Genomic DNA, 65,668 nt, shown 5'->3' on the forward strand with positions numbered 1-65,668 from the left:
CATGCACTGCATGCAAAGAGCAGCGAGGACAGAAGAGGGTCGAGTGAATAAAAGGATGGGTAGACCCATGCTGGCATTGATCCAAGAACTGTGGAAAGAACCCCTGCCCACAGCCAGCCTGATGTTAGAGGGGATTCTCATCCCCTAAAACTCCCATCGATGTATGGCATTTTTTACCCCGTAACCATTTTACAAGACTACAGAAACCCAGAAATCCCAATACACTCAGTGCTCTACACTGGAGCTCCGGTGTCCCCATACCGTGCTGAAGAGGCTGCTACTGGTCTCAGGCTTCAGGGCACAGTGCGACATAGGATGCTGGTCATGGCGCCCAGCTCTGTGGGTAGTTGTTGAGAAGTGACTGATGGAGGTACACAGGATACAAGCAATGCTGACATGGTACTAGAGTTGTTTGCTTTTTGTGCTGGTGGAGTGGATGCCAGTTCAGAATAGGCATTCATTTATTATTAATTCTGTGGTGCTTGACAAGTCCATCAAGTTCCACTATTGCAGTAGAAAACTGAATGTGCAAGTTCTGGCATGTGAGATAGAAATCTTGTCAAATCAGCTGCTTGCCTCAGTCAGGGTTTTGTGACTGATGGAGTCAGAAAAAGTCAACCAGATTTCAGGAAGTTTTGCTGTGCAGTGTGCAGCTATGGTGAGAAGTAGGGAAGAGTCGGCTGTGCCTCAGTCCATGGAGCCTTTGCCAGAATGCAGACACTGAATATCTCAGAAGAGGCAGCCTTAGCCTTCTGCCCAAGCCAGAGCAGTCTTTTTATTGAGGGGAAGTACCTTACCCATGTAGAGACTAAAAAGTAAAACACTGCAGTTGGGGCAGGAGCGAAGAGGCTGACGACACTATTATTTTTTTTGAAATGGGAGTTTAAGAGGCCAGAGCCCTGTGATGCACTGTTGCAATAGGCTCTGTTTCTGCCTGGAATGTGCAGTGTCAGTCATGCTCTCGGTGCGTGTCGGAGCCTGTGCTTCACTCAGACACAGGCACAACCCCGCAAGTGTGCAGGTGAGCTGCTCTCCAGGCTCCGGGACTGCGCCTCTGCAGCCTGTCCGGGCTGGCTCTATCACGCAATCCCTGTGGAATGGGGAGAGGCTGGTGGAGAGTGTGAGCACTGGGACATGGCGAGGCGTTAGCAGGACCCAGCTGTTTGGCGCCATCAAGCAGAGAATGACATGATGCCCATTTTGCAGATGGAGAGCTGATGGGATTTGGTGGTGACCCTTATGTCATGCATAAGGAGGAAGGGTTATTTGTACGGTACGCTTTCACATCTGGCTTAGATGTGGTCTGCAGCACCTGAAGTTAGCAGCTGGTGTTCATCTGCAGACACTGGGAAGAATTAGGTGTGTCCAGAAGGTAACTTACTTGGCTTAAATGATAGGAGTAAACCCTCTTTCTCACCAGAGAAGACAGTCAGCAAAAAGGGGGCTGGGAAGTAGGATGCAACCCTCACACCAGCACTGCCAGCAGGATTTGAGGATTTTGTCCCCATGCTTTAGCTGTGACTATGCACCTTCCTTCACGTCTTGTCACCCAGGCCAGTGGCAAGCAGAACTGTTTACCTCATGGAGATTCCTTGGTGGAGATGTAAGGAGTTTGTGGGTTTCAGTCCAGTTTACTGATGGCCAGTAGCTGCCATCACAACTGTTCGTCCCTTTCTAGCACAGTGGGGATTCTTAGCTGGTATTTAAGCATTGCAGTAGTAAATGTGATTAACACTAATTAGCACTAGTTGGCAGCCTCCATGGAGGAGCTTGGAGAGAGCCCATGGGGACAAAAGCTGTCTTCCAACCCACATGCTCAGAGGCCACTGCGGGTTGTAGGGAGAGAAGGGGCTACACGCTCCCTGCCTTGCCAGCCAGCAGCAAATCTTGCAGGAGTGGCAGCAGGCTTTGCTCTGAGGTTGCTGCCCCTCTTCCAAAACAACCTGCAGTTTTTCTCCCCAGAGTCATGGAGAGGGGGAGAGCAGGGAGCATGGCAGGAGCAGGTAGTCCCACCGCCATGCAGTGAAAGGACATGGCCATCCAGGGTGGTGGCCAGGCCACCGTGGTCCCTGATTGCAAGTGGTTTGCCCCATCACTTATGTCACATGGCGTGCACTGCTGCTGTGAGGAGGGCTCGTCTCTGGGTCCGGCACAGCTCCCGGAGAGCAAGAGGGAACCTGGCTTCACCACGGCCGGGAAGCTGACTCCCCCCAACAGTCGACCTCGTTTCTGTCAACAGGATCTTTTTAGGAAGCTGTGCCTGAGTTTGCGGTGAAGTTTGCCCTGAGTTTCTGGCCTTTGTGTGCATCCTGGCTGTGTCCTGCCTTGCCAGCAGGAGGAAATCAGTTGCGTGGGATTTCCCGTGCATCAGGCCAGCAGGAGGGAGCTGCTCCAGTAGCTCTCTGCCTGGGGACAGCTGGGGAGATGATGGGCCATGCTGCAGAAGAGACCTTCCCTGGGGCAAGATGTGGCCAGGCTGGGGACCCTGGGCCCCCAAGCGCAGCGTGCACGGCAAGGAGGGTCTGCCCACAAATACCGACTCCATCTTCAGGACTGTGAATTGTGGGGCTGAGGCTTGTTTTGCAGGTCAGCGGAGGGAATGAAGAATGGCTGGCTTTTTTTCTGAGAGAAATGTATTGTATGAAAATTATAATGTGACTTGTTTTGTCATTGTCTTTAATGTTTGCCCGGTGTGAACATCTCACCTCTTCTCACTGCCTACAAATGTCTGAAGTTGATTGTTTTTTAGATACCTATGCCTTGTGTTAAAAATCCAAATTGTACCTTTGAATTATCTGCCTTAAAGTGGCTCTGTGCCTTCAAGATGACTCCTGGGCCACCTGTCTGTTAGAGCTGGGGGATATTCTGATTCTCCCTCATGTTTTATAAATGCATTGTCTTCCTACAAAAGCTCTGTCCGTGTGTTACTCACATCCACATAGCCATGCAGCAGGGATTAGAAACCAGATGTTGCTCCTCTGGCTTCATATAACCAAAGGCATAGGCAATACCAGAGAGACAAGTCACTCTTTGCCCAAGCCAGCGAGAGCTCTGCAGCAAGAGGTGGGTGAGAGATGCAGTTTCATCTGTTTCAGTTCCCTCTAGGGCTGTAGAAAGTGGGATGGCAACAAAACGATTTTCCTCCTGTCTTCCTGGGTTTATCACGTGAAACAAGGTAGAAACATTGGACAAATACAGGTCCCAGCAAAGCACAAGTGCAATGTGATCGTAGAGAGAGAATGTGGAGAACAAAGTGGTCCTTCTTGCAAGCAGGGACAATTCCTGGAGAAGGCCACAGGTAAGAGCCTAGACCTGAGCTTGGTACTTGGCACAGCCTACACAACTGGGAAGTCAGCTCTTGCACAGCAACTGCGTATTTAGATTCAAATTTGGCCCCTTTTTGCTTCAACTATGCTTCCTCTGAGTATAAAAAGCTTGGCAGGAATTGGAGTCAGACACGGAGAGGGAAAAAGGCGGCCAAGGTTGCTAATGAGTCTGATTCCATTATAATGAGAAACAATTATTAAAGGTGATGGGGTAAAAGCATTCCAGTGTTCTGCTGGTCTTCTGCTCGCCTGGGCTGGGTGACGGGAAGCCCTCTCTGCTCAGGCAGGCCTCGTGCACCATTGTACCTGACCTGGCAGCTCTCTGAGATGATGATGTTGGAGTTGAGATCTGGTAATGAAATTCCCCTCTCTGCTTCTTTCCCAGCTGAACATTTTCTTCTTTTTTTTCTCTCATTCAGTCATTGATGCTAATTGCTTTGCCTCCTGCTCTGTGAGGCAATAAGTCACAGGATTTGGGATCTGCACATGGGATGCATAACTTTTTACTTTTTCATGAACCTAGCCAGCCAGTAGTGGCTGAAAGCCCTTAGCTGGTGGTTTTGCATTGGTTAAAACGAGTTTTGCTGCCTCTACAGTGAAGCCTTTTTCTAGAGGAGAGCAGGATAACAGAGGCTTCCCAGAAATATTTAGCCCTGTTTCCTGTCAGTCTGAGCAGAGACCGAAGACCAAGATAAGCAGCAAACTCAGTGTTGCTCCAGACCTGCCATCCCCCAGACAAAGTGGAGAATGAGTCTTTGCCTGCCTCACCAAACAGATCCCAGACTGTGCTCGGCTTTGCTAATTTAAATTCTGGTAAGTACATAACTGGCATTTTCCACCCTACTCTTTCTATGTAACTTCCCTTCAGCTGCAAAAAAGCCACAGTCATTTGCAGGTACTAGCTGATGCTGGCCCGTAGCCTTACTCACCAGCCTTTGTGGGCAAGATCATTCACACGCTCTCCAGAAAAAACACCACCTGTGACTTAAACTGAAATTTAGTTCTGTAAAATCAAATATAGACTACAAATGAAATTGACCCATATCTGTTTTTTTAAAGTGTCGGACACTCCCAGTAGCTCCTGGAGACCAGTATGTGGACATTTTTGTGACATTTCTTTCTCAGTGGTGGCAAGAGTATGCAAAATGAAAAATCCATATTGAACTCTGATTCTGCTGTACAATGAAAAAAATCATTTAGTAATCAGAAAAGCATGTCATTATTTAAATAGGCTTACACCAGGCTATTAAAATACCAGTTTTTTTAGCATGACTACAAAGTTACAACATTTAGGATCAAAATTTTTTACTCTTTCAAAAAAAAATCTGAAAAATCATTAATTCAAAGACTTTTTTTTTAGGAAACAAATTGTTCTAGTACAAGAGAACTCCCAGCATTGTCAATATAAAAATGATATATTTAAAAACATTTATGTTAGTGATAAGACCGTAAATTATAATGATGATTTTTTAATAAAGTAATATACTATGCACCTGTCATTTCTTATTATGGAAATAAGCCTAGAGTATCTCCTTATGTATAATGTTTCTTAATTTTCTCCTAAATATTGTCAGGCTATTCTGACATCATTCCTGATAGGTCCCTGGCGATGACATCAGACCATAATACCTATTTTCTGTCATTGTTAATTTTCCAATGCTGGAAATACTTGATTGTTTTCTCAACTGTGTCACAGTTAATTTTAAACAACTAGGAAAACTTTTGAACTGGTTTTAACTACGTTGACATACACACATTTTTCTATCCTCCCATGAGAACAACTTTTTTTTTTTTTTTAGTTTGAGAAATCCATGCCAACATTTGGGAGGTAAACTATTAGATAGCATTGCTTTAAGTATAGCAACTTATGCTTGAGACAAAAAAGTTGGAGTTGTCTCATTTATTTAGCCTACAAAGTAAATCATTCAGTCATCTCTACAAAATGAGCCAATATTGAATACATGAAGCAGACAACTAAAATAAGAGATGAGATTTACAGAACTGTGCTTTAAAATTGTGTACCTGCTGCTGTTCCTGCAGCTTTTGCTAGCGAAGTTTGTTCTAGCTTTGAAAGGCAATGTTTTCAACCCTTCAGAACTGCAAAAGCATTATGGTAAGGGACTGGTATACCATGATACACACACAGTTTTGAAAGTTTAACCCAGTTCTCTGGATTCGTCGATGGGCTTCTGCTGAAGTCAGTGGAAACATAGAGGAGAGCTTTCCCCGCCAGCCGCACTGCTCAGGTTCTGCAGGGAAGACAAGAAACGCCAGTGAAGTCACAGCAGGCTTCTCCATGGTGCACGGGCAGAGAGGAGCAGTCAGGGCATACTGGGTCACTTGGCACCACGGCCACCCCTATGGGTGTGGGGTGCTGCTCTTCAGTGCTTGCACCCTTCTGGATCCCAAGCTAGCAGTGTTTTTATAGAAGATTTTGGCCTTTGCATCCTCCATCATCATATTGTGCATCTATCAAGCTCTCTTGCTGGCTGTTGCCCCAGTATATTGCGTTTAAACTACATTTACATGTTGCTGGTCATGTAAGCAAGAGATGTGAACTTTGCTTCTTGACCTAAAGCACTTTTGACTTAAGAACATGTCATTCCCTCATTGACCTGACGTGGGAACCCAAGCATTTGGTTGGACTCTCATTCACAAGACTCTCTCTTGAAAATCAGAGTCAGATTCTTAAAACAGCCCCCTGCCAAACCACACTGGCTCTTTCACCCCCGCCTCGCCAGCACCTTCCTTTTCTTCTGCTCAAATAATGCTGCCATCTTTGGATACCTCCCAGAACGTATCTAGTTTTCTTTCCCAAATCTAGCTCCCATCCACAACTGCTATCCATATCTAACATGAGGTCTGCAGCCTTCTGAAAACCACTTCCTGCTGCATAAATCCCAGCAGTTAGGATGTTTGGTGTTCTTGATTTAAAGACCAACCAAGGAGAAATCCTCCTCCTCTGAGGGAATTTGTTCAATGGCCCCAGATGCTCGTGGGACAACAACATGCCTCTGGAAAGGCTTTGTTAATTTGTGCAGTTTTGCCTTCTTCTCCACCTTGCAATGGTGTTTTCTGAGACTGAGAGCCCTTCCAGGGGCTGGCAGTGATGGGAACTCATTCCTTTCTTACCTGACTCCATTGCCCCATGACTTAATAAGGGCGAAAATTCCTGGTAGGGTAGAGGCCAGTCTTCTGCACCCCAAAGGCTGTGATGAAGATGTTGAGGATGACCGTGATGAAGATCAGAGCTGTGGCAGCATTGTTGAGTATATTCAGGCGCGGTTGCTTTGCAACATCATTCAGGTTCAAACGGGCTGTGCAATACAATGCAAAAAGAAAGGGAGATCTGTAGCTTGACTCCCAAGTCCCCCAGCCCCTGCAAGCCTTCCCTGCCTGACAAATGTCCATGGTGCCCCTGGGCACTGCGGCCACAGAGCTGGGGGAATAGTCCCAGGAACTTTACAGGGTCCACAGCTTGCCCTAGAACAACATAGGAGGACAGAGCAGAGGAAAAACAATTTTTTTTTAATGTCATGTCTTTGTTTTGCCATGGAGGTTCCATGGCCCTCCAACAGGCCAACCCTAAATAGCCAAATTACTGCTGCATGCTAGGCAGGCATGTGCCATGTGACCCCCCCACTGCAGGACCGTGGGACATGGCAAGGGAAGGCTGGGTGATATGGGGGACAAGGTCAGCAATGTTGCACTCAGGTTTGGAGGCCAGTTCCTCCTTGACACCCACATCTCACATATGTGCTGACACAGCTATCAACTCCCTCCTTGCCCCCAGACCAAAAGGTATCTGGGTACACGAATGGGATCAGCCCTAGCTGATGGACATTGATCAGTTCAGACATGGGAACACCCCGGTTACTGGGGCTGTCTGGCCAACAAGCCATGCAAACAGCAGCCTTGTGGCTCCCTGCCCTCAGTTGTGGTCCCCTGTCCCCCCTCTCCTCACAGCTGGCTCCAGCCACTGCGGCTGCCACTGGCAAAGGCTGTGCCATGTGGGGCAGGGGAAGGAACATGACACAGGAATTATTGTAGCTTCCAATCCCATGTCCCACATAAAAAACTGTGTAGGATATACAGGAAAAGGCAGCATTCTGTGGGATTGGTTAAATGTGAGGTTAATACAAGGAATATCTCTGCCTGAATTGTTCTGTTAGGCCCCAGCTTGAGTGAGGTGAAAGATACAGCTAAAATGCAGGAGCTGAGGAGCTGCATGAAGGGGCACGTTACAGGATGGGCAGCAAGAGGCCCAAAACTGAGCTCTCTCCCTACGACAGGGATTCAGCAGTAAGGAAGTGAAGGAAAAGTAATGCTCAGAGCTGTTGTGCAAGAGAAAAAAACAACTCACCACTTTGAAAAGCAGTAACACAGACCTCCCCACCACCCACGTCAAGCTGTCTTCAGCCCTCACGCAGTCCTGGTTGGAGCCAGGGGTAATGATTTGGGGGAAGAGGCTTCTCCCTTCCACCCCCATGTCAGCATAGCCATGGGGTGCCCTGCCCCTGCAGCGCCCTGCAAGGGTGCACGTGCCTCGGTGGCCAGCTTACCAGTGATGATGAGGAGAATCCCGATTATCACCTGGAAGAAGAGGGAGATGCTGATGAGCACGATGAGGGTGACATAGTACTGGAAGGAAGCCCCCTGCTCCAGCACTGCTTTGAGCTGTGTGACATTCGCCATGAACAGTGCCACGTCCAGCATGCTCTCTGCCACGCTCTTCTTCGTTGCGTAGTGGTTGATGTTCATCGGCCCGTTGATCCGGAGGTGAGGATTCAGACCCTGGGGAGAGAGCAGAAACAGCATGAACTGGTACAATTGCTAAGCCGACAGACCCATCCGTGTCAAACAGGCTGCTGCCTCCCCACGGGGGTAAAAAAAAAAAAGAGTCAAAGTCGCATGTTTTAAATGTGTTGAGATCACCCAGCTTCCCCTCACAGTCACCTCATGATATTCATAGGCACAAGATACTTGCGGTGATCGAGAGCTCAGCAGGGTTAGAAAAATACTGGGTATTTTTGTGGAAAACAGGCTTGTCCAGGGTTACAATAATGTAGATTACCAAGAGCCAGGGATTTTGCAAGGAATATTAAATTCTCTTCCTTTAGGGCACAGACAAGCCTCAAACTTACAGGGAATTAGAGAGACCCTCTTTGGGTCGGGTGTTCAAAGGACTGTCAGTGGCTGGGCTTTATATCTCCTCTGAACACTTTTTGCTGGCTACTGTCTTAGAAAAGTTGCTAGAGCAGATGGGACAGTCCACATTCTTGTTTCTGAAACCAGGCACACTATTTCTTCAAAACATTAGGCACTGAAACAAGGGGTGGGATCCATCACACCTAATCCTAACTAATCATTCAGGCACATTTTTTTGTCAGTGGAAAGAAACAGGTATTTACAAGGGGTAGATCACCTGGTTGCTCTTAACCTAATTGCAAAATGTAGGTCATTTGGCTGCTTTTAGCCATCCACCTTTTCCCCATCTTGTTCAGTGAGTTTCCCTGTTAGCTATCTTGACCCAAATGATGGAAAAAAAAAAGATACAAAAGGGGATGATAGTTTTCAATTCACCCAGAGTGTCATCAGCTGGTAATAAACCACCAGCAAAGGCAACAGTTACAAAAGATTTTGATATATCTGCTGCAAGCTATGATCTTCTTTCTTCTTAAGAAAGAAAAACAACACTTCCACTTAGCAGGCAGGCTTCAGTTCTACGTAATCAGCCTCCTGTCATCTGTAGTGAAGACCGGCAGCCTTGCCCTCAGTGCTGTCTGATGGATAACCCTTTAAATTTGGAGATAAGGGCTAGGTGTGGGTCTGAGGGGACCTCTTTTACTCAAAGTGGTGGAAGAGACTTCTCCAGTGCATGCTGGATATAAGACTGTGCCTACATCAAATGGTAAGTCCTGTTTTGGTCCTTTTGTGCCAGGTAATAGTACAAAATGTAATCTTTCCTCTATGCTCCAGGCACTAGAGAAGGTTTATGGCTGGTGCTTTCTGCTGCTGTCTCTGGTCTCTTTGTGCATTGCTGGGCAAGAGTGGCTTTCTCTGTGCCAGGGTGGGAGTGTGAGCAAAGGCCGTGGTCCTGGGAGAGTGCTGCATGTGGTTGCGTGTCTGATATGGAAATTGGGGCTGAATTCTGGAAGGGGGTTGTGGCTTGTGCCAGTGATCACCCTCATGGGAGAAAGGCGCATAGTGAAAAGCAGGCAGGAAGGACTGTGACCAGTTTGAACTATTGGTGAACTGCGATCCCTACGAAGGGGCTGGCTTGGGGTCGGAAAGTGCTTTTGGGTTGGTTTTTTTGATAGCTTAAAGCTTATAATTCTTGCGCTTTCTAACAGTCAAGTTACAGTGGTTAAGCGGCTCCTTTGCAAAGCCTGTGTTTCTTGCTGTGGAAGGTAAAAGATAAAGGATACTGGAAGAAGATAAAAGTAGAAGTCTAGAGAGCCAGTAAGGACTCTAAGGCAGAGCATAGGGGTTCAAGACTTCTTAAACATTGCTGTCTGGTGTTTGGGGCAGAAGAGCAGTATCTTGCATTTTGGGGGAAAGGAGGCGAGCAAAAGTTCTGATCCTGGGAACACATCTTAAAAAACCCTGTATTTAGGTACTGCCCCATCTCAGCTGGCTTAAAAGCACATGATCCTGTTGCAGTAGAGTTCTAGCCATACCAAGTAGTGCAAGGTTTGAGATTTGAACCCTTCCATGGGTCTTCTTCCTTATTCCTGAAGAATCAGCCCTCCTCCCTGCAGTGTCACAAGGCTGGGCATTGATAGTTTATCTCCATGTAATGATGAGTTAAGGGTGCGAGAACAAGGACGCTGTACAAATAAGAGACAGAGCTTTTGTTAAATGAGTGACTGGTACAAGGAGGCTGAGACATCTGTTTCCAGTCGCTTATGTGGAGACAAATAAAGCAAGTCAGGAGCTCTTGTTGAGTGAAAACACATTCTGCTTTTGAGCTGCCCCCCTGCTCCTTTACCTGGAATGTGAAATGGCGTAGAGTTGCGATGTACTGAGCTCTGTGTCCCAGCTGACAGGGCAATGAAAATGGACAGCTTTCACGCAGGCTTTTCTTCTGTGGATGAGTGCAATGGTTTGTTCACCTGTTTCAGACATGATACCACATGCAAGGACAGCCACAGCTCTCCAATGCGGAGTCACTGGATCTGGGAAACACTTGCACTGAGCAATGAAAAACTGTGATTCCTGTTTCAAAGTTTTGTCACCCCAGGCTTAGTAGATCCACAAAGGTGGCTAAAAGGTTACTAGATGATGAAACCCGGACACCAAGCTTTCAGTTAGGCAGCTAAACAGTCAACCAGTTGGACTCTTTATGATGCAGGAGTCCTTATGATGCAGGCTAAAGTTAGAGAAATCTAGCTCCTCTATCAATTTGGCACTTATAGAGTATTCTGTCTAGTCCAGCAGCTACAAATGCAAGTGTGGAGTCTCAAATAACAAGAAGCTTATACAAAACAGGAGTCTTCAGAGACCTGACATTTCAATTAATGCAGGAGGATGGCTTTGCTTGGGATGCCTGGTGCTATAGTTGTCACCAGCTAACCACTGCATCTGTGGGGTATGAATACATGGCTGTGACTTTTTTTTTTTTTTTTTTCAGTCACAATGCATGCACAGTGTTTTAAAGTGGGATTGTTTTTGCTTTTGCTTTGTCATAAAGTTCAGGCCTGTAAACTGCTGTGGCTGAGGAGCTGAATCACAAGCAACTCGGGTTTCTCTGCAGCAGGATTGCCTAGACAGCCGTGGGGGGTTACGTGGGATCACTGGGGAGATTAAATGATTCCCTTCTGGCAAACAGAGCCCTAAGCCAAGTCACAGGACATACCTGAAGGCTCATCAAAGTGATTTATGTCATCAGGCTAGAGCTGGTGTCTTTCTACTCACTTTGAAAGTGTTTGCCTTCTGAGAGTGAGGATCGCTGCCTTTTCTTCTCTGTATTGTATCAAAGAGAGGAACCCTGGATCTGGCAGTCAGACACCAAGTTCACCTTGCAAGCATTGTTGCAGAGCCAGCATGTCTGCCGGAAAACAGCACCTACCAGTATTCAGCACTTTCCCAAGATGGGGATGTATCGTTATTGCCCACTTTTTAAGGGTAGGGCAATTAGGACTTGGAAAAAGTACAGCCCAGTCACACAACAACGCTGGCTGAACTGGTGTTGGAGCTCGGCTCCTGTGTCCCATTTCCAAATGTTTTGGTTTTCCATACGAGACAGCCACTTTCCCTGCAAAGACTCTTCTGGCTTCAGTCTGACCACAGGCAAATCCCCTTTCTGCTTCCTTTTGTGTAAACGTGGCACAGCAATACAGATCACTACAGGGGCTGAGCGAGGCACCCGTCTACGTTGTCTAATCAGAGGCTTTATTCTTACTGAAAAGCACACACACACAAATATTTAACTCCCCCTTCTATTGTGGTTTTTAATTTTTGTAGAGATTCTTACAGAAATATAGATGAATAGCACCACAAGCATGGGATTATTTTTTTTTTCCCCTCTTTTTCAACTTGATCTCTGGTTTTACTGCAGGGAGCTGGCAGGCCCCAGGGCCTGTGAGACATGGCCCTGGCACCAGAGGGCTTGCTGAGCTCCACAGCTCGCTGAAGCTACCTGAAAAATTTCCACTGAAATTAGTTTTCAAGGGAAATTCTTTGCTTTTTATTGTGCATTTATTTTTACAAGAAACAACTACTTTCTTCTGAAAACTTTTGGAGAAGGTTCATCTAAATATTTCTTTCCAAAGCTTGCAGATTTTGGGCTGAGGGAAGCACAGAGCTTTCTTAAAGCTACTTGGACAATTTCTCCAAAAGCTACAGTTTCTCTTGTTGTATTTTTCAGGGAAGGAAAAAAAAATATTACAGAGCAGATCTAATTGCAAATCTGTGTGCTTTGTGGGTTTTGTGACCCTGTCCCCAGGGGCGAACAGCCTGAAAGAGATAGTGGGACAGCGTGAGGCTCACAAGTATGAGAATGATAATCCTCTTCATGGGAGCAATCTGGCAGAGGGGGATGTCTGAGGAGAAACTATATTATTGGCCATTAGTGCCAAGGGAAATGCTGTAGGGTGCCAAAGAAAACAGAGACGTGAATGCAGGCCGTGCACTCGAAGGGGTAGGTGTAGAGATGCCTGCCATGGGGATCCTGGCCGATAAACAGCCAGCCACAGACAGGCATGCACACACAGCATCAGGCACCAGGGAAAATCTGGGGTATTTTTCCACAGTATTTGCCAGTTGGCAGCTTTAGAAGTACTTTGTAAACATCAGTTGATGAAGGTTAAAGCACACAGAGTCATCACCTTGCAAGGCAGGAGAGGAGCACAGTTCCCTTTCTATGAGCAGAAAGTGGAGAGATTAAAGGCCCTGCTCTCAATCAATACTTCTACTTTTAATTGCACAGTTGTTAGCTACTCTACTTTTCCAGGGGAGCTCACTCCTTGCAGCCCATGACCATTTCACTTAGGATGAAGGGAGCCAATTTTAATATTTTTGGCCTACGTGCCATGCCTAGGCACAGACAGCGTCAGTGGCGGCACCGGGAACAGCAGTGATTGCCAGATGTCTGCCCACCCAGCAGGTCGGACTTCCCTCGCAGAGCTCTACGCATCAGCTTGCAGGTGAGGGAGCAGGTCTGCGCACAGCCACACATGTGCAAGAGAAGGGACGCACAGGGAATGCTTTGGTCAAAACGAACTACAGTGCAAACTCTGCAAGGCAAAGGTTGGTTTTTTCTGATTTGGCACATCAGCAAGCATCTTGGCTGCATTCCATGAACAAAAGTAATAGTAAGCCTCATCATGGATGCTGCAGGCAAAAGGAAAACTGGGTGTTCAGGGCCAGTCTCCGTCTTCGACCTCTGTGGAGGCTGTCAGCTAGTCCAGTTGTGCTTAGGGTTTTTTCCTTTTAATATAGCCATCCGTTCCGCTCACTAGGGGTCCTGTTCAGAGACAAATGGTTGTGTTGCCATCAATTCATATTGGATAAATCCCAGAAAACAAATCAGGGATGCTTTCCTGGTATCTCAGGCTTTCCATATGTACAGGACTGGTCCTGATGGAGATCTTTCTCTGAGGTGTTCCTATACTTCTGTGACAAGTCGCTGCTTGTTGTAACAGAGAGCTTGCTGACACCAACTGTTTGGATGAAAGCTCTCCAACCAAAAAGTAACTTCCAGGAGCTGAGAGCCAGTGCGTCTTCAGAAGTGGAAGCCTAGGCATATGGCAGGTACAGATCCTATGTCCTTGCTAAGCGCTATTCATGTTCTCTAGTCTCAAACTCCCACTCTCCATTTGCTTTACCCACCTCCTGTGTCTCATCTCACACCTGCAAGCAAACTTGGTGAGCTCTCTTGGGCAGAGGTGTCACTGTGGTGCAGCACTTAGGATCTTCGTCCTTGAGCTAAGGGGTGCTGAACTAGGATACTACTATCGCTTGAGGGATGAAAGTGCAGTTGGGTAAGACTGCCAGCAGAGCCTCTCTGATTTACCCAGCTGAGAGGCTGGCCTTGCATTCTCACTACAACTTCCCCAAATGAGGCCACACAAGAGCAGGAGGCTAACAGCAAAACCTAACACCATGTGAAGCTGAAGGGTTGGAAGTGAGTAGGGAAGCTGTGCACTCCTCTGGCTGTGGCTGGCAGGGGGACCAGAGGAGAGGAGTGGGAGTGTGAGGAGGTAGCAGAGCCCCACGAGAGCTGGGGTGCCTCTCCTTGCCCTTGCCCTCTGGCTGACACGGCAGTCGGTTCTGCTTCCCGGCTGGCTGCGGCACTCGCAGCCTGCAGAGACCTGCTTGTCACATCAAGTGTGCATGCTCTGCTCTCCATTTCTCCCTTTCCACGCTTCTTCTTGTCTCTTACTCATCCTGCAGACCCTCTCTGCCCCCTGCATCTTCTGTTCAGCTCCTCCTCTCTCCTTTCATCATCATCTTCTGTTCTCTCCTCCATTCTTTTCTCACCCTTTGCCTTTCACCTTGTCTTTTTTTCACACTTTTTCCTGCTGTTGAGCTTTTCTCCACCTTTATGCACCCCCGTCCTTAGGTTGCTGTCTCTTTTGTCTCTCCCAGTCTTTTCCCCCTTTAGCACTCTGCACTGCTGTATCGTGAGTTTCTTGAATCCATTCAGTCTCAGTCGCCACTCGCTGCTTCCTATGCTACAGGGCAACATAAATTATGTATTGCTCAAATAACTGTCTTACCAAATCTATATTAAACTCCCTCGTTAAGTGTATTTATGATACTGCATTGAAGGGATCCAGGAATCGACTGGCAGGCTGCAGGGCTGAGCTGGAATAGAAGATAATTTTTCTTTTCCAGGTAGCTGTGATGAGGACAAGGCCAGAAGGGCAGCGACACTGGTGGAGGAGCCTCCATCCATAGCTCAGAAGCTGTTAGTGGGTTTGGGGGTTCAAGAACTGCTTGGCACCAGCAATTACAACATGCTGATGCACGATCTCTGATTGTTGAACAGAAGCAAATGGGTGTGTATGTGGCAGGGGGGACAGCTCTTTGAATGTATGGAATTGGGAGTGCACTCAAAAGGATTAGTGGGAACAATTATTTCCAAAGCCAGGATATAGAAGCTGGAGCCTATTCAAGTCACTAATGTTTAGCACCCCGAGCAGTTTTATCCCAGTGTTTTGGAGGGGTGGGGGGCAGAAAGCAAGGGAGGACTAAAAACAGCTTTACAAGGAAAAATTAAAAGTAGGTTAGCAGTGAAAATGAGTTTATAAAAAATGGAAGAGTAGCCAGGAGGCACAACAGTAACTACTGCATTGTGCTTACAAAGCTAAACACGTTAAGATGAATAAGTCCCCAAGCTGGATGGCTTATGGCCCAAAATATTAAGAAAAGCTGTGCCTGATCGTGGGCTGCTGCCAAATCCAAAGAGCAAATGTGTTCATATAAATCATTTTAATACAAAACATTCCTAAAGCAAGGTCCTAAAATTGAACTTCCAAGTCTAAAGGTGTTTGCATCCAATGCTGAGGGGTCAGGTTGATTTCTAAAACTGAGGGAACACAGTAACAGCTGTACTGGGTCAGACCAAAGGTCCAACTCCCCTCTGACAGTGGTTTGTAGCAGATGTGGAGGGGGGGGGGGGGGGGGGAATGGTGGGGGGGGGGGGGGGAAGTCTTAGAATGGGACAAGCATATAGCAACGGTCTCTTGTGCTCTGGTCACCCAGTGACCTGCAATTCTGTATACAGAGCCACCCCAGCTGTGGTCTGATGTTGCTTTTCAGGTGAGGAAACCCAAGGTTAATTTGTCATTTGCTGTGTGACTTAGGGCATCCTACTTGCTCTCCCTGGATCTTACTTTCCCCATCCATAAAATGAGAATGTACATATAGGTGATGTGTAGAGAGAGAGATGGGTAAGATCTACTGTAAAAGTGTGATTGAACAGTGAAAAAAACCCTGTCCTTTCAAACTTCAGCACTTGAAGTAACCAACAGAAAACTTTAGAACCCTCAGACAAAAGATGAATAATCCCAAGTACTACTTTAAGATCCAGAACAGCACATTCATCCATTTGGTGTTTAATGTCCTAGATACTTACCTGTTTCCACAGACATTCTCTCATAATTTCATATTAATTATTTTCTCTAATAAATGTATGGGTTAGCTTCATTTGAAAACAAATGTCCAAACACAATGAATCAATTGTATGCCATCTATAATACACAGAAACACACGGATTATAGAAATCTATTCTAGCAACTAATGAAGAAAGGCAAGGAACCCTCACGACAACAGAAGTTACCACAGAATTTTGCGATTGTGATTGAACTTTGCACCTGTGTTGTGTGTATGATACACACGGACTGAATTAATCATGCAAGTAAGCTACTGAAGCTGGTGAAATTAGGTGGGTGATTTTGTTATTCCCGGGGCGCTTTACATCTTGCAGTATTTTCCAGGTAAACCTCACTCTAAGGCACTGGAGTTCAAGTTCATCTGCAGATTTTGACATGTATGTGCCCCTGGTCACCCTGTGAGTGCTCAGGGCTCTCCTCAGAAAGGAAGCTGTGAGAGTCTGGGTGGAAAGAGAAGAGAACATGACTGAGGGTTTCAATAGAGGCAGAGCTGATGAAATCACATCCATAAACACTGAAACTCAGGGGTTTTGGTCCCTCTATTATTTATAAGATCTTTCATCCACAGAGCATTTTTTCTAGTTTCATGTGTACTAACACAATGTCTTTGTCCTGCGGGTCAGCATCTGTCTCCTATTGCAGTGCTCACCAGCATCTCCAAACAGACCCTGCTGATTTAGTCTTACCTGTGTGCATAGTATTCTCTTTCTTCAAAAACTGCCAGGCTTAGCTTCTTCCTCTGCCAGGAAATTGAGCCAATGTCTGGATCTAAAAAGGCTGAATCTGCTGATTTTGTTCAGAACTGGCACACTCTGAGTTGTGTCAGTTCGCAGCTGAGCATCTGGCCTCATGCCATCAGGAGAGGTTAAAAAAAAAAAGGTGCAGTTGCTGATCTAAAATTTCATAAATCCCAATTGTCTGTTTGATTTTTGTCTTTTGTTTTTTCAATGCTGGCCAAACTAGGTATTGAATACACAAACCAGCAAGGTAGTAACTGGGGTTACATGAGCAGACACTTGTAGTCAGCAATGAACTTCAGGGTAGGGAAGTCTGCAGAGTGGCATCTTCGGTCTGTGCTAGGCTGCTAGGGAATGTCATGCTTAGAAACAACATCAGCTGTCGCTAGAAAGATTTTAAACACATTAGGAGTGCTCTAACAAATGGCTGTTGCATTTTAACATGAGAAAATGCAAAGTGATGCATTGCTATGGCTGTTCAGATTCAATTAGTGTTAACGCCCCTCCATTAAGCTCTGGCTTGTGGGGCTGCCTCTTGCTTGGGAGCCTGCTGTGCCAAGGAAGGCTGCGACTGCCTGCCCAGGGCTGGGGCAATGCGAGGTGCCATGCTTGAAAGGGGCATGGCTGTGTTCTCAGTGGTGTCTGTGGGAGCAGCTCTGGGTACCACTGAGCACATCCATGGCGTCTCTCCGAGCCTGGCTGAAGAACTGTCACGTTTGTTTGCTCTGGGTTTGGTATTGCTTTGTGTGGGGTGAATAGGTTAGCATTTCTGCTTGTGGTTTGGTTATTGTCTGACTGAGGCTATTGCTCCTGTTCTTGGATTGATTATAGCAAATAATTTAGCTACAGTTTAGAGGGTTTCACTGCTGCTGTGGGTAAAATGGACAAGAATGGGACTGTGTGGGTAAAGGCACTTCTACGAGTTGGAAAGGTCTGAGCTTGGCTGTAAGCTGTTGTGTAATTTCTGACTTTGATTCCTTGTAAAAATGGGGATAAAACTATTTTAATTCTTATATGTTAAGAGCTTTCCAGCCCAAGAAAATGCCTTTTTTCTTTTAATGTATACAGTAACTAGCACGACGGAGCTCTGGTCTCAGAGCCTCTTATCCTAACTCTATTAGAGATAAAAGGTAGGAGGTTCCTCAAAGTTTAACTGAATTTTTAATAGAATTGATTGTTAGCTTGTGCAGAGCATTTACATGTGTAACTGTTACCCATGTTTTAATAAGTGAACCAGCTGAGGATCCAAAAGGCATCATTGCAGATCAGTGAGGGATGGCAGAGTACAGAAAGAGACCGGTGTCCTGCCTTTAAGTCTCTTGCTTTCACTACAAAGCTTCACCAACCTGACAGCAGTTAGGGATAGCTACCTGCAACTAGGAGCACTCTATTTTTTCAGGACAAGATATGAGCATCACTGATTTTGCAAGTACCCAATACAGGGCTTTTCCTTTTCATACGCTTGCTACATCAACCCTTCAAGGTGTATATTTAAGTTTCTTAATTGAGTGTGGATTCACTGGCTTAAATTTCATTCCTCCTTTAAATGGCAAAGCACTGAGCAGTTTAGGCATGCATTGCTTCAAAAAGGGTCAGTATGAAGCAAGACTGAATCAAGAAGATACTTGAAAAAAATTCCAACTAGGGAAGGCACCTGGTTTTCAGCTGTATCCTGCAGACCATTGGAGATGTCTGCTTCTTAGGCATCCTCAAAAAGCAACTAAGAAAAGTGAGCTCATATATGCAAGACAGCTCTTAAACATGTAAGTGATGTCTCTGAGTCTGCCAATTTGGTGGGAAACATTTACAAGTTCGGAGTTTAAAGCAGTGGAAAGCACACACTGAAATGCCTTAGAGAGGCCTAGAAGTATTCCCTTCTAAGCAGCTAAGGTTAAGCTTTTGCCCCTCTGAAGCCTGTAAGCAGGTAAGGTGTTGAATACTATGGATCTTTGCTCTTCTTGTCTTCTGGAAAAAATTGTAGTTCCAGTCAGGAAGGAGATACCTCAATTGCAGAAGCAGGGGATATGTCCCACAAGGAGGGGATGCTATGGATGTTAGTATTTTCTGATTCAAGTGGCACACAGACACCTCATCACATCATGGGTGTCCTGTTATGACAGGCACAAATAAACTTGCTTAGGAGCACATAGGCTGCCTGCAACAGGAGTAACACAGAATTTGATCTAGTTTTCTGACAGATGCAGCATTACCTCCCCTCCTTCAGCCTGCAGCTTGCTGAGTCCTGGCCCACTGTTGGAACCAAATAATCCCACCCTTTGGCTCTTCCTCTCCAATTTTCCTCTTTAATTGGCCCATCTAGTATCTTTGGGGGGATGCAGACGTTGTTTTGGGGATAATATGCAAAGGAAATGCTCAGGCTCCTCTGCGGTCTTGCTGCTGTTAGCTGAAGTTACATGAATCTAAACCAACAGGAAAATCCAGATGGGGTCAGGGTGAGTTTTGTGCCAGAACCTGTTTTTTTTCTTGGTGTTTTTTTTTTTTTTTGCTATACGTGACAGAAACCTGAAGCAGCCAGAACTTTGAGGTGGAATCACCTCACATCAAAAGGCACAAAAAAAGCCTCTAGTCTGTGAAACTGGAGTTATGACAACAGCCTGTTAAGCTAAAAAAAGGGTAATTCTTTAATTGGAGAGATTGTTGGGTGAGACACATTAACATTTAAAACAAAGTGTCTTTGCACAGTGAGCCTATTACTTCAGCCTTGGCTTCCTTGCCACCAACTTCCAGGGACTACCTGGTGTGTATAAACATGCCGGTCTCCTTAAAGCCCCCAGGAGAGGCTTCTCCCTGATGCTTGCTGAGTTACTCACCCCCTTTCCCCCACATAGCCCTGTGGTGGGTGCTCTGGGTGCTCTTCCCCCTCTTCTAGAGCCTTCTGATGGCCAAGGGAGCAACAGCTGGCACAGGACAAGTGGGCAGCTGTCCTCTCACACCATCCCCAAGTGGGGAAGTCTGTCCCAGCCATGCCCTTTTTACTGGAGTATGCAACTTACAGGCTCTATATAGTAAATTGGAAGGAACCAAGTTAACCAATTATGCAATCTGCTGCAAATAGTGTTTGTGGAACTTTATCCTGGGAGAAATTAGCCCTATGCAAGATCCAGCTCCTTCACCCAAGCTCACATACCAGCCCACATGATGAGTCCCCTTGCAGAAAGGCACTAGCCCTGGGCTCTCTGGGATATTCTCATGTCCCATGCAAGTCCCTGGAGATGGCTGCTTCAGAAGGCTGACCGTGATGGTGGGAGAGAGTGAAGGAGCTGGGGGCAGAAAAAAGATTGCAAGGAGCAATTTTTTTTTCTTTTTTTAAACTCCTGATGTAAGTTTTTCTAAACCACACAGACCCAATGAGATCTCAAACAATGTCATGCAGAGGGTCCAAGCTCTATAATTAAGCCCCTACAGAGGCTCACCTCTTGTAGGGGACCTGGCATTGCCAGGCAAGGTGTTGTCACTAGAGACCCCCGGATCCCAGGGACACAGCTAACTGGGTCCCCAAAGGAGCCCTTCCTATGTTTGGAACAAAGGAAAGATCACACAACATCCTTACAAAACCCTGGGTACAGGAGGAAAACCTGAAATCAGCATATCTAGTGTCATGTTGCTTTATATGGGTTTAACAACTTGAGGAATCTGAGTTGGGAAACTTTGACTCTATTGTTCCTGTTAATAATTTAATTAAAAGCTGAGCCAAGGCCCTGCCTTAAGATGCACAGTGAAGCTCAGGGAGGAGGTTTAAGGTGGTTATGGAGTGCAAGGTTTTCCTTGGTAATTAGAAATATTAAGTTTGGCTTTCCTTTGTCTTCCTGGAGGAATTTCAAGGGTGGGGTCATCCTGTTGTTTGGGTTTATAGCTTGCTATGTTGACAGAAGGATTCATAGAATGAGGTTGTTTTTCCTTTTTCTTTCCATCCTTCAGTGCAGCTTGATGGTGCCGTAACAACTAGCCATACTAAATTTGGGGCAGTGATATAGTGAGTTATAAAAATGGTCATTGGTATATCAGTATGTTAAACGTAAATTGTGAATTACTGTTGGGCAGAGATCAGAAGTAAAACAGCTGGTGGCCAGTAATATATCCCATTTCTGAAAAATGGTACTGGGACTTCCCTGTCCAACTTCCACTGAGTTCAATAGAAGTTAAACAATTAAAACACTTTTCTTTGGCTGTCTCGGCTGAAGTTCACAATGTTAAATTAAATTATACTCGAACAGTGTGGCTCTGAAAGCATCTCCATTAAGACACTTTATAAGATCAAAGTGGCAGAAGTAAAGTGCCAGGATCAGAATTTTTTCATAATAGTAGGTAACAGGCCTGTTCCTCTTGGCAAAGTGGATTAAGTAGTTAAACTGAGATCACTAGGTCACCGGCACAACAGAGGAACTAGGTGAGAAAAATCAGCAACTTACACTTCAACTAGGGGATGCTGGAGAGGGTAAGGCAAAAATCATATGTTTAAGGAGAAGTCAATTAAAATGACGAGGATGAGGCACACAGGAATTCAACAGAAAAGGAAAGGACCTCTGCTTTTGCTTTTAATTTGTGAGTTGCTTGCTTTGTGTTGGTCTCTGAGACTGAGTGGGGAGGCCTATCGCCCCACTGCCTTCCATGTCGGGGGGCTGCAGAGTTTCGTCTTCCTTGGGTGGCTGATCCAGCTGTGGCATCACAGCTGCCTCCACCTTCCTGTTCTTGCTGAGTTCAGAAGCCCAGCTTTGAAATCTCGGGTCCTATGTTACAGCACCCAGCTGTAACATCTACGTCGGTATGCCTTCGTAAAATCTAGGATCCGCTCCCAGGTTTTACTGGCGGGAGGGTGGCAGGCGAAATAGCCACATTCGAGGAGATAACCAGCAGGTGGTGCTCAGTTGTAAATGCAAAGGGTTGCTCCATCGTTAAGATGGTAGCAAGAATTTTTGCAGTTATCCTATGCCTCAGCTAATAAACCAGCAAACTTTTCCAGTGGATTATGAATTTAGATATAACTATGACTAAAAAGGGTTATATGCTTTCTAGATAGAGTCCTAGGCTAGGAGGTATTGCAAAAGTGCATTGTATAATTTGGAAACTTCTCTGACCAGCTGCAGAGCAGGGATTGAAGTCTAAGGGCAAAGAGTTCAGAAAGCATAATTGTTTGGTCCTCAAAGATGCCTGATATGACTTACTTAAGGTAGAGTGCTGCAGGAATCCACACAGTAAAATAAATATGCAGCAACCATAGAGCATTCTCTCCCTCCTTTTCCCTCTGTTAATCGTCTATTCTAGAGTTAATTTTGTGCTTTTATGTTGTGTTACAATAATATGTAAGACCCTGGACTAAGTTGTGACTGGAAGATAACAGTAAGTAATGTTTACAACAAAGCTCAGGAGAGGAGCTCTGTAAAAAGAGCCACTCCAGAAGCTGGTCGTGCATGTAAAACTGGCTGTTATTAAATGTGATTTTTCTAATGGTTGCTGTAGGGCTAGATTGTATTCTTTTGGATATTGAATACCAACCACCTGACACGCATTTTTCCAATAAGATTTCTCTTCGGTTAAAACTGTATCTTCTGCCTTAACACTACATACCCTGAATGTCAATAGTAGCCTCCTGAAGTCTTTTATTTCTCTTCCCTGCACCACAGGAAGGACACTGCAGTGGGGCTTGAAGAAGTATTATGTCTTGGGCTCAGTTCCTCATATAGCTCTTGCTGTGGCTCTTCAGTTTTATGTAAAAGCAATACTAAAGGCCGGATTAGATAGCGTAGCGTTTTAGAAGTAAAACTGGCCCTGACCTAAATCCTGTGCAACCTTACCTATTGATAGTGCACAGAATGCAAGCGAGCGTAGACTTCGTTCTCCTGTTTCAGTTTTTGAAACAACGATTTAGAGCAGTTGTGCTCTGAAGGGAGTATTCCCATATAGCCTCAAATGGTGAGGGAATACTTGTCTCAGATCTGGCAGGAGAAGGAACATACATCATCAGTTTCTACCCCAAGACATAGACGACAGAGCTTAGGGAACAGTGTCTCAAAAATAGGTTGTTTAAGTGTCCCAGAGAATGAGGTCTGATGCTTCCGAAAGTGTTGAGGGCTTCCTAGATTATTGAATAGAAATGAGTTGGCAAGCATTCGTGGACTACTAAGAAAACTGATGTGGCTGAAGTCGTGCTTGTGAGAAGGCTCTGCAAACAGGAGGTGCGTGTGGGGAGGAAGATCAGCTTGCTGGTTCCTGCCTAGCTAGTGGAGCCAAGGGGTCCTGCGTGGGTTTGTCTCTGATCACAGCAGTAGGGCACATCAGACCTTGTTGTTACCCACCCAGTTCAGCATTCTGCCTCAGACTCATGGAAGCAATGACTGATTTATAAATCCTCCACTTCAAAATTAATAGTGGTCTCTCCTAACCATTAAGCTAAGTGCTGTTCCTTTTAATAAGCTTAACAAGGCTGTAACTTCTAGTATAACCAGTGGGAACTTCTCAGCCACAATACTTTGCTTAGGCAGCTGTTGAAGGCAACAGTGCAGCAAAATACTGCTCTCTGAAAATTACACCGTCTAAGGTCTTTCTAGTCACTTGCAAGGTGGTGGCTGGAAATAAATTCTGAGTTTCATTATGCTGATATATCTAAAGTGTCACAGGAAATGCTTTGCATCAGGGAAGCCAAAGCAACATTTAAGCAAATGGCTGTGGAACGGCCTTTTGGCTGTGACTACCTTCAGCCAGGGACCTGTCTGTTTGTGTACCTGACTCGATGGCCAGCTGTGTTTCTATTGAAATCTGTGGGGAAGAAAGCTTCCACTGACCTCCTGGGGGAAACAGGAGCAGGCGTTCAGTGGGCAGTGCTGGGCTGTGGGTTTCTATCCAAGGGCACCGATTAATCACCCTGATTGGCTTTGGTGGATTTGGCACACTGTCAGCATGTCTGCAAGTCAGACTGGGTTTATGTGCATTTGAGGCAGTCTTCTCTGATGTAATTAATTAAGAAAGATACATTTAATTAGGCTGCAGAAATAAATTAAAAAAAATCGGAGCCCAGTTCCACTGAAGCTTTGCTTGCTTTGACAACCAAACCAATGCCTTTGAAACAGCTTCTTGTGAATTAAACTCATCAAGGAGGTTCCCTGTTAAGTGTCCTTGCTGACAACAGAACTGTCATCTGGGGGAAGAATGTTACATCAGTAAGCTGGGGGGCAGGGGGGTGGGGAAAACCCAAACCCACAAAAAAAAAAACCCCATGAGATTAGACAAATCTAGAACTGTAACTTGGTCACTGGACACACCTGGTAGTTATGGGAAGTTTAGTTAGTGATGTCCAAGATTATAGCAGCAACTATGGATGCTCAAACTGAATGAAATTATCGTCACTGACAAGCCAAGAGAATTCAGATGGACATCCAGATGATCTGTCATAGAGGTTGCATCATTCAGATGTATTGTATCTTAACGTGGAAAGTGAGATGAAAAATTCAAACCGTGGTCAGGAAGGAATTCAGGAATGGTCATTGTCTCTAGTTGTGCTGTCAGCTCCACTTCAGGTGCTGATATGGCACCTGCACTTTTGAATTTGTATTCCTTTGTCACTGACGCACTTGAGGATTTGGCAGGTGATTCATGTATGCTGATTCACAATTCATCCTTGGTGAAGTTTGCAGCAAAAGGTATTATCTTTGGTGATGTATACATGGGAAAAAAACACAACCCATGATTGGATTCTTCCCTAGCATAAATTTTCTTCACTGTGACCTACAGACTTCTGCCTGTGAAGTTGGAACTGAGATTTTGTTCTGGCAATTTACATACTATCGTGTCTCACTTATCTCTGAGTGGTTTATTCAGGTTATAGATTAACTGAGCAATCATTTAGCAACACCCTGCTCTCTACTGCTTCCAGTCCAACTTGGTACAGCTGGATGACGCTATGTGGGGCTGCATAGACTTACTGACTTGGCTCAGTGCTAATTTAGGAATGCCCACAGCCTGCTGTCTGCCGTATTGCTGAGCTTTCTTTTCTCCTTTATACTTTTGGTGCTTGCTCTCACAGCCTTGACACAGTAATACCCTACTACAGCAAAATGTCAGCTATGACAGTTACCTAGAAAATCATGAACCAAGTGTATCAGTGACGAGACTTTTTTTATACCCACTTCTTTCTTTTTTTTTTTTCTGAGAAGCTTATCCAGGGCAGAAAATCCCAGCAGCTTCTCCCTTTTCAAACAGTTATTTTTGATGGAAGAACCATGGAGTGACTCCACAGGAGGAGGAAATGGCCTTCAGTAATCATTGCCTGTCAATCCAAGGATTCCCCAGACCAAACTCAACAAAGCCTCTCAGCAGTTCTCAGAGTGCCAGCACAGTTGGTGGCTTTAAAATGCCGGCAAGCGCTGTGCTGGGGCATCCTCTCTACTTTCTTACAGACACCAGAATGAGAGCCACAGACCTCTCTGAAGGGACAGGAAGGTCCACGTATAAAAAGCACTAGTTCTGGAGCTTACATTCTTCATGCAAGGAGAGTGGCATTACTTTCCTGTTCTAAGCCTTGAGCTGCTGTGGGACTTGTATATGAAGGCTCAGGACCCCAGCCAGACTCCACCGGCATTGTTGGAACATGTAGTAGACTTTGTGGTGAAGCAAAAAGATGCATCCTGCAACCTTGTGAGTAAATGAAGGTCTATTAACTTAACAAGGCAGGATTCAGATGCACACAGTCCTGGAGCACCTCAGAATGACCAACTACTTTCCCAAAACCAGTTTATGCTATCATTCTGAATGTTTACCTTCACAGTACAAACAAAAAAAGAGGTGTATTTATTGACGGGGTAAACAGGTACTTTTCTCCAAAGAAACCAGTTTGGTTAGTCAGCCTGGGTGTTGACAAAAGATGGAAGGAAATCATTAAAAGAGACTGCATAGTAGGTATGATAATTAGCCATGTGGTTGGTACCAAACAATAGAGGCTTATGCAGAGCCTAGGGAATGTGGAGAGACAATTTTACCTTTCCAAACAGGAGGGCATCAAGCTGTACTTCCCTGCCTGGGAAGTAGGTCAAGAGGAAGTGCACTTTCAATTCATATTCATCTCATAATTATTTCACGTACTGAAGAACAGCATTTCTGTCAAGGGGAAGATGCCTTTGTGGCCAGTCTTATGGAAGAACAATCCTCCACTCCGCAACAGCATACATATTTGACGCTTTCAGCATCAGTGCCCATCAGCACTGCCTTCCACATGAGCTCTCATAGCACTTCTGCTGTTAGTCCTGACCTTGCCAAGCTTCACAGTCACTCCAGACATCACCACCAGTGGATCCAGAGTGCTGGATCCTAGCATGAGAGCGCACTGCTTCGCATTTGCCGATGGGACTCAAGTCAAGATGTAATATGCTGTTGCTCCTGGCACTAAAGCCAATCATCACCTTTCACTGGCATTATTGGAGAAGCAAGTGGTCCTGGCAGAAACATTTGTATCAGCGTGTGTATGTTAAACAGGAGATCATGAAAAATGTCTCTCTTTGATTCTTAAGAGGGGTAAAGAGAATACTTTAACATGTATTTTCTTATTTTAATACGTAAGAGAGAATAACTTAAAGTTGGAAAGGACCTTTGGAGGTCATCTGGTCCAACACTCTGCTCGAAGCTAGGCCAATTGTGAAAATATGTGAGGTTGCTCAGAGTCATATCACTAAAGTGTTAAATGGATGGAGTGTCCAAAATCTCTCTGAGCAACGTATTGCAATATTTGACCACCATCATAGAGATATTCTCATTTCTTAGAGGTTTCAAAGGTGTGTTTTAAAGATGGGTGTCAAAGGTTAAGTAAGGATACACCTACAGTACCTGTTCTTGGGGTTTTTTTGGTGTATAAGAACTATGTTTTGTAAGTAGAAGAGAGCCTTTCCCAAAAAAAAACCCCAAACTTATACTCAAAGTAAATTTACCCCTTATCTAAAGGAATATGTAAAGGAACAGTGTGGGGGGGAAAAAGGTAATAAAAAAGCCAAGCAACAATGTCTTGGAGAATGATGACAACACGATGACTCTAATTTAGCATTCAGCTATAGAGAAATGTAAACATGAGACTAAATATGGCCACTCCAATTGGACAAATCTTCTTTTCTATGTTGAAAAACAATAGTCATAGGATGTGAAATACTACTGTTAAAAAGCACATTGCTTTCAAGCTGCAGTGTATAATCTCCACTTATGCTACTTACTAATGTTTCTTAAAAAAAAACCTAATTAAAAAAAATGAATTGCCAATAGCACAGAAAAGCAAATCTGTTGCACCAATTTGTGTATGTTCCAGATCTTTTTCTGTAGTAAAATATTTAGTAGCTAGTTCTATTCTCTGCCCCATTCAAACAGTTTTATTTTTTTTCCATGAAACTTCCTTGGTTTCACCATAACTGAGAAATAGTTGCAGTATTTCATCATCTTGTTTTCAAGATAACTAAATTGAACTCCAGTGGACATAGGACTCTGGGTTTTATTTCAGTCTGGAAAGTTGAAACTAATCTTTTATGTTAATTTTTGCCAGCTAATGAAGCCAGTAAATTCAGAAATATCTGAACCTCTTCTTATCCAAGATTTCAAACTTTAAAATGAGCTAATAAGAGGAGGCTGGTTTGGTGGAAAAAAATCCACTTTTTTTATTCCTGTATGGGAATTACTTCTCCTGTAATACTATACATTAAAAAACCCCTCAGCCCTGGCATCAGTTATATTGCCTGAAGTAACAGTATAACTGCAGACATACCTGGGATGAATAAGTCTTTTCCTAAGGTTAAAAATCATCATTTTCCTTCCAACAGATGCCTGACTTCTGCATACCCCAAATCCCTTATTTCCCACTGCTATATTTCTAATTTTTCCCTACTATTAGCCATTTTTACCTGTTTTCTGCCAAACTATTTTATTTTCCTCCCAAATAGCAGTACTAAAATTAAGTAAGTAGCTATAATGTTGTAGGAAAGTTTGTATAATGTTTATTAGGAAGACTATTTTCCCAAAAGTTTTTTCTCCCCCCCCCCCCCCCCCAGCTATTGCAGTGGATCTGATTTTAAAAAAAAGCAAGCTATTTAGGAGTTGTGTTTGTACATGGCTAGATGCTCTTGTTGTGTGTTATCATACTTAGCCTCAAACAAAAAGAAGTCTATCAAGAATTAGGTTTATATTCATATCACATCTTTGCTAAAACAATGCTCAATTGTAATCAAGACTCTAATCTCATAATCATTAGCCCTTTCAGTTCTAGTAAACTTCTGTAGCATCAGGAACACTTGCTCTTTGCTTCTCTGTAGTTCTGAAACAGCAGTACTTAACAGGTAGGAAAAGCATGAGCTAGGTGACTTTGTTCAACTGTTCTTAGTTTTTGGGTACACTGCACATTTTGCATCCTTCACCAACGTACTCCAAAAAGTCTGGCAAGCTAATGCTACGTCTTAGTGTTTTCCCCCAGGACTCCCCAGTCCAACACAGCTCACTAGCAGCACATTTAATCATTGTTACTGTTAATAAAGTACAGGCTTCTGAAAGGTTTAATAGGAGTAAGTAAGTACTCAGTATTTTAGTGCTTCTCTGAACTTCTAGTCTTTTAAATCTAATTTTCCCAGTAGCCTCACTTCTTTCATAATGGTGCCTGTAACAGATTTCCAATAATTTTCAAGCTGAGTAGAGCTGGTTAATTCCTAGAAAAGAGACTGCTAGGGCAAGCCTAGTAACTCCTGCTAATGACTTAGTAATTAGAACAAATTAGAACAGGGACTGAATACTAGTCCAGCACACTCTGAAACTACACTGAAAATAATTTCCATTTTTTCTTGTTAGGATGTTAAACCAAGAGTTTTCCATCCTGATTCTAACCTGCCCAAGCAAAGATACAAGATTTACTTTCTATTCTGTTTACCATATCTCTGTCTAGTCATGTATTTGGTGTTCACAAGTGGCTTATTTCACAAAGCAACCAGGAAAATTATGAATGAAAACGGTTGGGAAGAGAAACTTGGACAGAAGTGGTGAGATTCAGACAGGAAAATGTGAATGAAAACTGGAAATTGTTCTAGGAAAGCTTACCAGGTGACTAAAGCCCACAATTTCATAATTGTGAATAAGGACATCTTTGGTTAGTGACGCCTCCTTATCAAGGGAGGAAGTAAAGGCAGCTATTAAAAATATACCAAATAAATGGGGAAGAGAAGAAGAAAGAGAACGGAGGCAACAAATATGAGACGTGGAAATAAAATGAGGGGAAAGACTTGAGAGGGAGCAAAAGAAATCTCTACCTTGCAGCCAAAGGACAGCAAGGCATTTTAAGGGATAACAGTAATAAAATAATTCCTAACAATAGTGTAGCTTGCTTGCTAGCAGAAGATGGTGGAAGTCTTAATGACTCAGGAAAGGCAGAAATACTCAATAGTTCTCTTTTGTGTTTAGAAAGAAGCAGGATGATGTAATCTGGCATCATGGGAATGGAGAAGCACCTTCCAAGCCACCCAAGTAACTATGAAAGACGATAAATAGCAACCATAAAGAATTACAAAATAAAAGCCAGCGTGCCTAGATAGCACTATGTAAGTGAAACAGAGTTGTGTGAGATGTGTAGCCTTCTCTTGCAACTTGTAATAAGTCTTTGAGCAATAAGGAAATTTTTGAGTCTAGAGGAGTTAACTTGATGAAAGGCAGAGCAAGATGACCTGGATAATTCTGGTCCAGTTTGTTTGATAGTAGAGGGCAAATACTGAGAAAGCTTGATATGGGATTCAACTAGTAGAGGAGGAAAGGGAATATACCATATTGTGCCTGGTATAAAGTGAGGTTTGGATTTTTTAGCATTATTTTTTAGTTCAAAAAATATTATTTTAAAATATTCTTTGTGTTATATGATACCCTACCAGATTTATTGTCTTTTATCAGCCTCAGTGACATGCTCTGTTGGCCAGAATTAGTTGGTGCTGTAGCTAGATTTGGCACAGATGTTGAGTGCTAGAGCTGGAACCATCCAAACTAGGATCAACGTGTTGACTGTTGCTGAGACAGTTCAGTATTTTTATCTGTGTCGCTTCTTGAGCCTAAAGCTGGTTTAAAATAAGTGTTATAAAAGACCCTTGCAAGCCTTGAGAGTAGAATATGTGAGAGGTAGCCTGTGATGGAAGGCATGTGGCCCAGGAGGCTACAAATATTGCTAAGGGAGCATGTAAGACTAATATTTTTAAACAAAAATCTATTAATTTTTATTTGTGGATATAGGGAAGGCAAGAGGAGATCATTTAACTTTGTGTATCACAAAGTGAAACCAGCCTCGGTTGAACCAATATGGGTAACTTGATTCTAATCAGCATGGTCATATGCCAGGTAGTTTTATCAGGCCAGTTTGCACTGATTTGACATGAAATAATAGATAAAGGTAACTGTAATCAGTTTCATGTCTAGTCTTTTTTATTAATCGCTAGGTACAGTACGAGTGAAGTACAGCTTGCTGTGGGACATGGCAGTTCTACAGTGATGACAGGAGCAGGGCTATGTTCATAAGATTCATTAGTTTAATAACAGAATAACATGAGAAACTCTCTCACAGCTGAGAAACGTGTAAAAACTGGAGACTGCACAGGAAAAGAGCCATACAAATTATGAAAATACTAAAAAATGCCTTCCAATGGGAAACTGAAAGAGATCCAGCTGTCCTGCTTAAGAGAAGACTTGATTCAGACTTAATAAGTAGCACAGAGTCTAGCTGGTACTAAGCCAACTTTGTATTATTGCTGGAGAAAGCCTATAAAAACCGCTTTAACAGGAAGCTGAATCAAGGTAAGTTTAAATTAGAAATGAAGACAGTGAGAGAACTTGCCAAGAGAGGGAGTGAATTCTCCATCTCTTGAAACCTTCAGATCAAGATGTGACAACTTTTATATGCTTTAGTCAAATACCAGTTACTGGATTCAGTACAGAAGCAACAAAGTGATACAGCATCAGCCTTACACAGAAGGTGACAATAATTCAGCGATCTCCAAGGACTCATGAATATCTGTTACTCTTCCTAAACTTTTGAACTGTGTTGCCGTACACTGGTAAACTTGAGTCAGCTTTGGTGCTGATATAGCAGTTATTCTATCAATCTGTTACACTGGTGGTAAAGTTAGATTTAGTCAATGCTTTAGTTTAATCAAGTAACCTGTGCAACATCTTTGTTCAAACAGCTCTGTGGGATCAGGGTATTGATGCCAAAAAGTGCAAGTATAAGAGATTCCAAAACCAAGGGTGCTCATAAGGACCTTGACATGTAATGATGACAAAGTACAATTCTTGTAGTACTGGATTTTAATTTTTTAAGGAAGCTGTATTTTCCTTGAAGTGACTTCTCTGCTTTTGCTTAGCTTCCTGCTAGCCAATAGCACACATTCTAAAATCTCTCCCGTATATCTGTATCTTTTATTATTTTCTTTTCTTTAAATAACCTAGCATGACTTGAAGAGACAATAAATTGCAGAGTTAAACAGACAGTGAAGGCAGTGTTTCATTCAGACCTAGTTATGTCCTGACATCAAAAGTTTCTTTTATTGAATTGATTCACCTACCTTTAATAAAACCCCAAAGAGTAAATTGTTGGTCAGTAGAATTATGCAAGGCTTAAATAGATTTATGTCCCTTGAAAAAGGCTGTGGAACTGTACTAATACTATTGCAGTTGCCTGACAAGCTGGATGGGTATTGAACCACCTGAAGGATCTTCCTGTTTTGTCTTTCCCTGTAATGGTTGTTTTGACAGAATACAACTATGGAACAGCACCTAAAGGTCTTATGCCCACCTCTTGGCCTCAGCATTGCATGACCCTCTGCAGGATCTTTCAAGTATGTGAATAACCAAGAGCATCAGAGGGGTGTCGTATGTGTGACTCCATGAGCATAATAATTTCTTCATAGTGGACATGGTGGCATCAGGTATATGGTTGGACTTGATGATCTTTGAGGTCTCTTCCAACCATAATGATTCTATGATTCTATAAATGGAAGATAGTGATGAATATGAAGATTTTAATAACTATGTAAGAGTCCTTGGCATACCAGTACATGTGGCATCTTACTTTGGAGAGCAGACTTTAGCATACAAAATCCATCTGGCTGCTGTGCTGCAGCTAAGCCTACCCTGCCAAACTGTAGACTACAAACATCTATGGACATACCTGCATATCTGGAAGTAACGTAAAAACACAGTAGCCAGAGATATGGCTGCTGTCTGAGTCAAATCCTGAACCAAAACAATCCTCTGCTTCACTATTCTACACCAAAGCCATCTGAAGCAATGCATAAATAGGTTAACCTTTTGAGAACAGACTAGAAAGGGGTTGATTCTTGGTATATACTGGAACAGCATGAGCAGTAGCTGGTTTTGGCTGGTAAATATCCAACTCTTTCCAGGGTTTACCTGCAACAACCTCAATTACATACTCTAGCAACCATCAGTGAATTTCTTGTAGTGTAGTTAATATTGTTGTATTAAGCTGGAGAAAACTTGCATCTCAACCAATAGATACATATAATCAATAACTACATAGAAGATAACTGCTTTCAGCTCTTCCTCTGTTTTCCAAGATCAAGGAAGGGAAGTATTTTATGCAGAAAACTTCAGTTCTCTACACAGCATTCTCATAAATTCTGAACTCTCCCATTTTATTAATTGGTGTATTGTAAGTACAAAGTGTTTGTTCAAGGTGTCTTGCTCCAGAGTTTGGAATTGGCTCTATGTTTACTAAGACCACACACTTGGTAGGTTTTACAGCACTAGGATTACAGAATCCAGTGAGTATAGATACTCTTGTGATAGCCAATGCTTTGACACTGAAGTCTTAACTAGAGAATGTCCAAAACTGAGCATGTGAGTCCCTGCAGCCTGAGGTGAAGAGCCAAGCTTTTCAGCAGAAAGCTGTAACTGATCTAGATCTTGTGGCAGAGGGGAGTGTGTAATATGCACTGATTACTTCGTTACATTCAGTTTATTTTGTTCTGATCTGGAAGGATGGTGCTAAGTGTTTCAAAATTGCCTGGGAAAGAAAAGTCAAAGGGAAAAAAAAATAATCTATATTATGTTGAGAGAACGTTTTACGTAATCCAACAATATTTTAAATGTTTTGTCATGTAATATACCAGGACAATCAAATCCAAAATAAAGGGCTATTTAAGTGAAAAGATGAAATGCTTCATTCTGAAACATTTAGGTGGAAAACTTTCACAAATTTTGGTTCTGTCAACATGGCTTTGAAAATATTTATTAGAACTGTCTTTCTTTCCCATGGAAAATTATTCCATATCAAGATTTTCTTCTGACTAAAACTAATAGCTAAGGTCCAAATGAATGTTAACAATGCTTGTTCAATATTTCATCATCAGCTCTTTCAGAACACTGAGCTGCCTGGGGAAAAAAAAAAGAAAACACTACCAAAAATTTCCTGTGAAATATGCATAGTCACAGTTGTCAAACTGGCGATAGCAACACCAGCATATATTTGGAAAAATGGATGTGTTTTGATTCAAGAGAATTCTTCATTCCAAAGATGACTATAAAATCATTCCAGACTAGATTTTTAAACCTGGAGAGAGGGAGAAATAACTGCCTGTTATGACTTGCTTTGTAATGAACCCAGATTGTGCTTATGTGTAGCCCCACTTGCAATGTTCAATGATTTACAGATCATAACTGAAAAAAAATCAAGAATCAGTGTTTGAACAGCAGCTCTTCAGGAGAATACTCATTAATTGAGATCACAACTCAACAATGTGGTTCAGAAAACATAGTTGAGCAGTTGGAAACACACTGGAAATAGTTTAAATTTTTTCGTTTTTTTTTTTTTCTCTTGACAAATATATCCATCAAAAAAAAACCCCAAACCCTACTGGCCAATTGCATAGAGACATTGAATGCATGCCACTAGTGAATAATAGCATATATGGTGGACACTGATTCCAAAAGAAATTTTAATCGGTGCTCAGCTATCAAATTATACTCTGGTGAAAGCTCAAGTGGTTAGTATCTTATATTTTGTGGTCAAATGATGTCAGCCTCTGTGGACCAGCTGGGTCTACAGGATGAAGAATTAAGGGCTTGCTATCAAAAATACCCTGTCCCTGTGAATAGTCAGGTCACTGGAATGTTAGCAAAATCACTGCAGTGGGTCTGAGCTTTTCCAGTTTACAGCTAGGGTAAGAGATGGTTATGAGTGCAAACAGATCATAAGTGCTTTTAAAACTGCATTTAATCCCTTGGAGTACATCTAGAAATGAAGAGGAAAACAGAGAAAGCACTTCTTACATCAGCTATATATTTGACAGTTAAATGAACAAGCAGCCCCCTTTGGACTACCTAGTGTTTCTGGACAGCTTGCAAGTCTGTACTCTCTGGAATATATCCTTGAACTGACTGAGAAATCATTGCATTGTGGAAATGATATCTCTATACGAAAGAAATTATTGCAGCTACCTGGAAAATGCACAGAAAGGACCTTCCTGGCAATTCTTTTCCTTTGGGAATCCAGGATCCCATAGAAAGAAAGACCATAATGAACTCTAATAGTGGCATCCACTACAAATGGTTTTCATTCTTTTCACTTTTCTCCATTCCAAAGACCCTTCCCCAAAACATTTCTGCTATGGCAGCATGTGGCTATGCAATGTGCATGCCTTGCAGATGTGTTTGAAAGTCCCTGAGTAATAAAGTAGATGCTGCCCTACCACCATTTTCCCCGCATCACCCCATAATCTTCTTTAGAATGAGTTTTCAGTCAATGTGCTATTGTGTCTTGACACTGAGGAATCAGAAAGAGTAGATCATTCCAGTGTGAATGTTTACTGAGTATTGAAGATGTCCCAGCTGAAATGATTTAACTATCTACTTTCAAAAATCCCTTCTTCAAAGTCAATAGGAAAAGAGTCAAATGGTTCCCTGTGGAACCCCTCATGATGAGGACATGTTTGCATGTGCCTAATTTGCCTAATGTCTGCCTCCAGGCCTGCCTTTACTGGTGCTGTGCTCCTGTGCACATGCTGCATTCTGCCACCGGCTCCAGGGTCATCATCCATCTCTGCTTGCCCACATCTCCACACCTTTTCCTGCTGCCATGTATTCTTGAAAGCTTTGATTTAGTACTGCAAATGATCTTGTGTGCTGTGCTTTTAATATTTTATTTATTTATTTATTAGAAAGAAATTTTGCAGCTACAAAGGCATTACTGACTCTTGGTAGCATAAAGGAGTGAACAAAGTAAAGTTTGAGGGGAAAAAAAAGTCGAGGCTATTGATGCAACTGAATCAAAGTTGGCATCAAATTTCATAACTCAAAACTGCTATCAAATCTAGTTCAGGCTCAAAAGAATCAGAAAAATAAAAAGTTTCTACAGAATACTGAAGTCAAACTTAATCATATCTTTCTTAATAACACGTGATGAGAAGAAATGTCTTAATCAAGCTAAGATGAGCTATCATCCCATGACCCCAGCCATTCAGAAGCACTATCAAACTCCACTTGTAAGGGACTAGACTAACATCCAGTAGATGCAGTGGACTGAACCTTATGAATTACCTTCTTTCTACCATAAGAGTAGCTTTATTGGGACTGATAAATGGGTAGAACTCACTGGAATCTACCTTGGAATTCAAAAGTGAAGTAATTTCTTTTTTTCTTAAGTAAGATAGAGAAACCATTTTTTTTTTTTTTCATCTCAGTTCACAATAAACAGAGTGTTTCAGGATCTTTGGGAAAACTTGCATGAGATGGAAAGCAGGGTATCTGTTAGGTACTCCAGTGAAAGACCAAGACAAGATTTCAAATTAGTTCAGAAAGGCTTTATAAGTGTCAGCTTTGTATGTCTCTGGAGTACTTCTTGCTTTGTCTCATACAAGTCATAGGACAGAATGGATAATTTCAAGCTAAAGCCCCCTCAGTGACAACAAATAGAGTCAAAAGATGAATTTGCTTTGTACCCACAGGAGAGGCGTTCCTTTTTCATAGAGTGGAGGTTGCTGTTGAAGAGTTCCAGATGTCCTCCAGGTTATAGGTTGAGGTATTGAATGTAAATCATGCCTTTCTTTCCAACCTCTGTGGGTTTGGCTGGAGATGCAAATGTCCTTGTTATTTCACACTTCAGATATTTAGAAATGCTTCTCACATCAAGAGAAGTTTTAAATCAGCAATTTAAGAACCTAAAAGAAGAAAGGCTAATACCCATGTTGTTCTTAATTAGCAAGCCACAGTTATTGTTTTTAGATTTATTAACTAAATCAGAGCCTGGAGTGTGAATTTTGCAGGAGTCATGAAGTGATGATTAATCCCTAAATGAAGATTCTTCCCCTGGTCTTTAAACTCAGGGATTGTTCTCCCTGTTAACAGAGGAAAGGACTTTGCTAAGTTATGTTTACTGAATCTTACTGGCAAATATGCTGGCTGGTAAAGACAAAAGCTGTTGTGTTATTAATACGTCAAAATTAATTATGCCAGTATAACTGGTTACCTTTGGCACAAGTACAGAGCTTGAGGGACGAGACATGGTGCTGCCCTATTTGTTACCATAGTAGACAATTATGAAAGAAGCACAGATCTGGACTTGCATAACTCGAAAGCAGTTCTGAGCAGATTGCAAATTTCCAGGTTAAGAGTAAAATATATGTTCCTTTCTCAAAAGCTATCATTTAAGACCCAGAAGGAATTTGACCCACTTGCAGGGGGAAAAAAAGTAGAGTTTAAAGAGCTACGATCAATGTTGTACTGACTAATGGGTTTTCACAAACCACTGAAAAATTCACTTGATGTGCACTTAATCTGATACAAGGTGGTAAGAGCAATCTGGGTATGGCACCAGACTGATATTTTTAGCTTGGACTTCTCTGGACATATCTTCGATAGTTGGGGCTGAATATGCAAGCAAAATGGTGAGCATCTTCTGTGAGACTGCAATAAAGTATTCAATCTGGGTAAGATGGTATAACTACTTGGTGTTTTAGATAGCTGCTTTACTTGAAACTGGAGCTTGGTCAAATTACGCAGTTAGCTTAGGAGCTGTGATTGCTTATGAGTACTGCTTCAAACTTGTGCAGAGTATAAAAAATAACATCTGGGATATGGAGATAGCTTTTCTACTTCCTAAGAGTGAAAAGCATCTATTTTGATAATCCTGCAGATGCAAGGCTGCAGAAGCTTCATCAGGAAATGGCAGACAACAGTGAGCATCTTTGATACATAAGAATATCGGTAAAATACTCAGTAAAATTTTGTGTCTCCTGACTACAAAGAAACTTTTTCAAAATTATCTGCAGACCTGAATGCAGTCCGGTGGTTGCAGCACATTTAAACTGGATGCCAAGCAGTGTGCTCTTTGCGTGTGCCAGATGTAAGCAAGCTGTGATTTATGTATGCAAATGCCTCTGTGTATACGTGCATATTAGCTCAGCCAGAATTTAACATGAGTGCTTTCAAAAACTTGAATTCTGAGTTGTACTTCCCAAGTTGTTTGTTCTTTTGTATTAGAACAGGTTCTGCTTCTGAAAAGATACAAAATGGAGCTTTACAAGAAGCTGAGGAGATAAAAGTTTTAGCTCAGTAACAAATGGAGGTGAGTGCTAGTGACTCATCTGCTAAGTTTTGGGGACAGATGGCTGGACAAGAAATTCCAAACCATTCTTTTAACACCACAAAAATCTCTCTAATCTCTGACCATAACTATGGGGTTGTTCAAAACCAAAATTTGGAAAGATGAGAACAGTTCACTTTCTCAGAACTTAGCTTCCAAATACAGCTGCTAAGACCAATTTGTAAACTTTTAACCTGTGTCCAATGATAGCAGCTACGTATCTGCCATCTCTGTGCAGAAACTGAGTGCTGAAAGGAACAAATGCACATGCGTTTGTGGGGAGGGGAAGGCACGACAGTGGGGGTAGCATTGAAGCTTCTTTAAGGATTCTGACAAGGTGCCCTCCAGGTCCAGGGCAAACAAAACTGGGCAGAGAAAATGAACTTGAATTCTGTGGTGACTCGTGATGCTTGGTGTGCTTCTGTATGTTTTAGCCTAGTGATAGATGCTGTTTCAAACCACAGGGAAGACGTGGGTATATCTGACAGTGAGTAAAGAATTACACAGCTCTTAGTGGCTGTGATACCTGATCATGGTATATTCAACCCGTGAAAGCTATTGCAGTTGTGTGTCATCAGTTCTAATTGCTCCTCTTCATTCTTTTGTGGTATTGTACGGTACAGCTCTAAGAAGCCTTCCCTCTTCCGCATTTGTAGCCGAATACAGCTTCTGAATTTCACCAGTTATTCTGCTAATCCACTTCCTGACTTGACCAAATTATCTCAGAAAGTAGCTCTAGTCTTCTATATGAAAAAGTGAAACTACCAGCAAGAGAGTATCTTCTGCATAACTCTGAGGGTTACATCTTGTAGCTATGGTGATCTAAGAGTCCAGAGCAAATGCCCCTGCTGTAAGTCTTGTGCTCTCTTGCACTCTTGCTTTCGTATGACTGTTCTGAGCCAATTCAGCTCATTAAGCCAAGCTAAATTAAAAAAAAAAAAAAAAAGAAAGAGAGAGACCATTTTCTCCAGCTTTAATGAGCTGAATTGTTTGTGAGAAGGGTTTGGCAAATGCCAGTGTGAGGGCAAGGTGGGATGTGTCTCTGGGAGCAGGAGATAAGGAGGGAGCAAAGGGTCATAGGCTGAAGAGGAGCAGGGCCCCCCCCCTTTGGGGAGCAGCAGGCTATTAGATCATCCTGGTATCTAATCTTTCTGGTTGTTAGTCATTGCCTTAGACTGGGGGTGTCATGACAAAACCTTTGTTGCTACTGTTGTTACCCTTATGACACAGAGGAAACATGACTTGTTTCACATAATTTCCTTCATGTAAACAGTAAGTAGGGATTTCGTGGGTCTGTGTGTTCAAGGCACAGACAATGACCTCTCAACAGCTTTTGCTGTCTGGTGAGAGTGCTGGGCTGGGAAATAAGGGTAATGTTGACTCTGGACACAGCTATAAAGAGCAAGATGTAATGTGAAATATACACTGAGAGATCCTGAGGAAAGGAACTACTTATCTCATTATATGTTGTCCTGTTAAGGTCAGTTAGGTAAGGTCAGTGCAGCAACATTTGATGGTATACTTGTGCCAGAAAGTCATAAGCAATCCAATTAAGCCATAAAAGCTGTTAATGATGCAGTAGAAGCTGAATTTGTGCTGGAAGTTTTGCGCCTCTAAGACCACCAGCAACATCTCCACAATATGGTATATGAAGTATAGCCTGAGATTCGTATGTGGCCCACAGTGATGCAGCATCTTGGGTTTTGTGAAAGGAAGCCACACCGTGGAATGGTTCCCCTGCAGAGATAAGCTAAGAGTGCAAAGTGTGGGTCTGGATCCAAAACTTCTAGCAGTTCACAAGTGGCCTACACCCATCTCTTATTTCTAGTCCGTAACTTTTCATACAGTTATATATGGTTATATATATTTTTAAAGTCCCAGACTGGTCTCAGAAAACATACAAGAGCATGCCAAGCAGGAATTGCAAGCATAGTATATAGAATTTCACATTGAAGTCAAGTAGCTGTGCATGAACTCACCTAGTACTTTGTGTATTTGCACAATGTAACCTTTGGTTACCTGATTTGTGTACAGGTGCTCAAATTGTGTACGTGGAATGTCAGCAGTTGATTTACTGAAAACATTAAAAAATAGGTTACTATGCCTATGCAAGTTCACTACAAAGAACACTCCCAAGCTTGCCTATACATGTTAACTCTTTTCTTTCTGTACCCTCTAACAGTCTGTACACAATAACCTATCTTCAAAATCAGTGAATCAGTGGCAACATCTATGGAGCATCAATTTCATTTACCCCTCCTCCAGGAGCTCATTTACCATTTGCAGAAGCCTTTTGTGACCCTTAGATGAAAGACACTTCATCTGTGTAAAATATTATTATTATTATTGTTTTTAGTCTAGTGTTTTCAGTGGGTTTTATTGGAACCTGATGTCCTGCCAAAAGTAACACCCTGGGAATCTTTCAACAACTGTTCCTGGGTGTTCTGTAGATTACTGCTGTTTTCTCATACACTGTCCCTGGGAATTACATTCTCAGATTAGAAAAGATGTCAGTCCTCTTCTCTCTGTGAAAAGAACTGCTGTTCAGGCTCTGTATTAAAAGATTAGGCTAGTACTTTTTTTCTGGTGACTTATTATTCAGGTTGTGTTTTGTTCTCTCATTAACCCCTTTGCAAAACAGGTTTGAAAAGTTAAAGAAGATTGATGTGAACGATCTTGTAGCATTATGCAAACACTTTGCATAGCTGAGAGTGGCCAGTTAAGGGAAGACTGGTGGAAAATTGGACCCAGACATTCAGTCAGCAACTTTCAACCCTGCAGAGACAAAGAACCTTTAAGAGCTAACTTTATAATGAGAAGCTATAGTACAGACATGGCAGAAATTAAAGGGAGGTCCAAATCCCCTTGGTGACAATTGTGTTTTTCAGAGATCTCCTGACTAGACATTGCTTTGAGAGACCTTTGGGAAGGGGTGTAGCAAATGAGGCCTTCCTAGGAGACTGTATTGGGGAAGCAAATGCCTCTGGGCCAGAATAGGAATGGGAGGAGATTAAAGCAGAATAACCATTTCTCTGACAATTGAATGCCCAAATTCTGCAAATATAGTCTTCTTCTGAAATGCATTCACATTTAGCCACTGAACGTGTAAGTTTCTGGAGTGGGAACCAAAATTTGGCAAGAACTGAAGTTTCTTATGATTTCTTTGTCACTGTATCTGGTGTTTATCCTGTAGTTTCTTGCTTTGAGATGTCTGAGGGACAAAAGAAGTAGGAACCACTGATGCAGAACAAATGCCCTGGATTTCAAGTTGGGTTCACTCAGTATGCGTTTCGTACCAGAGCTGGATTCTTGTAAGGGAGTAGCTGAAAAGCTATGTCCAAATGAACTCCTGAATGTTTGAGGAGGGATGGAAGAGTTAGGGAGAAGGAGAAAAAAAAAAACCCTGGACCATTCGGGTCAGACTAGGCACCGGATGCCTGTGTTTGGAGCACCTTGGTGGTTGTGGTGGTCATTAATTGTCATTAATTGGGCTCAGAGAAATAGCTCGTATTAGCTCCCAGTTTTAGTTGTGCATTGAAACATTTACACATACCTAGCACAAGGTGATGGAAGAGTTTATCCCTATATTTTATTCACTTTTGATCACACTTTTCCTTTTCTGGTTTCTGCCTCCCCCAGCAGAGCTCAGTGTTGTTGGAGCAGCTCAGCTTTGTTTTTCGTATGTTGTGCAGTAGCCCTGTGAAGGCATTTTGTGGTGCCTTTCTGTGCACTCACTACAGTCTTTTTTTCTGAAAAAACAAAAACAAATGCCAGACTGCCCCTTTTTTCTTATTCATAGTTTCTCATATCCTGTTTGGGCACCCTGATACTCTGCGTGATGCTGCTGCTGACATGACCAGAGAAGGTGGGCAGAAGAAATTTCTTTTCACCTATTAATACGATTATCATGATCAGTGACTCTTAATCTATATTTATCCCTACCTGACAGGAAGATAAATATTTAGTGAAATCATTACAATTGTTCTCCTCAGTTTTTGACCCTGGCACCAAATAGTCTTGTTTTCATTGGGCCTTCTGAAGATGTTCTACCTTGTAATGCACCTTCTGAAGAAATACTGCCTCAAAGGATACCTCTTTGATCTTCTATCTCGAAGGCCTTCATTCAACTGCACCTATTACATTTGAATGTAGCTGCAAAGTCTTTCCTCTTCTTCCCTGCCCTCCCTACCTCAATTTCATACATCCTCCTAACACCTCAGCTCCTGCAACATTTGAGTACAGAATGTGAATTTCCCTCTGCTCACAGGTATCAACATGTTAGCATTGCCTGCATCTGCAATACAAGTGCCTTGGGCAAAAGGCAGACCGAATGCTGTTTGGTAACAGACACAATATTCTCACAGTTTTGGGCCCACAGAATATTATCTATAGCACAACCAAGAGGAGTCACAGAGTCCTGCCTGCCCTTCACAGTGCATCAGGAGGAGAAGAGGGCCTTCAAAGGACATAGACCTTTCAGTGCAAAGATTGTGATCAGTAAATCACAGCCTTCTCTTAGCCTGTGTATTTTGCTGGTCCTAAGACAAACTTCCCACAAGTGTTGCTCTCATTTCTGCTGAATCAGCCTTACAATTACGCCCACTGTGCAGATGCTAACAAATGAAGAAGTACTTTGTCATGTGCAGGGTACAAAGGTACCATGTGTATGGAAATGGCTGATATAGCTGCAGGAGTTACTCAGCTAGATACTGTCCCTTATTTCTCAAAGAGGTCAAGAACAGTGCCAGAGACAGTGTCTTCTGATTGAAGGATAGCCACTGGGAACAGTATCCTTTCAGACTGCTCCAGCCAGATCTGCAACAGTATGTACCCACAATGTACTTCATAAACAGATTTATCAAGTCCATGAACATACACAGTTTAATTGTACAGGGCTCATAGTAAATCTCAGTGCTACTTGCTCTTGTGTAACTCCTTTGAGGTTTAGTTGGCTGAACTTTAGTTTTCATAAGTAATTTGATAACATGTAAATTTAAAAAAATGGGAGGAATATAAAATTACATTAGACACACCAGTGACAGACTGGGCTCCTAGCTGAGAAACGAGTTCTCATCAGATAGGAAAAAACAGGGAAGGGAACAAAGGAAGAAAAAAATTGCTTTTGGATCAGAATAAAGAGGAATGTATTGTTATCATTTGCAGCCACAGAATAACGCATCTTTTTATTTTTTAGTTATTCTTTGCTGTTGATGGCTATGGGGACACCTTTCCCTGCAGCTGGCCAAGCATCTGAGTCAGTTGCTCCCACAGGAGAGATAATGTCCCTGTTTGTACATTGTGCGAGTGAGGCAAGAGGAAGCACTTTAAAACGACCCTGCCTCACCCTGGCTGTAAACACCTGAATTCACCACCACACTGGCCCACATCCGAACTTTGAGCCCATTCCCCTGCCTGGGGATCCATAAGAGAATCGCCACTTTGCCGTGGCCCAAAAAAGTGAACACTATAAGACTGATCTAGTTCAGTAACTCAAGATGATGCCTGGAGGCTTGTGGCTGAAGGTAACACAGAGAGGGCTGGAGATGAATCAGAGGGCTACTGGGCTCAACATTGCTAACTAAAAGCTAACCTAATTAGTAGCCACCAAGACCTGTTGCCATCTGCTCTTTAGTTGCCTGTCTGAGCCTGGTCCTGAGTTCAAACCTCTGCACAAAGATACAGATCTACAGCATGCCTGCAATGCTGTCCACATCAGAGATGGCTTTAGTTATCTCTTTTTTTTCATGGTCTCAGCAGAATAATTGAGGTCAGCTCAGAGATGAAACACATCTCTTGTTATACTTAGTAGCTCAGGCTAGGAAGAAGTGGGGAGCCCCATCTTCTGTGGTTTCTGGGGACAGAGACCTCCAGGATCGTACTTGTTGCCTCCATTTGGCTTACTAGCATTCATAATCTGTCATTTTGTGGGCCACACCCTGCTGGACCTCTCTTTTGGGGCTGCACTCCTATTTGTTTGGGTTTTTTTAAATCTCCTTTATGATTTGCTGATTTGCTTCCTATACTTAAGTAGTTGGGTTTTGTTTGTTTGTTTGTTTTCCTTTTTTTCTTTTTCTGGGATGTTAAAGACATTGCCTCCTCTGAGCATGTGTTAGCTTTTTTATTTTGGTAGGCCCATATCTCTTTCCCCCAAGATCTGTGTGGCTGCACCTGGATGTGAGTAGTTTTCTCCTTCAAACTCCGTTGCACCCTGGCTCCTCATCTGAGAAGGAGGGAAGAGGGGCTTGTATTGTGCTGGTGGACTTTGCCCATCCCTCTCTGAATCTGAATAGGCCAGCACTATTTCACAAGTGCTAAATCCACTCACAATGGTTTTAAATGGTTAGGCTGCTGAGCCAGCTGAACAGCAAACACCAGAGGGGAAACCACATTTCGTGAGCGCTTCAGATTCCTTCAGACTGTACATGGAGCCATTAAGAGCAAAGTAAAAGCCCTTTGACACAACTCCCTTCAGCAACTTTTTCACAGCCATGTGCCAAAAATGGGGGCTGGCTAAGGAATTGGGCCAGAATCAGCTCCCAAGAATCTAGCACATCAAGATGAAGATGGAGTTCAAATCTGTTTATGTTAAAAGAAAACAGCAGCATATTATATTTTCTTGTAGTATATTAATCCTTTGCTGGATGTGTCTCTGATCAGTGTGGATTGCCAGTCAACATATCACCACAGGCAAAAGGTTTTAAAAAAACAGGTGCTTATGTTATGCAGGAATATTTTTTATTGTATTTCTGTTTGTATCTGTTTTCCTTATTCTTTATGTCTCAGTTAAGAACCCGGATTGTATATCTCATGGTCTTCTGATCAGCCCAGAACAACTAGATGTTCAGCTAATGTGACCAGCCAAGAAATATCCAAGAATGCAGACGATTATCCCATTGCAGTAAGATGGATGAAGGCCTATCTAAAGGAGCTGCTATTTCTGTCTCTGTCCAGACTTGTGAAGACAGGGGACTTAATTCTTCCTTAGAAGACATAATTGCACATTCCCTAAACAAGTTCTTTCACAATGATCTGGGTTAGCTTAGACACTCAGTGATGGAGGTTTTCTAGCCCAGATAGTCTTGATAGAGTGATTACCTTGAGCAGCTGCATTGAGGCAGCAGTAATAATTGATGGTGGTGATGAGGGTGAACCTCCCCCTTCAGCACTTCAGCTCCCGTCAGCAAAAAATGTGTGGCCACAGCCTGAAATCACACAGGGACATGCAGGAACATTTCATATTGAATCAGCTAAAATAGGCTGCAAACCTGAAGTGGAGTAGTTGCATCAAGAACCTGTATGGTCATTCTGAGTCAGAATTTATGTTTAATATAATATAGTTTGTTTCACTTTGGCTTTGGGGTTTGCTTCCTACACCAACATGGTTGAGCATGACTCTAGCTCCACCAAGAAAAAGATGCAAACACAGCTGTGTGCCTGAACTTTTGCAAGTGTGTTGAAATTTGTTTCCAATTGATGTTGAAGTTGCATTCAGCAGGGAAGGATTTGTGTTTGGTCTTTTATTGACAGTTTCAGTTAGTGTTTTTCTTTACATTGTGTGAAGTAACAGAGTGGTCTCTGATGAATAAATAAAACAATTTTTAACAATTTCTTAAAAAAATAATGGAGATTAATAATTTAGCCAGTGAGAAGTAGAGATGAAACCACAGAACACACTGCTGCTCCACAGCAATCCACCCATCCAAACAGAGATGCTCAGTCTTTCCTTCCTGCGTCTGTCACTTTCTACTTGTGTGTCCTGGGGTACATCAGTGGTCATTTAACCGTCTCTGCCTTGACTTAGTATCTGTAAAATAGGCAGGAAAACACCTTACTCCATGTGAGAATTGTGAAACTGGTATTTATAAAATGCTTGGAGAACTAGGGACAGCAGAACTTAGTTCTCACACAAGTCCTGTGAGAGTATGGAATATCGCTATGTTGTTATTATATGCAGAAACATTCCTTCAGTAAAACATAGGTTACAGAAGAATTGTTTGTTGCCTTTTGACTCATGTTAGATTGGCAGGAGCAGTTATTTTTCTCACATAACTAAGATCTGTGGTGAATTTGGGGCTTTTTTTTTATAATCCTCAAAAATATTATTTGGAGTTTCATGAGTACAAAGAGAAAACTCCTGCAAATATGCACAAATATTTGCAAAAATTAAAAACCTAAATTAAAAAAAAAGAGCCTGAACAATCCACAGAACAGTACATAATCTCATTTTCTTGTTCTCATTTCTCTAAACCTGCTGACAGGATTCCCCCAGAATTTCCAGCACTTGCTGAACCTTGACCCAAGCAGCTTCATGAAAAATTTCTTCCCCAAGGGTTATTTTGGATAGAAAGTTCTAAGATCTTGAGTATAATGGTTTTCACAGCTGTAATTATAGAGTCATACATCTGATTCATGTAATTTGACAAGGAATTATAACTTGCCTGGTTCAAAGGAGTATGTCAAGGTGTATGGTAACTGGTGGTGTGAATCTTGCAGCATCTGCACATGGGCTCTTCCATCATTCTGGTGTCTAATTCAAATGTTTCTGTTACGTGTTTACATACCTGGGGCAGTCTAGATTACAGTAGTGGAGCTCATTTCTTGTATTGCCTTTTCTCAGAGAGAGTTTTATAAACATTTGACTCACAAGCCAGGGATGGGGAAATAGCAGTGAAAATGCCCATGCGCCCTTTCATACTTGGAGAAGCTCACACTTCTGTGTGTGGTTATAGTATCCATGCAGCATTGCCCTTTTTTGGTTCTCAGAAGAGAAACATAACAAATACATATTTTTCAGGAAGGGCTGAGAAATGGTGACTTAGGCTGAAGTCTTCCATTTTTAGTGGCTAAATGAGCGGAGGTGCTGTACCTCTTCGTCAGCTGAGGGCGAACAGAGAAACAGGTGCATGGTTCAGCTCTCAGGTGTAGGCTGGAACGAAGCTGAAGGAGGCAACTTTTTGACAAAAGATGCAAAAATCTATTTAGCCATGGTTTAACAGGTACTTCACATTGCAGAGGACTCCCATTCACAAAGATGTCTCAGTGGGAGGTTTTGCTGTTGTCCACCCAGGAGAACTGTGTGTTGCCACCACCATAACTAGGTTTATGACTACTCAGTAAACAAAACCCACTCCTTGTGCACTCAAATCTGCAAGGTGCAAGTGCAGGTGACATGTATGTGTATCTTAATGTTTAAAACAGGTACGCTGTGAGAGATGGTGCCTCTAAAGGTTGTGGTTGAGGAGGAGATGGTGGAATGAGGGGAAATGGGTCCCACTGGTGGCCAATGCGCAGGTGCTGTGAGTAGGCCAGGCCAAGATGGTTCTGTGGCATGGGGGTGGTAGGGGGGTTGTCCTGGGATGGTTTGGTGCGGCTGCTGGCTGACCTTGTCCTCCAAATGGGGTGTAGCTGTGCTGACTTGCTGCCACTCTCAGTGGGGCATGGGACCCCTACCACGCAAAGCCCACCTTGTGACCCCAGGTCCTGGCCACTTCACCCTCTTCCCACCCTTGCAGGGAGACCCCATGCCTCCTGAGCCTTGCTCCCTCTCTGCTCTCCCTGCTTCAGTCATAAGAACTTTATAAAGTAGGCACAGAAATCTGTTATTATTTATAAGCTTCTGTATCTGACAACCTCTGGGGTCCTCTCCTCTTACCTCAGGGGAGGTGGCAGCACCTCTGGACCCAAGTGACTCCCTCCCTCCCAATCTCCTCTTCAGAAATGTCTGGGCTTCCTCAGATTACTTTTATAGAGCCCATTTCCCCTCCCTTGGAACCTTGACTGTTTCTGGCTGTGACCCAAGCTCTGGCTCTGCTGTAGTTATCAGACATGAAGACAAGGTGCTGTACACTCTGGTCTGCAATGAACCAACCCTACAAGGCAATGGGGGGGAAATGTCCTGTAATTTACTGTTATGGCAGCCCCATCTCAGAGTGAAACTCGTATGTCTAGTGCCATGTGCTGTAGACTGGCATACATTGTCATTGTGGATCTATGTACACCTGCAGGCAGAGCCTGTCATGGAGCCCGAGGAGGTCTGGGCATCCCTCATTCCTGCGAGGCCAAAGAGGTGGCACCACTCGCATGGCAGCTTCACCCTTCACCTCAGCGGGCCTAGGGTCTGAATGCTGTGCAGTCGTGTCCTCTGGCAACACGGCCTCCTTTCAGCAGTTTATAGCACTGGCAGGCAACTTTTTAGACCCATCAGAGGAAACGACTGTTCTAACGGCACGTCATTGCCTTCTTTTTTTTTCTGCTGTAGGGTTATCTTAATCCTACCCTAACACTAAATCCAGCAGATGTATCCTATTTAACAACTGTGCCTTGTACTCCTCTGTGGGAGACCTCTGCATGCCTATTGTTTCAGTGAGAGCAGATTCACGGACCAATGGGTCAGTTGGGCTAATTCACTATTTGATATTTCTATCAACAGCCCCTTTGTCCCCTTTCCCTTCTCTGCCTTCACATGCAGGGCTTCACAACAGACATGCCTGCCCACTGCACAGCATGGGACCAGGCTCCTTCCCTCAGAAAGATGTTGATACTTTTCTTTCACCATCCATCAATAAGGTGGAGTGTGAGGTACCAGATCAACCTCTGGTGTAAGGCTGCTGATTTCCATGCGGTAACTCCAAGGATATATTTGACTTCAAATGTGCCTCATTTCCACAGACACCCTAAAACCTGAGGTCCAGTTCCTCAAGATGAAAAATACCATCCCTACGTTTGGGAAGGGCATAAGTAAACATTCACCCTAAGTGGGACGGCTGGCCGTGTCCAGTTAGAAGGGGCAGGAGGAATGTATAGGGGAAAGCAGAAATGCCACATCTGACTATAGAACAAAGGACCAATTAGTACTGGCTGTAAGAAAAAGTCTCCTTCTTCTCAGTGTGTTGTGATCATGCTTGTCTGTCTTCTAGTGTGAGTGTTACCAGTTTCTGGGACCAACACAGGCAATGCTATGCAGACTTGCAGGTCCCTGCAGCTGGGGGAGAAGAGCATAGGATCATTCTTGCTCCTAAGCATGATATCCTATTTCACACCTGTCTTTTGACTAACTAGGGCACGGTGAATCTCTGCCTAAGCCTCTAGCTGGCCCTGTAAAGGCTTTACTCTCAAGTAGCAGTCCAAAATCTTTCAGTCTGAGTGATGTCCACTAGTGAGAGCAATCATTGCTACTGTTTGGGCCTTCCCTGCTTCTTCCACTGGCTACACCCAGACTTGGACCTTCGGCTAACTGATTTGAAGTGAGGGGTAGCTGCCGCTGAAAGGAGAGTTCCTGCTGCGTTTACATGCTGCCATGGCCACGCAGTCCTAGTCACTGGCAGTTGTCTGATCTTCCCTGGAACCACCGCAGGACAGAAAACCAGAAGACTAAGCCTGCCAAAAAGTGGTTCGTTTTCTCCAAGTTTAGCTCTCCGAACCAGCTTTCCCAAGGTCAAATGAATGGCAAAGGTAGTCGAGTGTATACCTGGGAGTGGGATCCTGTTTGAGGGGCTGTAGTAATTGGGTTAGTTCAGTTACAAACACAATGAGCTAAGTTCCTCAAACTCTTGACGGCTGAGTTGCACACACCATACAGGGGTGTTACAGGACTGGCTCTTTCTGAAGCACTTGAGATTTTTTTTTTCTGAAAGTCTCTTTCTCTCTCTCAATGCATACCGTCATTATCCAGGCGCAAATTACAGAACTCAGATAACACTACTGAAGCCCTCTGGGGCAGGGACACTGCTCGGTTGGCGATATTCAACTGCCACCATTCTAGGAAATCACTGAAGGAGAGTAAAGGTCCTATGGCACTAGAAAGCACAAGCTGGCTGTTGCTGCAGAAACAGGCAAATACGTGCCCAAGCCTAGAACTTGTAAGCACCTCACAGGCTTGAGGCACATGTTGAAGCCACAAAAAACCACAAAACCAAAAGTCTAACCCAGTGGTGAACACGCTCCCTGCCTCCCCTTCTCAGGCCTAGACTGAAAGTGGGACGTGGGAGATGGGATTTGCAGTGATAAGTGGGACTTTTGATTTGTTTCGTGGACATTTTGGAAAAGTCCGCACTGTCACGCCTATAGCTAACTCTATTTATCTGCCTGTCTAAAATCTTCCTGCTGTAGATCTGGTCAAAAATGGAGCACTGGAAGTAAACTATCCTATTACTTAAAATCTTTTTTCCCTGAAAGTTGCTTGTAAACCTGTCTTTATTTCTGCAGATATATTTTGTATTCAAAGTATTCACCAAACAGCTTCTGCCAAAAAATTTCAGTGTAAGATCTGTTTTCCAGAATGATTATTTTATCTGTTTACTCTTTTTACTTTTGATGTATGAATGATTCCCTAAATGGTGAGGTATTATTTCTGCTTCTTGTCCCAGAGGATTGTAAATTTTTTTATCCAAAGAGTAAGAAACTATAAAAAGAAAGACACAACATACAATATATAGCCTCTTTGGCAATATGAATATGGATGACGTTCATCCAGCACACATCCCTTAAGCACCCATTTATACAGAACATAACACCCATTCATGAATAAGAAAATATAGAAATACAAACCTAATAAAACTCTGGAGCCATTTAGTATCAGCCCCAATGTTTGCTCCGTTCTGCAATATTCATCTGGGGCTCTGACAGACTTAGCTGTGGCAACAATGTGTGAGTGTTACTGATTTCAGCTGTCCACAGACTTTCCTCTGGCTACTGCCGCTGTGGTGGGAGTGGTGGAACGGATGTTGTCTCAGTCGTTCCCATTCAAAGTCCGGTACATTAGCTTAAATCACCAATGAAACAGGGTTGTGTTAAGATCGTGAACTGCAGCAGCTGAGGTACACAGCTAAATAGATTTAATGGGTCTTTGCTGCTGAAAATAATGATCCTGTATGGCTCCCTCCTCCTCTCTCCCCCTTGCAAATCTCTATGGAAGGGTTGGAGGTGAAAGCCAAGGGGAATAATAGCATGAAGAAGCGCAGATAAATCGGCCAGAGTGTGACTATCAAAGCCACACTTCTATTCTAATTTATAAGCCTTTGTTTCCTGAAGTAAAAAGAAATTGGTGATGGGATCTTGTTGGGTTGTTTTATTTGTTTCTATCCCAAATGTGTTTTTCTGGTCCCAGCTATCTCGGGATGCACTGTGTTATGTCTCATCAGGTTATTGGTCTGCCTGCCTGGTTTCTCATGAATGGCAGATGTTTAATAGGAGAAAGTGAAAGTTTCATTTGGAAGCCACGAATAGATGTGTCTGGGCAGAAAAATGCATCATTCAAATTAATTCATGTTAAAGTTTTATCTTTCAATAGGTAAATTAATCTTTTTAATTAAAAGCTTTTAATTCAAGTTTTATCTTTTGTCTTAGCACTTGGCTGGCTGGCATAGATCTGGTGAGGTTGCTCTACAGCCTTGTGGCTTTTTTTTCCCATTTCAGCACCATTTCCTTTTAGCATCTCTCTGTGCACAGTTTGAGGTTTTGTTGGTCTTCCTAGAAGTCAGAACTGGAAAACAGACTCCTTTGAAACTCAAGAGAATTTTTGAGAGGGAGAAAGTGGATCAATGGGAGATACTTATTGCTGTTAGAAAGTGGTCCTAGGTCTCCCTTATGGACAGTTGGTGTTTAACTTTACTTATCTAATGCAAGATACCACTTGCAGTCTGGTCAGCAATTGTGCCATTGCCTGTAGGGAACTGAAAAGCATATTTATTTTTATCCTGCTATTGGCTTATGGGATTTGAAAGTATCTTTTTTAGCTTGCTTAACTGTAAATATTGTTACTGGACCTCCCAACCTCTGCCTAATGCTTTCTCCAATATTTGACCTCCTAACCTGCTCCAGGAGATGGCAAATTCCACAGGCTGATGACACGCCGGGTAAGGGAGCGTCTCCTGTTATGGAGACTTTCAATTTTCCTGAGTAAGCCCCTGTTCTCATGCTTTAGGATAAGCAAAAACATTGGGGACTGATCAGCTCTCCTTAGAGCCTTCTTAAATCTTGATTGCCTCTTCTAGCTCTCCCCTATGCTAGGCCAAAAGCTCGCGTTGTTTTCACTCTATTGTTACCTGTCTAGCTTGGCCATGTAAATGTTGTATAAGAAATGCTAGTAGATACTGTGCAACTGCTTCGGGCACAGGACCCACTCCCTATAAATATATTTCTGTATTGTATCATAGTTAATTTTTATGGCTGTTCCTGCTACCCCATCCAGGAGCTCTTTGAGGAGGAGTGAGTCATACATTACCACCCCACAGCGTGCAGTGCACATTCCCACAAGCTCTTCATAAACCCGCAGCTGGAAACCTCCAAGAGGACACCTGCTCTGCGTTTGGTGCTCAGAGCAGGGACTCAAAAGAGGCTTTTCAATATACTTCCAACTGAAAGATTTCTTTTTTTCCTCCACCACTGATTACTCCTCACCTCACACTTGTCAAGTCACCTCATTGCCAGGACCCTCTGCTTGTCTCAGATATGTGTTGCAAATCCTGATTTAGGATTCTGCTGACTATGCCAATTTGTCACAAATGGGTGATTTAGATTGCTTAAAGAATCACCATCAAAGCTATTAGCAAAAATGGTTTTAATATGATGTTGTAAAAGTGCAACTTAACAAAGTTCAGTGGCAGGGTTCACTCTATTACTGTACGGCACAATCATTTGAACAATGATTCAAAACTACCAAGACAAAATCAAAGTTACTAAGGCACAAATCAAAGTTACCAAACTACAAGGTTACGCACAATATCGGTCGCTTACCAAAGATCTGCTGTTGGTAAAAGGTCTTTCTGCCTCGAGGAACAACCTTGAAAGGCGTCCTAGCTCAAGGGGAGATCACCGCCATGCAGCCAGGCCACTTAGCCAGGAGAGCTCAAAGAAAGCTCACTTAGGCTGTCATATTTATAGAATAAAGTGGTTGGCTTGTAGTCAAATCGCATGCGATGGGAAAGGTATGCATGAGACGCCTTGTACCCACAACTTTCTTTGTTCCTTGATAAATGAGTCTTGGAAAAGCCACCCGCTATTCATGTGTTAATCACATGATCAATGTTCCAAGTTCATATGCATCGATGCTCACTGTGTCACTCTGCTCCTTTGTGGATTTTCAGAGAACAGATTGAAACTAGAGGACTTCTTGGCCCGTTTATGGCTTAGGCTTTTACCTCCTTTGGAGCCAAACTACCGCTAGTTTGGTTAAGGTGTTGAGCGCATCCGTCACACTATGTGGTCATATGTAACGCTCTTTCACTCCCCTGCTACCTGCTATATCTCCTGTTCATAAGCATGCAGGAAGCTGAGTGCATTTTGTACTGTCTGGTGGCTTCATGAAATCCCTGCAAGGTGTCACAAAGCAAATTTCAGTAGCATGATTTTTCTTGTGGCAACCTGTGGAGAGGTGGATAGAAACACTCCACACCTTCCTGCTCTAGCAACAGCTAGGTATGTTCTTTTCAGCTTTGTAACTCAAGGAACCTTTGACCTTCTGGGGTTATTTATTTGAGTATTGTAAAGGCTGAAGATGCCGAGAATCACTTTTGGCTCTTAACCTCAAAATGGGTTGAAAGAGAAAAATCTAAACCCCAGATTTTTCAGCAGTTTATGAGCATTTTAATCAGTGAAGCTGATTTTTTCATCTATGAAACCTGGACTATCCATGATAGACCTGAAACTTTCCATTGAGTAGAATGATTTAATATACAAGGAGTTAATCTGACTTTTTGTTTAGCATAATTTTCTTATCTTCTTTGCCCCCAGTTCCTGGCTTACTGATTTCTGTATTTTTCCCCTTATTATCTAGTTCTAGGAAAGCTAACCTCTCTCTTCCTCAGTCCTAAATACAGTACATTTTCACCGTCACAGCTACCTGTGTATCTTCGTCAGTTATCGCATCTCTTATCTGACCGTATCTGTTCCAGGTCTTCAAAAACTGCTCTGCACCTCATATCTCCTCATATCTCAGTGGAGATATGTTCTGCAGGATCAGGGAGTCTCAGTCCTCCTTTCTAGTTAAGGATAATTGTCCTGATAATTTCCAAGGGCACAAATCTTCCCATTTTAGTTTCTTTGATATGGGCCAAAGAAATAAAAATTGAGAGCCCAGATAGACTTCCCCACTTTCAAGTCTAAGGATGGTTAAGACCATTACAGACAGAAAAATCAACTGCAAAATTTGGACCCTGCTGCCAGCCTTCTCAGGGCTGGAAGCTGTGCCCTGGGCAATGCTTCATATTCTTCCCTTCTCCAGAGCTGTCTGAAGTGCAGATTTGGACTTTAACTTCTAAAGTTTGACGGCTGTTTGTGATCTGGGCTTTTGATTCCATTTAATCTCTAATAGTTTCTTTTTCCAAACCTTTGGGTAGTTGCCCTTTCCTAGAACACACGCTGAGCACAAGAAACACCCTTTTTAAAAAACACAAACACTCAGAAGAGGAACACAGAGAACTGAAAGAGCTTCACCAAGAAGTTTTGTTTCTCTGTAAACCCTACATAGGAAACCCTGGCCTCTGTGCTCCCTCAGCATTTGCTGTATTTATTTCTTTTCCTCCTCTCCAGATTGGGAGCGCTTTCTGCCAAACAGAGAAAGGCTTTGTGAGATGAGGAATGGCTCAGATTTTTGCAGCTTGTAAAGTATGTGCTGCCTCCTTCTGAAAGCTGAAGGCTAATTTCTGCCCCTGTTGCCCCTCCTTCCCCCAAAAAGCAGCTCTTTTTAGTAATACCCCTCCTCTTACCCTCACTCTTTTGGAAAAATGCTCATAACAGCTCCTGGCAGAGCAGAGCAGGGCAGAGATCCTGCCGCTAGCTTTTCTTCAAAGGAGAGCAGAGGAAAAAAGCAGCACTGAATTTTCAAGGGAAATTGGCTGCCAAAGCTGAGGAGCGAACGATAAGAGTGGGGGGATATTTCCCCCAACCCAGGCATCTTCCCACCCGCTTCTCCCTCCCATGGGTATGTCCCCGAGATGGACTCACTTGAAGATTGATGCTCTCCCCTTCCGAGGCCATCCTTTTGCCCTCAAGTCTCTTCCTTTGCAGACTGCACACGAAGCGGGGCACTCAGCGCTCCCAGAGACTCTTTGCTGGACCGGGACGCGCAGCTGCTGGAACAGACCTGCTATTCATCTGCCGGCGGCCGGCCGCCTTGGCATCAGCTGGGGGGCGAGAGAGGGGGTGGCACACCAATTCCTCATTGTCCAGGCCGTCCGTGGAACAAGCATCCCTCTTAGACTTTCCGTGACAGTTGTGTTCATTACGTGTCTGTGCTACCTCTCCGAGTCCAGCTGAGCCTCATGAGCTCACTTGGGCTGGGACACGGTGATGCAGCCAGCGTACCAAGAGGTTCCTGGCTTGGGCTGTGCAGCCACAGCAGCTATCCCAATCTCTCTCTCTCACCAGTCCACAGCAGAGCGTATGGATGAAAAGCTAACAACTGAAGAGATTAGGTCCAGAAAAGTGTGCCTGCTAGCTGCTGCTACTGCTGCAAAGATATTGTTACATCTCAGATAAAATTTGCACTTTACTCTCTTTATAGTCCCTTCTTCTCATTTTTCTCCCCAGCCAAAGTGCCCTTCCTTTCCCCTCCCCAATGCTTTTTCAAGTTGAATTTGATATGTCTGGTCTTAGCTGAAATTCAATCTTGCTTTTTGCTGAAGTTAAAAGCAACTACGAATGATACTGGAATGGAAATGTCTGCAGCCAGATTCAAGTCACAGTGTAGAAAAATATGTTGCTATTATTAGGTGGAATCCTCAGGCAGAAAAATCAGCATAATTCTCCAGATTTTAGAGAAACTCTGCTACTCCGTACTACCCGCAGATCAGGTAGGCATGTTTGGCTTCTGAAGGACAATTTCTGTCATTACAATAGCATAGAAAATCTATGGTAAGTAATATATTCTGTTTAAACAGTTTAGCCAAATGCATGTTCTAGTACTCCAGCCTCACTAAAAGTGCTGACACGTCTGTCAGTAGACAATCCTGTTGCATTGATGCTTCCCAGCAAAAGGCCTCATTTTGCAATGAAAATACCAGTGCTTAGTACTGCAAGTTCATTTCAAAGTGCTGATGAATTTAGCCTCTCTGCACTCCTCTCAAACAGCTTTTTTTTTTTTTTTTTAATTTAGAGATATATGAGCTGAAGCAGTGAGATGTGTTTAGGGACTGGGCTAATGTCACACAGGAAAGCAGGGCTAGGATACGGCTCATTTCATCGTTAGGGTTTGGCCCAATGCTGATCCTACAACCAAAAGCCTCTCTCATGGGTCCTACTTTTGAATGAAAATTAAGATCCCTATGTCTTGTTATCACTGAAGTGATTGAATCCTACACGGAAATGGAGGTAATGGGAAAGAAGCTACTCATTGCTTCTCTTTAGCACGTGTTGACTTTTGTTTAATTTTTTTTTCCAATGTAAGGAGTATTTAACCCAAAATGCAGCCATCTGCTGCTGTTGTTGACTTGTTCTCCTGATGAGAATCTGCATGTTAACTAAAAACTCCCTGTAAGTATACTATTGCACAGATGTCAATATAGATAATTACCTGTTTTAATATACTTTTCTTAGTGTAGTCTATAAAAAGATGCTACGGTTGATCAGTTTATAAATAAATATTGTTTATTAATAGATAATTTACACTGAGTAGGTGTACACTGTGTTTATTGAGGCGCTCCTGGGATTTAAAAGGACTTCATGTTGTGCAGGTCCTTTGTGAACAGGCTTCTAGTAAATGACACATGAAGTCTGGCCAAAGTTTTTTGAGTTCCTATATGTGCCATAAGCATAAAAAAAAGTCCAAAATATCTTCTAGTGGTTAGACAGGAATGAAGGATCTATCATTTTATTTAGTAGATAAATATCACTAGCGTACAAATTTTAGACAAGACTGCATGCTATATAACAATGTGCCTTTTAAAAACTATTTTTACCTAGTATGTCTAAATGCTATGCTAGGGACTTTTTTTTTACACACTCTCCAGAGAGGTATTGCAAAGAGTAATAATCCTGCACTATGTCTTCAGAATACCCAGAGTAATCAGTCAAAACTTACAGTAACCCTTTGTAGACACTTCACTTAAACCAGGTTCTCAATGCCTTCTCCCAGGATAACATGAAAGAGTATTTCTGCAAAGCTTATTAGTAGTAATGGCTGTATGAGCCTCCCTTGAAGTGTCTGGAGCCAAACACATTAGAATGAGAAAACTTCAAATAATAAAATTTATCTTGGAAACTATTTGTCTATGTCATTAATAGCAAAGCTCAGAGCCAAAAAACCTGAGAAGAGAGGGCAGTGAGTTTATTTTAACTTGAATTATAATAGCTGCCCAAGAAAGGAATGCCTCAATGAACAATTATAACTAAAATTTACTTGTTACTAAATGCAATTACAAAGAACTACATTTTTCAGACTATCTTTCTAGTAACTGTTAATTATGATGCAAGAATGCACCATCGTAATGGTCCAAAGATTAAGGCATAGAAAATGCAGCCCAACTTCTAAAAGAGATTGTGTGACATGAGTGGCAGCACTCACCAGTTTTAGACTCAACAGCCCCTGAACTCTCTTCCAGTCTGTTTTTATAACACAAGACAAGAGGGAGACCTCCAAAACCTGGCTGTTCTAATGGATGTTGATTGATTAGAGACTCTTGCTGGTAGTGCGTACTAGAGATGGATGGGGAAAGAGCAGTGTTCCTTGAAAGGAGGGTGGGGAGCATCTGAGGCATCATGAAGAACAAGTGTGTGATTTCCCTTGCAAGATCAGCCCATGCTAGCTGAGAGTGGAGGGGAGGCTCTGTGGATCAGCCACATTCACTTGGGAGGAGCATGCATGGCAAAGTTGTTTATTTCCACCCCCATCCTCTTCCATCCCTTATGCCAGCCAAAGTGCTTGTGCAGCCACCCAAGAAACCAGACAGAAGAACTTTCTTCCATCTGGAAAAAAATAAATTCGCAGGCTGTTTTTCTGGCTAGGATCAGCTCTGTGACCTGGTTCTGCACATAACTGCACAAACAGTTACACTGGCAGCAGGGAGGGCGCCCGGCGGGAAAAGGAAGGAGCAGCTGGGAGTGGAGAAGGGTGGGGACAAGCCGGTTCGAGCAGCATTGCTGCTGAATGTGTAACCACAGCGTTGCAGTGCTGGTGCCACCAGTGGGGCTGGCCTGTGCAAAGGAGACATGGGAAGAAGAGCTGCAATTCTTGGGCTTCAGCACTAGCCAGTAGAGACTGCTGGCAGTAGAAAGTAGGCCGTGCTGTGTGAAGACTGATGCAAGAATTGCTCTTCCCCACTACTCTCAGATTTGTTGCGGTACTCGAGAGGGAACCATAACCAAGACTGCAAGAGTTTCTGTAGAACAACTACACTTCTAATAGAGCAAATAACAGGGCAACTTCACTTTTTAACTCTTCCCAGGCCTAATTTTGTGCTACAAAAATGGTCTGGTTTTGTTTGTGAGACACCCTTTCTCCAGTCTGTAATTTTGGGCCACCTCTTCACTGTATCAGGAAAGAAGTGTGCTACTCCTCTATTATGGGTTCATTCAGCTGATTCTCTGAGAGCATATGAGTAGAGCTTGACCTGTTCAGCCTTACAGAATGAAAACCACAAAGGATACTGATGCTGACTACAAATCCACTAGACTGGAAAACTCTAGGGAGTTGGAAACGCAACATTAGCACAGGAACTAATGCTAGAAAAAAAAATGCTAGGTTAGAAATTAGAGGAAGATTCTTGGCTGCTTAAGTGCTGGTGTTCTGGAGAAGCTAGACAGTGAGAGTGGCAAGGAGAAGCAACTGAACTGGACTGGAGATGGAGTTTGGTGAGTTTACCAAAAGGATTACCTGATATGGCTGCCTGTGACAGCCAGGGACTGACCCTGCTAACCATTCTTGTCCCAGGTCCTATTTTCTGTGTTTCACTGGTGCTTGTCTTTGAAAAGAAAAACTCAGCAATGCTGTAGTGCATGCCACTGTAAAAGTGAAGGCAAGTGACTAGGTAGCCAAAGATCCCTTTTTTGTAATTTCTTTAGGAGCATTAGTCCCATTGTCTTTCAGTTAATGGTAGGGTTATAGCTCCTGGTTGGCAGGACTAGCTTCACCTTTTATAGGAGAGAACCACAAAGCATAGTGTTTGGAAGAGTAATAAACTTAAGGAAGGCTCTGGAGACAAAGACACAAAGATGTAAGTAATAGTTCTAAAATTCTCCCAGAGGTTGATAAATGAACATGTACTCATCCAATGAATCACTAAATTATATGAAAGCAAGGGTAGAAGGGATTTTAAGGAGTTACCAATTCCTTCTCCTGCTGCAAGAGCAGAGAGGGTCAGTGGTACCTGTCCTGTTAGCACGGATGTTGCTCCAGCCTGCTTCGAAAGCATTCCAGATGTGGAGATTCCCAAGGCAGCCTATCCCAGTGCTTCAGTAACACTGTTCTAACAGCTAGAAATGGTTTTGCTAATACCTAATAAAAAAGCATCCCTGCTGCAATTGTAGCCCGTTATTCTTATCCTCTCCACGTGGGAGAGAAGAGATTATTTCCTTCCTCTTTGCTGCAGTCGTTTACATTTTTGAGGACTGTTATCATGTCTCCGTTCAGTCTTCTCTTCTCTATATTTAAGAAAACAAAAATTCCTTTGCGGTTTCCTCATAGGTTATATTTCATAGATCTCTGAGTGCTCTTGTTGCTCTCTGAACCCTTGCCTGTTGAATTATTGGAGAGTTTTGAACCGTTGGCAGTCTGCATTAGCACAGGTGAAAATGGTCATAGGGCTACAAGTGAGAGAAATAATCAAGAAATAATCTTCTGCCTATTTGGATTGATAATGGCAGTCTGGAGCACAGACTGTAATTTTTGTGGACTCTTACTAAGTGCAAGTTTTCTGTCTGTCCTTGAGAGAAAATCACTACTTCCCACTAGAAGGACAGGACAGACACTAGACAAGAAAGATTCTTTTAGCGCTCTTCAACTTTTTAAAATGTTGTGGTAAGCCACAGTCAGAGTGAGAATAGAGTAAAGGTGGATCAGGCTGCAGGGAGTCCAAGGTCACCTCCTGAAGCTCATGTAACCAGCTACTGATAATTCCCAGAAATCCTAGCAGCTCAGGCTTGCTTTGTCTCTCACAGGAAGGATTTGGAGCGATGAAACCATTTCCCATTTGGAAAATAGTTTCTGAAGCCTGAATGTTCTTTCCTTGGGTGCTAGACTGTTGGATTTTGTCTTCCTTAGTCAAAAATTTGTACTGGAACTGTAGATTAAGAACATTAACCACAGGCCTGGCAGGAGAAGATATCGCTCAGTAAACAGGGAACCAAGTCGGACTACAGCCTGACTGGCAGTTCCTTGAGCTCTTTGAGAGCTCGAATGGACAAATAACTCTGATGTCAATCCTTATCTTCTACACAGGAAGGCGTGAGAGGTTAGAAAAGGGTTACGTGCATTCCAGTATACACCCCCTCTCTTTAACACCTCAGCCACAGCCTACAGAAATTACAGGTTGCTTCATGCTCTCTTTTCATCTCATTAGTTCAAGACAGACGGATACTTGAAGCTTTTTCAACACCAGTGGGTCAGGAGGCACGCACGCACGTGTGTGCCCACGCACACGGAGGTACACTCCCCATTACATGATCATTGTTAACATTGCTTGATCTTTTAGAGAGTCATAATACATACCTTTTTTCTGAGTCCTCCAGTGATTACGAAAACATATTCTGTGATACTTCTGAACCAAAAACTTGCTGATATCTAAATTTCCTTGTGGATATTTCTGCTGATTTCAGTGCTTACGGCCTTGGACCATATCTGACTTTGGCCTCAGCAGCGTTTCCCAGCCTTGCTGTGCCTGGCAGCTTTGAAAGCCATTTTCCAGGGTAAAGCTTGGAAAGCTCATCTAATTAAGACTCCCTCTTACATGCTCTTCTTCTGGAAGTCTCCTCTGAATCTGGCCCTTGGGAACCTTGGGCAAAATAAGGATCTCCCCTTCTTGCCCCTTTCTGTATTGGTATTTTTCTTGGTGTTCCTCACTGCTTGAACCAGTTGTTCCTGAATCTGACCCTGCCAGCAGATCTTGCCATGGGCATATTTTGCTTGCTGTGAACAAATGCTGCAAAGTTCCCTATGTGGCATTTCACCTGTATGACATTTTCCCAAGGACCTGGTATTTGAAGCTTGAACACAATTGTGGATTACTGAAACAGTTTAATTTATGATATTCAGATCACCCCCATTTCCTTCAGCTGGAGTTGAATACAGTTTGCAGAAAACCAACAAATCCTCTACAACGAACAAGTCCCAGATCCCCTCTCTTGTACCCTCCCTCCTTCCAGTGTCCACCCCCACCTCCCCACCTACTACTGCAGAGAGCTGACCCAACGATAAGCCAAGGGTTAGATCTGGAAATGGTATGTTAATGGCATTCCCTTCTGCCACCTTTGTTTATTCCTACCTTAATGCCACACACTAAATATAAAAGAAACCCTCAGCCTTGCTTACTCTCTCCCTTCCCCGATCTCTGCCCTCCTGACAAAGTTTCCAAATAAACCTTGAAACCCACTATCAGTTGTGAAACCTCTAATCAATGAAAGACACAGGAGTCAGTAATATGAAACCCTTTGCCTCAGGATCTTAGCGTTTCTTACTGAACTTCAGTCCTTAAGGTCAGGCATTCTAGCTGCTGTTTGGCTTGATGTTCATTGAATACAAAGTCAAACAAGGGGCAAGCCTGAGTGGGTTATTCCTCTGTTTACAAAGCAAGCAGCATACTGACTTCTGGCGAAGTGGACATTAAAGGACAGCGGAGAAAAAGAGGGAGAGATTTTGTATGGCAGGGCCTGGACCATCATTCTTAGTGGGCTGCTTTGTCCCCGGGTATTGATGTGATTTAGCTCTGAGAAATGTATAGCAACAAGACAAAATAATTGATTTTTAAGGTGGAAGGTGGGATTAGGAAATTTAATGCAGTTATTGAATCTGTGTCTTGAATGTACTTTTGCTTTCTTGCTGCAGGGTTCCAAGGAAAAACAGAATTTTCAGGCTCAAAAATGGTTTTTGTACAGACATTTATGGATACATTGTTCCTCCCTGCTAGGCTCTCCCTACAACAAATGGGGACTAAGAGGTTTTCATGTCTGGTGTCTTCAATTTTGTCAACAAGCAGCTGAAATCTGTTTACATTTTAAAGACAGTATATTTAGTTAAATTGCCAAGTGTTACAAGTGCTGTGGTTATGGCAATGCCTCAGGCCAAGACCAGAAATACAAAGTGCAATAACGTATATTATTCAGAAGGTCGTGTTACTGAGGACAACCCACCCTCCAGTCTGTGGAAAGACTTTCTCTGTCTTTAAAGGGCTTAAGAGCAACCATGTCCTAGTAACTAAGTGCAAAATATATATTTATTTGCTGTCAAACTCCCTTTTTGTGCTCCAAATTGCAAATCAAAAACCTGTGCTTAATCTGGTTTGACGGGTAATTTACATTACGTGGTGCAGACACAAGAGTTACTAAAGCGTTTTTGCATTAGCTTTGTCAGTTTAGCTTTGTCAGCATTTGTGATATTTGTGAGAAGCTCTTTTAAAGATCTTTTGCAGTAAAATTTCCCAGTGGAATGTGAGAATTTCAGGCCTGACAGTGAGTCTTACTTGATGAAAATCACTGGTTTCTACAGTCTTGATTCTGAATCAGACACAAGTATTTCACTGGTGTGGTTCCAAAGGCTTTGCTGGAATCCCTCTGATTTACACCCATATGAGATCAGCATTAGGCCCTAATGTTTTGATTTTTCATTTGTTATTCTTGGCCCTAGTGTCCTTTTACCACTGTTGAATACAATGTTCCTAAAACACCAGATGTGCTTGTGAGATGAAGCAATATGGCAAAAAAATAGATTGCAGGGATTCACTAAACAACACATGATCTTTTGCCACATACTCTGAATTCTGGGCTTTTACACCAGTATAACTGCATTTATTTCTACAGGATTGTTTCTGATCACCATTGGGAAATGAAGTTGTAAATCCCTTCCTAGTAAAAGTACTTTTGTTACAGTAGTTCCTTAACAGGATCATTGTGCTATGCTCAGTATTAGCTTGTATAATGACTGATGCTTAATGTACAACATTGGCCACAGATTTTGTACAAATTCTGGGTTTCCAATCACTTTTATAATATTTCAGTCACTATATTACTTACAGGTTTCAAAGTATTGTGGGCTTTGTTGCTCTTTCACTACAGGCTAACTCACTTAGTGCTCATATTAGGTGCTTGGAGATCTTAAGTAACATAGTTATTACACATAGTTCATACCAGTTATCATATAGTTTATACCAGTTAAAACTGGTGGGAGATCCAAATCTGCCCCAGGATCCAGATTCCTTTGATGTGGGAGGAAGAACAGGTTCAAATCTGCAGAGCACTGGCCACTCCAATCTTAAACAGCAAAGCGTTAAACAAAGTGCTGAGCTTTAGTTGAATGAGTAATGTGACCAAATGACCCATCTGCTCTTCAACCTGCACAGCCAAACCCTGTGTGAACAGGGAAGCCTGTGTGATCACCGGCATTATTTTGTGCTTGAACCTGAGACCTGGCTACTATAGCCAGGCTACAGCAAGCTACTTACAAAGTCATCTGTTTAAAAGGTCTGAGACTATTTCACTGGTTATAGAAGTTACAGGGAATAATTTTCTCCCATCTTGAAGTCATTCATTCACTATTGCCACTGAAGAGCAGGCTGCAGGTAAGGGAAACAAATGAATGGAAAAAACCAACCAGAGAGCATCGATAGCATTCTACTGTATATCCCATCAGAAATTAACTTTCAGTTTGTACGGGTGAGCTGTTGCTAAATTAGTCTTTTGGGATGATAAATGTTTTGAAACACTTCTTAAAACATTGACAGTCATGCAGGCAGCAACAGTAAATTTAGTACTTTAGAGTCATGTTCTGTTCTCATTTATAATGCAGTATATTTGGATCAAGTTGATCACTTGATGTCAGAAATTTACCTCAAATTAACACTGGTACAAATTATGTCAGAATCTACTCCAGTGAGCGTCCACTTTCTGCTGCACCCACTGAATCACACTGAAATCAAGCAACGGGAACGTGTGTGTGCGTGAATAAAAGTATTGGTATTTCCAAATGACAGTGTGTCCATCCTGGTTGAGCCATGAAGCAGAGGTCTGCCAAGAGAGAAGAGAGGGGAAGAAGGTGCTACCCTTGAGACCAGCCTTGCTTGCCGAGGATTCATGACTGACTCAGATCCTCTGGCAGAAAGCAGAGACCTTGTGGCAGACACCCACCGGTGGGATTGCATCAGTATGGTCATTTATTGTGTCTGTTTCTCCAGGCACAAATTCCTCTCACGAGGTGCTCAAAATGCAGACAGGGTTAGTGCCTCCTAAAAATATTAGAAAACAGTGTTGGCAGTACTTTCCTCTGAGCCAATCTCCAATATGGTATTTAGCAGGCAGAGTGTTTTATATGCTGGTGGCTTTCAGCTCAGAAGTAAAACCAGGGACTTAACTAATTGTGTCAGTTAAAATCCTGTGTGACTTTCTTTGTAAATCTCTCTTATCCAGATAACATCCTTGATGGGTAATTAATTAATTTCTGTCTAAAATTCCCTCTTAGTTTTATTAAAAACATGATATTCAGTACTTTATGCTTAGATCCCTCAGGTAATACATGCTCTCTGCCTAAAACACTGTCTTTTATCCCAGAGGTGGCTGAATTGCAATGGTGAGCAAAATGCTTTTTGTGTACACAGTAAATAATCAGGTGGTGCATTTCATTAGGTGCTTGGAGATCTTTGGACAGAGAGTACGGCATAAAGTCAGTTGCTCCTTGGCAGGAGTATATGTGGGCTCCGGATAATGGGTCAAGTGAGAAGGCCAGGAGTGTTGACAATCTAACAACATAAGCTGAGGTCTTACAGTGAGCCAGCCTTTCTCCTCTTTTCATACTCAATTTTGCAGTGTTACAAAAGAAAGTGTCAGGTTGATGGCCCAGGCACAGTGTTACAAAAGAAAGTGTATTTAAAAAGGATTTTCTATTGCGTAAGTAAAAAGTGTCAAAGACATTAAAAAACTAAAACAATCTCTGTGGCTTTAAAAATAATTCCCCTTTCCTTTGTCTGGCCCAGTGTATTTCATTTGGGATCTAAAGGGGTTGCTCAATGAATAAGAGACACCAACATACCTATGTTGATGTTTAAAAGTCTACTAGTGTGATGGTTCTGTGACATGGATCTTAGTGACACGTGACCAAATAACTGTCCTCCAGAAGTTTTAAGGACTTAATTGAAACACACAGAAGGTAATGGAAACATCCCCAGTGACTTTAACGTAACCCCAGAACTTTTCACTCTGCTACCATGCTTGTACAATTTCACGTTTGCTCTTTACACTGTAAATCCTCCATTACGGTGGGTTAATTATGTATCAGTATTCCTTTACAAAGTGATTGGGATGCTCCTCAAGGTAGTAAGCAAAGGAAAAATAAATACATGTTATTTTTCAGTCCACCATCTCATGCTTAATTGTAAGTGAATTTCATCTCTTGAAAAGTGTCAGGTTGATGGCCCAGGCACAGGCGTTCTCCTTTCATCTACAAACACTTACTCCAGCAGCAGAACAAAAGCCTTCTCCATAGTGATCCCTGACAGTACAACTTCAAACTGAAGAGACTTCAAATGGCAGGCCCTCTAAGTCCTTGATCTGTCTGGCAGCCTCTGTAACAAAGGGGCAAATTTGTGATGGTGCTTTTTATGACACGCTTCTCCAGCAGAAACTCGACTGGGAGTCTCAAATTGTCTCAGAGATCAGTGCTGTCTAATATTATTATTCACTGGTGTTCTAAAAATAGTTCCGATTAGATTATAATAGATAGAAACCCATAGAAATGGCTTAGAATGCTAGCAGTTTATTTTGGAATAAACAGAAATTTTTCCTAGTGATATCTATCATTATGCAAGAAAAAAGTTGTTCCCAAAGGAACATAGTTTCATTTTTTATGTGCCAATTAACTAATATGAAGGGTGGTTTGTTTTGTTTTGTTGTATTTTTTTACCAAAAAATATGGACTGTGGAAGCCAAGAAATACGATAACAAAAGCATTTCTCACAAACATTACCAGACTTGTGGAAATGCTGACCATGATACCTGATAACATCAGGCATCTGTGACTGCCTATCGTGTAGGAGTTACAAGGTCACCATGACCTAAATAGGCAAAAGGGAATCGTAGTCTTTCCCAGTATGTAATCCATAGCAAACACAAAGCGTATTGGGGATTATGAGTTAGTGTGATAAGGTAACCATCTTCCTTATAGATGCCTCAAACAGGACTTCCAAAATCTACTATTTATAACTATCAAACTTCATCCTGACTCACTTCCCCCCCCCCCCCCCCCCCGCTCTC

The 65,668-nt window shown here is 42.8% G+C and overlaps 1 protein-coding gene across 1 annotated transcript; it reads right to left on the reverse strand.

Moving 5' to 3' along the window:
• Positions 1–6,479: 6,479 nt before the first annotated feature.
• NINJ2 (ninjurin 2) lies at positions 6,480–54,376 on the reverse strand. The gene is given in 3 exon segments (XM_009701952.1): positions 6,480–6,643; positions 7,889–8,120; positions 54,227–54,376. Coding segments are annotated over 3 exon segments (546 nt in total).
• Between the last annotated feature and the right edge of the window lie 11,292 nt (positions 54,377–65,668).

The sequence above is a fragment of the Cariama cristata genome, unplaced genomic scaffold, assembly GCF_000690535.1.
Source record: "Cariama cristata isolate BGI_N322 unplaced genomic scaffold, ASM69053v1 scaffold5726, whole genome shotgun sequence".
In the NCBI taxonomy this organism is placed as follows: Eukaryota; Metazoa; Chordata; class Aves; order Cariamiformes; family Cariamidae; genus Cariama; species Cariama cristata.